The following is a 72,089-nucleotide window of genomic DNA, read 5'->3' on the forward strand; positions in this document are numbered from 1 at the left end:
GCTAATTGGAGACACTGAATTGCCCTATAGGTGAATGTGTGTGTGTGTGTATGTGTCTGCCCTGCGATGGACTGGCACCCGGTCCAGGGTGTTACTGTGTGCCTTGCGCCCATTGAAAAGCTGGGATAGGCTGATTGTATAAGCGGTTAAGAAAGTGAGTGAGACTGAGTGTTTCACTGGTAAATAGAAGCGATGCACAGATGAACTCGGACTATAAAACAATGTATTGACAGTGTGTTGTTATTGCTTTATATTTATTTTAAAGCATATATGATATTCCCAGCTCAGGATTAAACTTATACCTGGTATTATCTCTTAAAATTCACACCGTTCACACCTACATGTTCATGACAGGAGGACATTGTTTACACATTGTTTACATATTGTTTACGTATTGGTACTTCTGGGATTGTGATGCAATTTTTTTTTGCTAAACCCTTGAGAAAATCAGGATGTGTTTTAAATTAACCACTAATTACAATCACTGCTAATTCTTTAAGCTTGGCATAAAAAATTTAAACTGAGATTAGTCCTGACCTCGAGGTTAATCTGAAATCTCCCACATACTATTACTGTTAAGTAGAAATGTCCTCATATTGGCTGTTTTTTTGCATAGTAAAAGTGTTTATATACCATTACAATAGTGCAAATAACAGATAAAAGTGGTAGGACGTTGGGTTGGGTGGTTTGGTTTGTATTTTCTTCTTTTCCTTTCACTTGTCGGTGACCCTCCCCTCCGTTGTTACACCTTCGTTGCTTCCTCCACTGCTTTCCTGTCAAATGGGTGTTTTGTGCTAAAGCAACTGTCATTTTTGACAGGAAGTCGAACCCTTCGTGTCTGTTTTTGCCCACGGTGCTGCATCAGTAAGTACATATTTTATAAAATTAGAGGTGAATAATAATATTAATAATATTAAAGACTGTTTAAGTGTGTTTGGAGTTTACAGCTGTTGAAGAATTATATATGAAGAATTCTCTCTTTTTCATTTAGTGGTTTTGACTGATAATGTCGACACAGTGGTACACCTTTGCCCTGAATCTAAGTGGTAAATCTAAACAAAGTGAAAAAATAAGTACAAAGCTTCACTCAGCACTTGAAAATGCCTCATCTTTGTTGTTCCAGCCATATCATAATGTTTTATTTATCATAATTGTTTTATTTTTGCAGTAAACTCTTCAATAATTCATTTTATAAAGGGTATATACATACATATCACAGTACAGATACATAGTATTTTGGTTAATTCAATTCTACTCTAATATAAAGTTAAAACATTAACATTACTGTTATCATTGTAATGTATTAAAATTGTATGTATTTAATATTTATTATACGTAAAGAAATACAAAGACATTCCACATTAACCACACTATCAAAGTACGCTTTCCTACATAATGTATGAGGTCAAAAGTATACATACACTTCCAAATAACATGAATGTAACATGTATATCATTTCAGTATTAGGTTTCAATTACACAATATTACTTCTGCATTTTCTCTGTGGCTGAATGATACCAGTATTTTGTATTTTGTATCAAGAACTCGAATGTTTGAGATCTTTCAAAAGTTTATTGTGGGTTTTCTAAAAACATGACAAAATCTGCTTGGTTAATAATATAAAACCAGTTCCCAAAATATTTATATTTACTTCAGCTCTTTGTATCTCATTTTGAAAGCTTAATTTAAGCCTTAATAGTCGCTTTAAAAGCATTATAGCACTTTTGATTCATTCTCTGGCTAATGATTTAAAATAGTGCCAAAGGTATCTATATAAAAGTTATATATCTACAGTATATACCCTTATATACTATATACCTTTATATACTATATACCTTTATATAAATAAAATACAAATATTTTATTTACCTTTATCTACATAAAAGTTGTATATCTATATACCTTTACAGTATATACTGTATACCTACTGTATATACTATACACCTTTATATAAATAAAATACAAATATTTTATTCACCTTTATCTATACAAAAGTTGTATATCTATATACCTTTACAGTATATACTACATACCTATATACTATATCTTTATATAAATAAAATTAAAATATTTTATTTACCTTATCTATATAAAAGTTATATATCTATATACCTTTATATACTGTATACCTATATACTATATACCTTTATATAAATACAATTAAAATATTTTATTCACCTTTATCTATATAAAAGTTATATATCTATATACCTTTATATACTGTATACCTATATACTATATACCTTTATATAAATAAAATAAAAATATTTTATTCACCTTTATCTATATAAAAGTTATATATACCTTTACAGTATATACTACATACCTATATACTATATACCTTTATATAAATAAAATACAAATATTTTATTTTATATTATTTATCTAAATTCTTATTCTATTCTATTCTATTTTAAATCATAGGACAGTCGTAGCCTAGTGGTTAAGATACTGGACTAGTAGTCAGAAGGTTGCTGGTTCAATCCCCACTACTGCCAGGTTGCCACTGTTGGGCCCTTGAGCAAGGCTCTTAACCCTCAATTGCTTATACTGTACACATGACAACTGTAAATCGCTTTGGATAAAAGTGTCTTCTAAATGATGTAAATGTAAATGTACTATTACCATGCTGACTGTAGGTACAGTGTCTCATCTTTTAGTCTCCAAACATATTTTTACATATTTTATTATTACCACAATACACAATCAAAGTCGATTAAATCGTGAAATAATGTTGATGTTTTTACTCATTTCATTTTCTGATTGTAGCATCGACTCTTAACAGTATTAACTCTTAACAGCTTATCAGAACTGTAAAATTTAAGCAATAAAAAGAAACCTTATTAACAGTGAGCAGAATGAAGTTCACCCTATTGGTCCGGCCCTCCACAACAGTAACAGTCCCATATGTGGCCCCGTGGAAAATGTAATCGCCCACCCCTGAATTAGACATACATCAGCAAGGAAAACACTGCTTCCATTTCCAACACACGGGTGTTTAGCGTCTCATATCACCCCCAGGTGGAAGCAGCGTCTCGTTGCAGCTAAAAGAGCTCATGTGTGAGCAGTACAGTTATTCTATTTTAAGTCCCTCCGCCCCGCCGGTCCGTGGAATTCGATTTTATAAGAAACCTGGCCGTGGTGCATAAAAGGTTGGGGACCACCATACGTCATACCACAAATTCTCCACCTCTGCTTTTCATTTTCTTCATTTTAAACTAAAAACCTAGCTTTTATCTCAGTACTTCCTCTCCCTTCTCTGTCCTAAGTGTTTTCTTTCCTCCTTTAATTTAATTTGCATTATGATATGCATCTTAGGTGACCTTGGGTATTGTGTGGCACCTTCTTTGCCCATGGCAGTGTAAAGCTTGCCTCCGTTCCAGCAGCATTTAATTCAGGCAGATTATTAGTTCCCTGTACTTACGTACAATTATTTGTATGTATATTTTATCTGCACGGTCTGGGACCTGCAGTCGCCTAGAAATGGCTCTAAGTTTGTTTGACGATTTGAAAAATGCATACTGATATATTTTAAGATTCGTACAGAGCCTCGTACACTTCCTAGAACGTCCTTTGTAACATTTCTGACTAAGACTATAGGGAAGTAGACTAAGCTAAATTTATATCGGTATAGAGAAGTGACCTGCTGCAGTCGATCATATTCACCACATAGAAATTAAAAGACCAAACCCTAAAGTTAAATTACATTATAGAATAGTTTTCAACATCGAATTAAGTCTATGTATATAAACATTTGGGGGTTTATTTAGAAAACATACAATTACACTTAAAACTTACATTAGTTTTTTTTATTTTTTGGACAAAGACGAATATGTTTCATTGTTAAGTCACAGAATAACTACAATTCCAAAACTAATTTGACGTGCCTCAATTCTTTGCCTCACTTTGATGACTTGAGTTTTTTTTAAGTGAAAGCAGTTTCTCTCTCTTTGTATTTTGTAAAAATTAGTTTTACCAGCTTGGTATTGTTGCATATATAGGGTGAGTCAAAAGTCGCAGGACACACGAAAGGGAAAATGACATATCTGAATACCCCAGCAAGTAATGGGTAAGGGGGGCCTATCTTTTAGGCTACGGGATCCCGCATTCGCACAGGGCATTCTGTTCAGTGACCAGGCCAATTTTTATGTCAGAGGTGAGGTCGACCACCAGAACGTGAGGTACTGGAGTGACGAAAACCCTCACTGGACGGCAGACACCAAAGTTGTAGGTGATGTAAAGGTTATAGTGTGGTGTGGAATATGGGGTACCAGTGTAATCGGACCCTAAATGCTCAGCGCTACCTGACAATGCTACAGGAAACAGTGTTCCCATCCATTCTGACCTAAGATGGCAGTTTCCCCTGTTATTTCCAACAGGATGGTTCTCCACCACACTACGGAGCTGGTGTTCATCAGTGGCTGGATATTCAATCCCCTGGTCATTGGATTGGCCGTCGTGGTCCTGTGGAATGGCCCGACCTCACACCACTCAACTTTTGGGTACTGGGGTCTCAAACTAATTGTGTATGCTGAGAAAATCCGCAACAAACAGCACCGTCAGCACCGCATCATGGCATCCACAACAAACACCACCGTCAGCACCGCATCATGGAGGCTTGTGACAGCATTTTTCCAGAGATTTTCATGCGGGTTCATAACGATTGGACCCAGCGCCTTCAGCTCTGTGTTCAGCACCAGGGACGACACACTGAACATGTCAAATAGCTGTGCATCACAGGGAACGTTCCCGGTTGTTGTTGCAACTTTCGGTGTTGATAAATTTTGAACCACAAGAGATATTGCAGATCTGATTTCTAGAGGTGGAAAGATTACTAACATATTGTACTTATTGTACTATTACTTTGATGAATTTTTACTTAAGTACGAGTAAAATTACTAGTCCAAAAATCTACTCAAGTAAAAAGTAACTCATTTAAAATGTACTCAAATTAAACGTTACTTAGTTATTTTTATAACATAAGGAAAAGGGGGGGGGGGGGGGTGTCTCTCCTGTGTAATGCACACAATCGTGGTTTTTAATTAAAATCTAATAGAAAAACACATGTTGATACAACATTTAAAACATTTAGGGATGTGTAATGTGTCATTTTAGTACAGACCATCCCATAAAACATTTTCAAACTGTATAACCGCTGAAGTTGGCATTAATTGTGGATTCTATAGACCAGCCTTCTTTTTTATCACCAACAAATACCAAACAACAGTCATACTGCAAATCCATAACTCACAACAAGTCAAGGTTACAAGTGTTGTGGCTTTCACTAAATGCGACTTTTCACTAGATGCAATTACTTTTTTTTTTTTTTTTTTACCCAGTAACGGATGTTATTTCAAATGTATCGAATTACAATTCTTAATACAAAACATACTTAAGTAAAAGTAAAATTACAGGTTGTAAAATCTACTTTAAAAAGTACAAGTACACAAAAAACTACTCAATTACAGTAACGCCAGTAAATGTAATTCGTTACTTTCCACCTCTGCTGATTTCTGTGAAAATTCTGACCACCTTGATCCTTGATCCAATATGGCGGCTTTCAAGATGGCGGCCATGTTCCGGACATAGCCTAAAAGATAGGCCCCCTCACCCATTACTTGCTGGGGTATTCAGCTGTCATTTTCCTTTTCGTTTCTGAAATAAAAGAGTGTCCTGCGACTTTTGACTCACCCTGGTCTGTATAAACGTTCATGTATTCAGCACATTAATTGATGATTTAAAAAATGCATCAATACATTTCAGTCACGTTTGACTCCAATACAATTAATTTATTACTCATCTGGCTGATGCTTAATTTATTAAAACATTTACAGTTACATTTTCAGCATTTAGCAGACGCTTTTATCCAAAGCGACTTACACAATGAGCTGAACACGATGAGCAATTGAGGGTTAAGGGCCTTGCTCAGGGACCCAACAGTGGCAACTTGGTGGTGGTAAAACCTTCTGTTTACTAGTCCAGTACCTTAACCACTGAGCTATCACTGGCCCAGTATTACAAAACGTATTACAAAATATACTTCAGGCGTAAGTGTAATCAGCTGAAGGTAAAGGGTGTTTTGTAAGAGCAAACCAAAAGCTCTCTGACACTTCTGTGCTTTTTTCTCACATATATCTAATCATAACCGCATCATCAGATCAAAACCACACAACTTTACTAACTGAGGCGCCACCACCCACATTCACCACATTCAGACACTGGAACAATGTACTGTTATATAAAAAAACCCTCATTATACTGTATGTAGTATACAGCACATTTTAACATTTACTGCAACTACCATTGGCTGTATGAAACATCAGAGTAATCAAATAAGTTTTATTGAAAGCGTTTATTTACTACCCACCTCTGTGGATCATGCACTAATTGGACACACTTTTTAGTACAGTTGTATGCAGTTTGGAATAAAGATTGTTTGTTATTTTTATGAGATGACATAAGGGCTTTTTACATGCAAATTATTATAATTTTTTTTTTTAAATGCTGTATATCAGGTTCATAGACCTGGTTTGTTGTTTTCTTAGGCATCAAAAAAGAAAAAAACAAGTTCACACAGAGCGCTTTTCCACCAGAAGAACTCTGGTTCTGGCTCTTGAACCGGTTCTGTTCAGGTTTCTTCGAACCTTGGTGTTTTGACCCGCGTTTCCACCAGTTTTTGGGAACCAAGCCTGTGTCACTGACGGTGGGCGTTACATAAAGAAAGTAAAGAGTAACATGATGGTGGAGCGTGTAGATTATCTGTGGGGATTTGTGCTGCTGTTAAAGATGTTGGTTTTTATGTAAAAAGCATCGATCAGCTGTTGGTGATAAGAAGACGTGACGTGTTTGTTGTAGATGTTTTCTTTAGGGCATCATGTGAAAAGCGTTTTGCGCTTCACTCTCACCTACTCAGCGCTTGAGCGATAAAACACTAAAGTTCCACGACACGAACAAACATCTGTGTAAAATAACCATCAAACCCAGTCTAACAGCTCCACATGTATCTGTATTTAACTGGATTTACTTCATGTGTGCTGGTTCTGCAGCTCCAGGTTCTGAATCCACAAAAAGCTTCAACTAAATAAAGAGTAACGTGGCTGAATGTACTAAAAGTACCACACAGGAACTAAACTTCTCCATTATTACTGGTTATAAGAGCTCTGTACTGGTTATTAGCGGTCTGTAATGGTTATAAGCGGTCTGTAATGGTTATAAGAGCTCTGTACTGGTTATAAGTGCTCTGTACTGGTTATAAGCGCTCTGTACTGGTTATAAGTGTCTCTGTACTGGTTATAAGCGGTCTGTAATGGTTATAAGAGCTCTGTACTGGTTATAAGTGCTCTGTACTGGTTATAAGTGCTCTGTACTGGTTATAAGAGCTCTGTACTGGTTATAAGCGCCAGCATTCTGTGGTGCCAGATTAGAACGCAAGTCCGCTGTCTGGATCCTCTTTTTTCGGTGTTCAAAATCAAGTTTCGCGAGTTAGTGGAAAAGTGGTACCAGTGCCATTGATGTAAAGCACACAAAAAACAATACAGTGGCATCAGTTTCACCCAGTGTAGTAACTTTAGCCTGCTAAATGTGAGTGAGTAAGTGAGTTACAAGCCAGGTCTGTGAGGTACTTAGCTTCTAAAACCGAGAAGACAGTCGTTATTGTGAAATACAGGAAGCACCACCATGCCAGCAGATGCCCAGTGGGAGAGAGCTGAGCTTTGGAAGTAAGAGCTGAAATGTTTGTGTGAAGAAAATGAGCCCAATTACTACAAATTATAACACGGCCCAGTTCCAAACTGCATGAACTCTGTACCAGTATTTATGCATTTATCCAAACAATTATTTTATCACAATCCTCAGGTTTGTCTTACATTTGACAAAACACACTGATGCTCAATACAAAAAAAATAAATTTGTACCTAATGTAAAGAATGGAAACAGAAAGTAAAAGACGACCTAACATGTCCATGTATACAAAATTTACAAGTAGCCTCCAGTGGTTTTTTACCTCATTGAAATATGTCTGCCATATTTCTGAAATATTTAGCAGACACTAAATTTTTATCCAAAGCGACTTACAGTACTTTGACAGTATACCATCTAAGCAACTGAGGGTCAAGGGCCTTGCTCAAGACGACCTTTTTGATTACTAGTCCTGTACCTTAACCACTAGGCCACAACTGCCCTATTATATTATACGTATATATACCTCCTCCTTGTTTCTACACTCACTGTCCATTTTATCAGCTCCACTTACCATATAGAAGCACTTTGTAGTTCTACAATTACTGACTGTAGTCCATGTTTCTCTGCATGCTTTGTTAGCCCACTTTCATGCTGTTCTTCAATGGTCAGGACCCCCACAGGACCACCACAGAGCAGGTATTATTTAGGTGGTGGATGATTCTCAGCACTGTAGTGACACTGACATGGTTGTGGTGTGTTAGTGTGTGTTGTGCTGGTATGAGTGGATAAGACACAGCAGCGCTGCTGGAGTTTTTAAACACCTCACTGCTACTGCTGGACTGAGAATAGTACACCAACCAAAAACATCCAGCCAACAGCGCCGCGTGGGCAGCATCCTGTGACCACTGATGAAGGTCTAGAAGATGACCGACTCAAACAGCAGCAATAGATGAGCGATCGTCTCTGACTTTACATCTACAAGGTGGACCAACTAGGTAGGAGTGTCTAATAGAGTGGACAGTGAGTGGACACGGTATTTTAAAACTCCAGCAGCGCTGCTGTGTCTGATCCACTCATACCAGCACAACACACACTAACACACCACCACCATCTCAGTGTCACTGCAGTGCTGAGAATGATCCACCACCTAAGTAATACCTGCTCTGTGGTGGTCCTGTGGGGGTCCTGACCATTGAAGAACAGGGTGAAAGGGGATAACAAAGCATGCAGAGAAACAGATTGACTACAGTCAGTAATTATTTTATAAATAAACCTCAATCGTTACCCCTCATGCTGGTCCAGAAAGGGCGTTATGGTAATGTTGGGTGTGTCCAGTCATGCTACAAAATAAGAAGAACACTTCTGGCTAACACACATGAGCTATTTTGAGCTATTTTTTAATCTTGAGTTGATTTTTATAGTTTGTAATTTACCTTTCAGGGTGTAATTAGGATGTGTTTTAATATAATTTGTGGTATAAGCTACCTAAGTTATAAGCCTGGTATTCAATGTTTGTCCCAGTGAATGTTTTTAGATCTTTAAACAAAACATGTTGCACACAAAAAAGTAGACAAAGTTATTAAACACCTATTTCATCCTCATGAAACATTATTGCTGTGCATGTTTTAGTGCTGCTATAATGTTCTTACTGTAAAATCATGTAGTTGTGTTTCCCCAAACATAATAAGACCCTTGAATTCCCAATTATTGTTTTATTTATCCTCAGCACAATAATTTAAATAGTTTAGGGATTATCCAGTGGATGTTCTCTTTGTGTTGGAAAGGATTTTCTTCTTGCAATGCAAGCATTATACTCACTGATTCAGATTAGACACTCCTGGATCATAAAGATTCTGTTTTAAACATCTCACAGACATTTGAATGACGTTGTCTGGGTGTATATGTGCTTAGTGGAAGAAAGAAAACCTTATTAACATTAAATGTGTATGTTTTTTAACAGAAAATGCACCAGATTGTGACTGTAAGGATTTTCCTCCTGCTGTTATATGGAGGATTTGGTAAGATTAAGATTTTAAGGTGTTTAAGTGGTCCACATTCTATTTACTGCATGTGAGATCATAAAACAGCACATTTTAATGTCCAATATGTTTTTTTCTACCAGTCTGCTCCAAGGAGGAATGTATAAAAACCGCCGTGACTTCCTGTGACGACTGCATTAAATCTGGGCCGGGTTGCGCCTGGTGTACAGACCTGGTAACTAGCAAACACAAAAACACTCATTCTTTAGGTTACATCAGCTTTAAATTACTACAGTAAATACATGCGTGGTGGTGGTGGAGTAAATGTTTTCAAACTTATGAGTTTGCTAGCATGTTAGACCCATTATTTGCAGATGTACTTACAAAATCTCACTTAAATAACTTGAAATAGTGTTTTAAGGCCACAGTGTGTTCTTGTAACTTAATAATAGATTATTGTTCCATCTTTATCTAATATACTGTAGAGTAAAATATATTCATGTATTTATGGATCAGCTTAAAGAGCAAACATTTTCACAATGAATCTCACATTTAATCATCCTCCAGTTTCTAAAACACACTGCAAACTATTGTTTTACATCTTTGGATGCTCTTTTGTTCTCCCAACACAGAATTTCATCAAACCTGGAGAGCTGGAGGCAGTACGATGTGACACGAAAGAAGAACTGATTAAAAAACACTGTCCAGAGGTGAACATCATGAGCCCACCCAGCAAAAAACGCGTCATTACTGACAATCAACTGTCAGCAAAGGGAACAATAGTCCAGCTTCAGCCACAGGAGATCAATGTGGAGCTACGACCAGGTATACAAGTACCTTAAAGATAGAAACGTCAGAGGTGTTCTTAAACGCACGGGCTTAACGTTACGACATTTATTTTTACAAGATGCCAGAAACAAGCTTCAGATAATTACGAGGGTTCTTCAAAAAGTTCCCGCACTTTTTAAAACTCTATTTATTAAGAATTTTAAAAACAAATAACATCACTTTTCTTCATGTTCACCTTCCGATGCAATTTTCCTTTTTTAATGCCATCAACCACTGATGTAGCACTGCTTTCACATCATCATCACATGAAAATCTTCTTCCTCTTAAAGCTAATTCTAGCGTCCAAATCAGATGGAGCTAAATCTGGACTATAAGCGTCTCTACAACCGATTACTCCTCCTACTGCACCCTCACCGCTTATAACCATAATATAAAAGTGAGGAAACTTTTTGAAGATCCCTCTTATAGGGCACATTGGTCTGTTAGCTTAAAGAATAAGAATCCTGGTTATTACAGTGCATTTATACATTTATACATTTTATGTATTATTTATTTATTTATTTATTAGGATTAACATGTTTTACACTCTGGTTCCATTCATGACAGGACAGGTAGTTCCCGGTTACCCATGATTCATCAGTTCAATTTAAATATCAAACACCACCATGGCCAGTTTTGTATATCAAATTGTATTGTGGGAAGAAACTCACTCAGACACGGGGAGAACATGCACACTCCACACACCCTGTGTATAGAATGCACCCTGGATTGGGAATCGAACCCAGGTTTTTCTTGCTTTTAGGTGCTACTAACAGTTTATAAATTAAAAGGAACTTCCAAACCTGGATGTGGACAGTCCAGTACATTGAATCCTGGATTTTGGTGTTCTAAAAAGTTAAAAATAAAATTATTAATATTCACACAATAATTCTGTATCTCAGAATTACTGCCTAACAAGAATCATGAATAAGTAATATTTAAAAAATATAATGACAAGCACTACAATTCAATTTAGAATTTTAGAACTTTAGAATTACTTTTTGTTTATTAAAGGTCTGTTAATTATTAGCTTAATAATTATAATATTTTATCTAGCTTATATAAATACAGTCCTCACATTTTCTCTAAATATGAGAGTGCACACTTAATACACCCATAATAAAATATAACATACAGATGTTTTACATGATGGTAGCTCAGTGGTTAAGGTACTGGACTAGTAAACAGAAGGTTTCCGGTACAAGCCCCACCACTGCCAAATTGCCACTGTTGGACCCCTGAGCAAGGCCCTTAACCCTCAATTGCTCAAAATTGTGTTTGGTCATAATTGTTAGTTGCTTTGTTAAATGTCAAACATGTAAATATAAATGATCAAGTTTGGGGTACTAAATAAGGTAGCATTGAAATACTGGGTGAAAGGTGGGAAGACACTTTTAATAATTCACTCACATTTACATTATAGCAGTATATAAGTTATAAAGCTGCATGTTTTTGGGGGTGTCTGGACACTGGAACACAGTAAAAACATGCCAGACTTCTCAGAAAGAATGACCGGGGCAGGGTTTGAACCCAGGTCCCCAGGACTGCCCAGGTTATTGTACAAGTGCATTCAGTTACCATAATTTACCTTTTATACTAATTTAGTCCGGGTGGCACGGTGGCTTGGTGGGTAGCACTGTCGCCTCACAGCAAGAAGGTCCTGGGTTCGATCCCCAGGCGGGGCAGTCCGGGTCCTTTCTGTGCGGAGTTTGCGTGTTCTCCCCGTGTCTGTGTGGGTTTCCTCCGGGTGCTCCGGTTTCCTCCCACAGTCCAAAAACATGCAGTCAGGTTCATTGGAGACACTGAATTTCCCTATAGGTGAATGTGTGTGTTTGTGTGTCTGCCCTGTGATGGACTAGCGCCCCGTCCAGGGTGTTACTGTGTGCCTTGCACCCATTGAAAAGCTGGGATAGGCTCCAGAACCCCCCTGTGACCCTAACTGGATAAGCGGTTAAGAAAGTGAGTAAGCGAGTAAGTAATTTAGTCAGTCTTGTCTCTTGTTTCATGTAACTGTCCACTACATTCCTGAACATTCTAATATCTTGTTAGATTTATTTTGTAAACATTGTGATAAAGGTTTTCCTGTTGTTTGTCTTTTACCAGGTGAAGCCCACACATTCCAGATGAAGTTTAAGAGAGCTGAGGGTTACCCCGTGGATCTCTACTATCTGATGGATTTGTCGTACTCGATGGAAGATGATTTGAAGAATGTGAAGAACCTGGGAATTGAAATACTTAATAAATTAAACGGTATTACTGGGAATGCGAGAATCGGTAAGAGGACATTTATAGTACCAACAGTCCAGATTCTGATATAATAAAAATTGGTGTGTTGCAGGAGATTTCCTAAAATGTACTAATAGTGTAACTACCATTATGTTTAAGATTATCACATTAAAATCTTCTTCCTCTTAAAGCTTCTTTGAGTGTCCGAAAAGGTCGAAATCCGATGGAGCTAAATCACCTGTGTGTGTGTATGTGTGTATATATATATACTGTATATATATACAGAGAGAGATTAGGCATAACATTATGACCACTTTCTTAATGTTGTGTTGGTCCCCCTTTTGCTGCCAAAACAATCCTGATCCATTGAGGCATGAACTCCACTAGACACCCTGCAGGTGTGCTGTGGTATCTGGCACCAAGATGTCAGCAGCAGATCCTTTAACTCCTGTAAGTTGTGAGGGGTGGCCTCCAATGGATCGGACTTGTTTTTCCAGCACGTCCCACAGATGCTGGATTGGATTGAGATCTGGGGAATTTGGAGGCCGAGTCGACACCTCAGACTTGTTGTTATGCTCCTCAAACCGTTCCTGAAGCATATTTGCTTTGTGGCGGGGCCTTGGCTGCCCATGACCCTGTCGGCTTATCACTGTTTTGATAGATACTGACCACTGTAGACCGGGAACAGCTGCAGGTTTGGGGACGCTCTGATTCCGGTTTATCACAGTTCCTTCCTTGGACCACTTTTAATAGATACTGACCACTGCAGACCGGGAACACCCCACAAGAGCTGCAGTTGTGGAGATGCTCTGACCCAGTCGTCTAGCCATCACATTTTGGCCCTCATCAAACTTGCTCAGATCCTCATGCTCGCCCATTTTTCCTGCTTCTAACATCAACTTTGAGGATAAAATGTTCACTTGCATCCTAATATATCCCCCACACTAACAGGTGGCGTGATGAAGAGATAATCAGTGTTATTCACTTCACATGTCAGTGGTCATAATGTTATGACTGGTCGGTGTATATATAAAGGTATAAATTAAGGTTACGGTGTAAATTAATCAGTGTTTTAAACTGCACTGACCACGCCTTAACTTTTATATAAAATGGGCTCTTTTCCTAACTTAAAGTTGTTAGACATTTTTTACACTTTTTGCAAGTATTACCAAGTTGTTTCATGTTTACACACACACGTTAAGTCCACTATCTTTTAATTCTCTGGTTATGGACGTACTGACCTGCTTTATTCACGCAGGGTTTGGCTCGTTCGTTGATAAGACTCTCCTTCCATTCACGGACACGAGCCCGGAGAAGCTGAAGAAGCCCTGTCCACCCAAAGAGCAGGAATGTCAGCCACCGTTTGGCTATCGGCACGTCCTCAAGCTGACAAACAACGCGGTTCAGTTTGAGGATATGGTTTCTCTGCAGAAGATATCTGGCAACCTGGACACGCCCGAGGGAGGTCTGGATGCCATCATGCAAGCTGCGACCTGTGTGGTGAGACCTTAGTTACAATAATTTGTCCAAAAATGCTCTGATAGGTGTGGGAGATTTAGAACCTGCCTCTGTGTACAAAAATCTGTACAAATATTCAGTCAGTGTCTGTCGTGTATAACAAACCTTCTGTGCACGGTAATATTGACCCATAGTTACGCAGTAGTGCCTTTTTTCCACACACAGGACAAGATCGGCTGGGGCAACAGCACACGCCTGCTGGTGCTGGCCACTGACGCCGGCTTCCACATGGCAGGAGATGGAAAGCTCGCTGGCATTCTTGAACCTAACCAAGAAAGTTGTCAGCTGGATGCCAGTAACCTGTATGCCAGCAGCAGCACTTGGGTATGTGTGATAAAATGAACGAATAGAAGTATGTGGACACCTGATTCATGTGCTTTCCATGTAGTTAACTGTATAACTATGAGCAATAACTTAAAGTTTATGCACTTCATGGCAAACTTAAAGGTGTTGAGGTGTTGAGTAAAACCTTATATTCCAAACTTGTCAAAATTTTACACTTAGCACCATAGCTGCACTTTTCTGACATCTGCTAGACCCAGACTTTAGAGTCCAAGATGATGTGCTTTACACCACTTCTGCTGCCACTTGGTATTTGTACACAGTGATTTTAAGGTTTTGTGTGGCTGCTCAGCTACTTAAATGCACCGGTTTTTGAGTGTGGATTTGAGCTCTGACTGTTGCCACAGAGGATAAACCATTTTTATCCTCTACATGCTCCAAAAAAAACACTAGCTGGTTTTTGTGGCTTACCATCTGGCATACATTTTGGTTTCCGCTGTACAGTAGCAACACTTTTTAACTCACCGTGGAACGTCTAGCAGGGCAGCAAATAATCCTAGGACCTTAAAATATACTAAGCTCCTCAGTGCAATTAATTTTACTGACAATGTAGTAGTAGAACTTTATTGTCACTATAAATTGCAACAGGTACAATTACAACGAAATTAGCCTTTAACCCGTCCTGAACATTCAATATGGGGGGGTGGGGTGGGGGGGACAGGACGGGAAGACAGGATAAGAAACAAGAAAGAATAAACACATTAGGAGAGTAGGAGATAAAAAAAATAAAATAAAATAAAAAAAACCAAGCAACCAGATTGTGCTACCACAATGTACTATGATTTAAGGTAAAGGTTGACCTGAAATGAAAGAATTTACTAGGTTTAATGGGTGTCCACATACTTTTTTGTACTTCCTGCTGGCTAATTTTAACATTTGAACTTGGGTTTGATTCTAATCTCTTCATCAGGACTACCCGTCCGTCGGACAGATAGCTAGAAAGTTGGAGGAACAAAACATACAGCCTATTTTTGCTGTTACTGAAGATGTGGCTGACGTGTACAGAGTGAGTATTGTTCTCTCGACAGAGTAAAAGTGACCGGATGTAAAATTTTGTAAAGCTTTGTAAATAGTAATGTTAGCTTGACACTGCACATAAACCATCATAACGATTCCATGGCAGGGTTCATGAAAGCACATTAACACTGATTTCTCTTTCAGGAGCTGAGTAAACTAATCCCTAAATCTGACGTCGGCGTGCTGAGTAAAGATTCGGGCAATGTTGTAAATCTAATCGTCAGCGCGTATAATGTGAGGTTTTTTTTCCCTCACACAACTACACACATTTGTGCTCATATATTGCTTTGAGTTCAATTTCTGTCTCTGTTTTTGCAGAAACTGTCCTCAAATATCATCGTGAACCACGATGTCCTGCCAGAAGACATATCGGTGACGTTCACCTCCAACTGTGTGGGTGGAGACAAGCCTAGCGATAAGGGAACATGCAATAACGTTAACATTGGACAGGAGGTAACATCACTGCATCATAATGCACAGCATGCACAACCATGCATGTCTTTTACATTTAAGGACGTATTTACATAGTAATTTCTTATATTTCTTTTAATATATTTTTTAAATGTTTCTAAATGTTCAGAAGTACAATGTTTTATTATAGTTTATATGCAGTTATACACCGATCAGACATAACATTATGACCGCCTTCCTAATATTGTGTTGGTCCCCCTTTTGCTGCCCCATACGCAACTTGTATTCTGACACCTTTCTATCAGAACCAGCATGAACTTCTTCAGCACTCTGAGTTACAGTAGCTCGTCTGTTGGATCGGACCACACGTGCATCAATAAGCCTTGGTCGCCCATGACCATGTCGCCGGTTTACCACTGTTCCTTCCTTGGAGCACTTTTGATAGATACTGACCATTGCCGACCGGGAACACCCCACAAGAGCTGCAGTTTTGGAGATGCTCTGACCCAGTCGTCTAGCCATCACAATCTGGCCCTCGCTCAGATCCTCACGCTTTCTGCTTCTAACATCAACTTTGAGGATAAAAAAAGAGTTATTCACTTCACATGTCAGTGCTCATAATGTTATGCCTGCTCGGTGTATTTTATATACAGTTTATATACAGTGTCTACAGAAAATATTTATACAGCTGGAAATTAAAACTCACAAAATGATCTCTCCCCAGCTTTATTTACACATTTTGCCTTACAACATTCAAGTAATGAGAAAACTGTTCTGTTTGGATTTGTCCCTACCTGCTTGAGGGAATATTTGCCCATTCCTTCTAGCAGATTCCTTCCTTCACAAACTTTCTTTTAGATTTAATTAGATTTAATTAAGAGCTCTGACTTGGCCAATAAAACATGTCCACCTACAAATCCTTAAGCCACTGCTTTGTTTTTCTGGCGGTGTGAACCTGCTGCCCATCTTTAGCTATCTATCACAGAGCCATATTTTAATCTCAGGTCTGTCATGACATGCATTTCTATGACGGCGTATTAGGGCCACTGTAAAAAATATTTTTAAGTTTTGATTTCGAGAATAAAGTCAAAATATTATGAGAATAAAGTGGAAATATTCTGGCCAGAGAGTGTGCAGCTGTCGTAGGCTTGCCAGTTTAGAGAAGCTCGGGTCTCAGGACCTGAATCAGCACGCAAGCGTCGAGGGCAGCTTATAATGAGTGTTATTGTGTTTATCCAGTAACCCACGATAATTTTTGGGTGGTTGTTCGTATTGTACGCTTCCATCCACATGACATGATGACTAAACCCGTCAATGCAACCATTTATAGCGATGCCATACAGCTGTAGTTTATCGTAAGAGTTCATAAGGCTCGGTTGAAGTTCTGGCGGTGACGCAGACGCCGAGCGCACCGGTGGCGCACATTCTCCTAAATTAACCCAGTTTATTACAAAGTCGTTTCAGCGTCCTTGCGTTAATAACAAACTGGTGCTGATGTGCAGGAGATCGAGGATTTCTTTATTTGTGAAACCGATATGAAAGTATAACAAATCATGAACATCCCTTATTTTAACACAAGGAGGATGCTATGGCCATAATATTTCCACTTGAATCTCGTAATTATTTTGACTTTAATCTTGTAATATTTCGACTTTATTCTCATAATATTCTGATTTTATTCTCAAAATTGCAACTTAAAAAAATATTTTTATTTAAAGTGGCCCTAATGTGCCGTCGTACATTTCTCATACAAGTGTGATGAAACCTTTTAAGTGTAAGATCACTTTTGTGTTCTGCTCAATAAACAGACGCGTTATTTCCTGAAAGAACAAACACAGTTTAGTGTGTAGGCTCTCTTACATTAAGTGCACTTCATATATTTATATTTATATATATATATATATAAATGTATATATATATATGTATGTATATATATATGTGTGTGTGTGTATATACGTATATATATATATAAATATATGTATATATATATATATATGTTTGTGTGTGTGTGTGTGTATATATATACTGTATATATATATATATATATATATATATTTACTGTATATATATATATATATATATATATATATATATATATATATATATACTGTATATAATGTGTGTGTGTATATATGTGTGTGTGTTTTTTATATAAATCAGGTGGAACGGTGAAAAAACACACATATATATACAGTGTATCACAAAAGTGAGTACACCCCTCACATTTCTGCAGATATTGAAGTATATCTTTTCATGGGACAACACTGACAAAATGACACTTTGACACAATGAAAAGTAGTCTGTGTGCAGCTTATATAACAGTGAACATTTATTCTTCCCTCAAAATAACTCAATATACAGCCATTAATGTCTAAACCACCGGCAACAAAAGTGAGTACACCCCTAAGAGACTACACCCCTAAATGTCCAAATTGAGCACTGCTTGTCATTTTCCCTCCAAAATGTCATGTGATTTGTTAGTGTTACTAGGTCTCAGGTGTGCATAGGGAGCAGGTGTGTTCAATTTAGTAGTACAGCTCTTACACTCTCTCATACTGGTCACTGAAAGTTCCAACATGGCACCTCATGGCAAAGAACTCTCTGAGGATCTTAAAAGACGCATTGTTGCACTACATGAAGATGGCCAAGGCTACAAGAAGATTGCCAACACCCTGAAACTGAGCTGCAGCACAGTGGCCAAGATCATCCAGCGTTTTAAAAGAGCAGGGTCCACTCAGAACAGACCTCGCGTTGGTCGTCCAAAGAAGCTGAGTGCACGTGCTCAGCGTCACATCCAACTGCTGTCTTTGAAAGATAGGCGCAGGAGTGCTGTCAGCATTGCTGCAGAGATTGAAAAGGTGGGGGGTCAGCCTGTCAGTGCTCAGACCATACGCCGCACACTACATCAAATTGGTCTGCATGGCTGTCACCCCAGAAGGAAGCCTCTTCTGAAGTCTCTACACAAAAAAGCCCGCAAACAGTTTGCTGAAGACATGTCAACAAAGGACATGGATTACTGGAACCATGTCCTATGGTCTGATGAGACCAAGATTAATTTGTTTGGTTCAGATGGTCTCAAGCATGTGTGGCGGCAATCAGGTGAGGAGTACAAAGATAAGTGTGTCATGCCTACAGTCAAGCATGGTGGTGGGAATGCCATGGTCTGGGGCTGCATGAGTGCAGCAGGTGTTGGGGAGTTACATTTCATTGAGGGACACATGAACTCCAATATGTACTGTGAAATACTGAAGCAGAGCATGATCCCCTCCCTCCAGAAACTGGGTCGCAGGGCAGTGTTCCAGCATAATAATGACCCCAAACACACCTCTAAGACAACCACTGCTTTATTGAAGAGGCTGAGAGTAAAGGTGATGGACTGGCCAAGCATGTCTCCAGACCTAAACCCAATAGAACATCTTTGGGGCATCCTCAAGCGGAAAGTGGAGGAGCGCAAAGTCTCGAATATCCGCCAGCTCCGTGATGTCGTCATGGAGGAGTGGAAAAGCATTCCAGTGGCAACCTGTGAAGCTCTGGTAAACTCCATGCCCAGGAGAGTTAAGGCAGTTCTGAGAAATAATGGTGGCCACACAAAATATTGACACTTCAGGAACTTTCACTAAGGCGTGTACTCACTTTTGTTGCCGGTGGTTTAGACATTAATGGCTGTATATTGAGTTATTTTGAGGGAAGAATAAATTTACACTGTTATATAAGCTGCACACAGACTACTTTTCATTGTGTCAAAGTGTCATTTTGTCAGTGTTGTCCCATGAAAAGATATACTTAAATATCTGCAGAAATGTGAGGGGTGTACTCACTTTTGTGATACACTGTATATATGTGTGTGTGTGTGTGTGTGTATATACTGTGTGTGTGTGTGTGTGTGTTTTATATAAAGCATGTGCAATGGTGAAAGAACAGACACACACATTTATATGTGTGTGTGTGTGTGTGTGTGTGTGTGTCTGGTTTTGTCACTGTTGCACCTGCAGACCTAATTATAACACTACACAACCTATTAAACCTACGTACATAGAACTGCATACACTATAAGAACAAAAGTATTGGGACACTGTTTTCAGCCACAACACCTGTTAACATAAGTGCTTAAAAGTCATACATAATGGTGTTAATGCTAACGTCTGCACTTTGGATTTGTCCTGCAGGTGATTTTTGATGTAACTGTAAAAGCAGCAACATGCATAAAGGGCCAAAAGAGCTTCAACATCGGTCCTTTGGGGTTCAATGAAAAAATGAAGGTTAATGTTAATACACTCTGTGACTGTAAGTGTGATGAGGCAGTAACGGGGTCCCATGTTCACTGTAATAATCACGGCAAAGTCGTCTGTGGGATATGCAGGTACGGTTAGATCATGTTTTTATTTATTTTTATATTGAGATGACTGAAAAAAATGAAGACATTTGCTTACAGCTTTACATATAACACTAGCATACTTGTATTTAATGGCATTATTACTATTATTATTGTTGTTATTATTATTATTATTATTATTATTATTATTATTATTGTTATTATTATTATTATTAAGAGGTCAAGAAGAGAGTCCAGACAGGATGGAGTGGATGGAGAAAAGTTTCAGGAGTGATTTGTGACAAAAGGGTGACAGCAAAGGTTAAAGGAACAGTTTACAAGACAGTGGTGAGACCAGCTATGTTGTATGGTTTGGAGACAGTGGCATTGACAAAAAGACAGGAGAAAGAACTGGAAGTGGCAGAACTGAAGATGTTGAGGTTCTCCTTGGGAGTGACAAGGATGGATAAGGTTAGGAATGAGATAATCAGAGGTACAGCACAGGTTAAACAACTAGGAGATAAAGTTAGAGAGGCCAGACTGAGATGGTTTGGACATGTCCAGAGGAGGGACAGCGGGTATATTGGTAGAAGGATGTTAGAAATGCAGCTTCCAGTAAAAAGACCAAGAGGAAGGCCAAAGAGGAGATATATGGATGCAGTTAGAGAGGACATGGAAGTAGTTGGGGTGAGGACAGAGGACACAGTGGACAGAGTGAGATGGAGGAGGATGACTCGCTGTGGCGACCCCTGAAAAGGGAAAAGCCGAAAGAAGAAGAAGAAGATTATTATTATTATTATTATGTGACACTGACAAAATTAACAGGAGATTCTCTGCGATTCTCGTGGGTGGGACGAGTACAGGCAGGATTAGGAAAGGGTTTACTAGAAGGATGGCGCGGGTATTATGTTTTGGACACAAAATTGTAGAGGTGAGATTCAGATGATCTGAGCATGTGCAGAAGAGGGATGAGAGTTCTATCAGGAGAAGGGTGCTGAGGATGAAGGAGTAGATGAAGCCAAAGAGAAGGTTTATGGATGTGGTGAGGGAGTGACAGAGGAGGATGTTCAGGACAGGGTGAGATGAAGCAAATGATTCAAAAGATTATTATTAGTAGTAGTAGTGTAGCTGTAATGTGTTATAACAATGTATTAGATTTGAGTTGTTTAATTATTTTATTACTTATATATAATTATAATAATTATTATTATTATTATTATTATTATTATAGCAGTTAGGTGTTATAACCTAATGTATTCTACATGAGCTGTTTATTTTTTTTTAATTAATTATATGTTTTAATTCTTTTTATTATAATTACTATTATTATTAATAATATTATTACAAGTATTATTATTATTATATTATTATTATTAATACTATTATTAATATTATTTTTATTATCATTATTACTATTACAATTATTATTATTAATATTACTATAATTATTATTATCATTATTATATTATTATTATTATTATTACTTTTATTATAATTATATTACTATAATTGGTATTGTTATTATTATATTACTATTATTATTATTATTATTATTATTATTATTGTATTACTATTAATATTATTATTAACATTAATACTATTATTATTATATTACTATTATTATTATTATTATTATTGTTATTATTACAATTATTATTATGAATATCATTACTATTATTATTATTATTATTATAACAGTTAGGTGTTATAAGTTAACATATTTGACATGATCTGATCAATTTAATTGAATGTTGTATTATTAAATTCTCGTTTATTCAAGAAATTATTTATCATTAATTATTAACAAGGTGTACTGTGTGTACTGCGAATGTGTGTGTGTATATGTATATTCATTACTAACATTAATATTAATCATAATATAGTTTTATATCCAAGCAGTAATAATATACAGTGTATCACAAAAGTGAGTACACCCCTCACATTTCTGCAGATATTTAAGTATATCTTTTCATGGGACAACACTGACAAAATGACACTTTGACACAATGAAAAGTAGTCTGTGTGCAGCTTATATAACAGTGTAAATTTATTCTTCCCTCAAAATAACTCAATATACAGCCATTAATGTCTAAACCACCGGCAACAAAAGTGAGTACACCCCTAAGAGACTACACCCCTAAATGTCCAAATTGAGCACTGCTTGTCATTTTCCCTCCAAAATGTCATGTGATTTGTTAGTGTTACTAGGTCTCAGGTGTGCATAGGGAGCAGGTGTGTTCAATTTAGTAGTACAGCTCTCACACTCTCTCATACTGGTCACTGAAAGTTCCAACATGGCACCTCATGGCAAAGAACTCTCTGAGGATCCTAAAAGACGAATTGTTGCGCTACATGAAGATGGCCAAGGCTACAAGAAGATTGCCAACACCCTGAAACTGGGCTGCAGCACAGTGGCCAAGATCATCCAGCGTTTTAAAAGAGCAGGGTCCACTCAGAACAGACCTCGCGTTGGTCGTCCAAAGAAGCTGAGTGCACGTGCTCAGCGTCACATCCAACTGCTGTCTTTGAAAGATAGGCGCAGGAGTGCTGTCAGCATTGCTGCAGAGATTGAAAAGGTGGGGGGTCAGCCTGTCAGTGCTCAGACCATACGCCGCACACTACATCAAATTGGTCTGCATGGCTGTCACCTCAGAAGGAAGCCTCTTCTGAAGTCTCTACACAAGAAAGCCTGCAAACAGTTTGCTGAAGACATGTCAACAAAGGACATGGATTACTGGAACCATGTCCTATGGTCTGATGAGACCAAGATTAATTTGTTTGGTTCAGATGGTCTCAAGCATGTGTGGCGGCAATCAGGTGAGGAGTACAAAGATAAGTGTGTCATGCCTACAGTCAAGCATGGTGGTGGGAATGCCATGGTCTGGGGCTGCATGAGTGCAGCAGGTGTTGGGGAGTTACATTTCATTGAGGGACACATGAACTCCAATATGTACTGTGAAATACTGAAGCAGAGCATGATCCCCTCCCTCCGGAAACTGGGTCGCAGGGCAGTGTTCCAGCATGATAATGACCCCAAACACACCTCTAAGACGACCACTGCTTTATTGAAGAGGCTGAGGGTAAAGGTGATGGACTGGCCAAGCATGTCTCCAGACCTAAACCCAATAGAACATCTTTGGGGCATCCTCAAGCGGAAGGTGGAGGAGCGCAAAGTCTCGAATATCCGCCAGCTCCGTGATGTCGTCATGGAGGAGTGGAAAAGCATTCCAGTGGCAACCTGTGAAGCTCTGGTAAACTCCATGCCCAGGAGAGTTAAGGCAGTTCTGGGAAATAATGATGGCCACACAAAATATTGACACTTCAGGAACTTTCACTAAGGGGTGTACTCACTTTTGTTGCCGGTGGTTTAGACATTAATGGCTGTATATTGAGTTATTTTGAGGGAAGAATAAATTTACACTGTTATATAAGCTGCACACAGACTACTTTTCATTGTGTCAAAGTGTCATTTTGTCAGTGTTGTCCCATGAAAAGATATACTTAAATATCTGCAGAAATGTGAGGGGTGTACTCACTTTTGTGATACACTGTATATATATTTTTATACACACAGTTGTGAGACGAACTTTCTTGGACAGCGCTGTGAGTGTAGCTTAGGCCAAAAAGACGAGACCTCACTGAAGGCCCAGTGCAGGAAAGATAACGGGACGGAGTGTGAGGGACGTGGAGACTGCGAGTGTGGAGTGTGCAAGTGTCACCTAACCGAGGGAGGAAACTCTTACTACGGTACTCACTGTGAATGTGACGACGAGCACTGTGAGAAGTACCAGAACATGCTGTGTGGAGGTAATACCACAGACACGGGTGATATCTCCTTCAGATAAATACGATGTGTTTGGTTTTACCATGTGTTATCCTCAGGTAATGGGCAGTGCCGCTGTGGCACATGCAGGTGTTCCGATGGTTTCGAGGGAACGGCCTGCCAGTGCAAGACAATGACCGACAGTTGTGAGACGGGTGAAACCTTGTGCCATGGGCGCGGCAAATGTCGGTGCAATCAGTGTGATTGTGAGAGGGGATATAAACCGCCCAAATGTGAGTTTTGCCCCACTTGCATTCCTCCGTGCCAAAAACATGGGTAAGTGTTTAACCTCTTCTAACGTCTTACATGTTTTTAAATACTGAGATCCTGACAGACCTTTTGAAGGGGTTACATATCTATGGTTCCTATAAGGGGCTTTTGATTCTTAAATGGGGTGAAGGGGGTGATAAAGTGTTCAGAGCAGCAGACAAGCTGCTCTTTATTCTTCAGGGTCCCTAAGCAGTGCCATTTTTGGCAGCATCTTTGTTATATATTATATTTTAAGTAATATTTTCACTAACCACCAACCAGCCAAGAAAAAAGTCTAAAATGCTAAATGTGAACAAAGTGTAATGTGGCTTAATTTATTAAAACAACAACCTAGGAACACCAAACTTCTCTCTGTCATTACTGTTCATTAGTTCTCTCTGCTGCTGAAATGATTAACCTGTGGTTCAAAAGGAAGGAAATAACATTTTCTTCCCATTTAAACCTATTATAAGAACAAAGATTATCATAGCTTAATGTACCTAAATAACAACCTAGAAACACACACACATATACACCGATCTGGCATAACATTATGACCACCTTCCTAATGTTGTGATGCACAGTGTATTCTGACATCTTTCTATCAGAACCAGCATTAACTTCCTCAGCTGTTTAAGCTACAGTAGCTCGTCTGTTGGATCGGACCACACGGGCCACAATGAGCCTTGGCCGCCCAAGGGGGACCAACACAATATTAGGTCATAATGTTATGCCTGATCGGTATATATACAGAATGTCCAGCATTTTAAAACAGCTTCAACACACTCTTTAAACATCAGACAACCTTTAAACACCTAAACCAAACTGAACCTAACATTAGTAGAGACACTTATGACAGATAATAATTAGGAGAAGTTAGTTTTTTGTCTTAGTACATTAAACCACGTTAAAACCTAACATAAAAATGATTGTTTTCCTTTTGCAACACTGTTTGGTCATTTTAGCAGTAGAGAGAACATATGGTCAGTAATAATTTAGAGAAGTTTGGTGTTCCTAGGTTGTTGTTTTTACAATAATCCACGTTAAGCTTTTTACTCTCCTCTAGTCAACATTTACCTCAAGAGACACTGTTGCCTCACAGCAAGAAGGTCCTGGGTTCGATCCCCAGGTGGGGTGGTCCAGGTCTTTTCTGTGTGGAGTTTGCAATTCTTCCCGTGTCCGCGTGGGTTTCCTCCGGGTTCTCCGGTTTCCTCCCACAGTTCAAAGACGTGCAAGTGAGGTGAATTGGAGACACTAAATTGTCCACGACTGTGTTTGATATAACCTTGTGACCTGATGAATCTTGTGTAGTGAGTAACTACCGTTCCTGTCATGAATGTAACCAAAGTGTAAAACATTACGTTACAATCCTAATAAACAAACAAACAAACAAACCTCAGGAGAACTAATATAATCTTATCTATCGTTAACCAGCCAAATTGCTTTTCTGGATGTTTGTCGGTTACTTTCACATTGTTGGTGGTTTTCAGCAAATATTAATTAAACATTAGTTCTACATAACCCGCATAACACACCATGATCGAAGGGTAAATCTGACTGTCAACTTCCTGTGTAGTGATCAAGCGTTACTCACTTCTTCCTACACTGTCTGAAGTTCCTGTATGCATTACCTGTGTAGTTCACTTTACAAATAACAACTGGGGTGATTAGAATGTACCTATGGTCTACAGTCAGATATTGTATAGCCACTAAAGATGATCAGTATGCGTAGCTTATAAAATAAGTACGTCTGTAAGGTGGGTGTAGCTGCTAAAATAATCAATGACTGTACATAGTGCTTGGTGAGTATATAATAATAATTTTGAAAATAACATAACAGCACTCATATTGTGGCTTTATATTATATAGGAGAGTTTCTATTTGTATATTTAGCAAAATACATTCTGTAGAATGGCTCTGACCCCAAGGCTGTTTGTTTGTTTGTTTGTTTGTTTGTTTGTTTGTTTATTAGGATTTTAACGTAATGTTTTACACTTTGGTTACATTCATGACAGGAACGGTAGTTACTCATTACACAAGATTCATCAGGTCACAAGGTTATATCAAACACAGTCATGGACAATTTAGTGCCTCCAATTCACCTCACTTGCACGTCTTTGGACTGTGGGAGGAAACCGGAGCACCCGGAGGAAACCCACGCGGACACAGGGAGAACATGCAAACTCCACACAGAAAGGACCCGGACTGCCCCACCTGGGGATCGAACCCAGGACCTTCTTGCTGTGAGGCGACAGTGCTACCCACTTAGGTGGGGGGGATTAATCAGTATTTTCATAAAATGTTTTACAATAGCGGGAAACCCCCCTCCATCATTTGTTATGGCAGTAATGTTTTACAATGACAGGAACCTACCCCCCCCCTCCCCCATGTTCACGCCTATGGCCTCGTCTGACCCTCTTGCTTATTTACAAGGGGCCAAAGATGGCATGGATTCAGGTTGTGAATTTCCTGTGAATAAATCCTGAGCTAATTTCAGAATAAAACAGGATGTAAAGAAACTATGCTGTTATTATTATTATTATTATTATTATTATTATTATTATTATTATTATTATTATTGTTATTATTATTATTATTATTCATAGTAATATTCTAAAAATGTTATTAACTAGTTTAAATAATCTAAGTACCATTTGATTTCTTTTTAAACCAGCACCACTTAATCTTTTTTCGTCCTTAAGGAACTAATAACGTATTATACAATAATACAGTATAATGTATTGATAACAGATTATTTTGATTGGTTAATTGAATGTTCCATAAAGTGCATAAATATGTGTTCATCTAGAAATAAGCATATATGTTTATTTAGGAGCGAGACTTGTAGAATTCTGAGCCTGTTAGCTAATATCAGCAAATCTGACAGACATTTGAACTTTAGAATATAGCAATATAACAATAGAATAGAATAGAATAGAATAGAATGGGCGCAAGGCACACAGAAACACCCTGGACGGGGCACCAGTCCATCGCAGGGCAGACACACATACAATTAACCTGACTGCATTTTTTTGGACTGTGGGAGAAAACCGGAACTCCCAGAGGAAACCCATGCAGGCATGGGGAGAACATGCCAGAGAAACTCCACACAGAAAGGACCTGGACCGCCCCGCCTGGGGATCGAACTCAGGACTTTCTTGCTGTGAGGCGACAGTGCTACCCACCGAGCCACGGTGCCGCCCTACAAGAGTACAGTACAACGAAATTCGTTCTTCGCATATCCCAGCTTGTTTGGAAGGTGGGGTCAGAGCACAGGGTCAGCCATTGTATGGCACCCCTGGAGCAGACGGGGTTAAGGGCCTTGCTCAAGGGCCCAACAGTGGCTGCATGGCAGAGCTGGGATTTAAACTCTCAACCTTTCAGTTGGTAGCCCAACCCTCTAGGCTACTACTGTCCCAGATAACAGATTATCTACTCTGTTCTATTTTGCTATAGTCTAATAAAATGTCTGTCAACTATATAAATGTCCGTATTTGTTTTCCCGTGTATAAAATCCCGTGAGTCAAACACCAGCTGCTCTATTGTTATAGTTAGACGTTAGTATCATATATCATCTACATTCATATTTTAATCCATTATTATTTGCTGATTTTCACATCAGGAGTTGTATTGAATGTCTGGGTTTTGGGACGGGACCCTTCGAGAAGAATTGCTCCAAATCCTGCTCCCACCTGATCGCTCAGACAGTGGATAAACTGATCAAGAGTGACTGTCAGGTGAAGAACCATATGGGCTGCAGGATGTTCTTCACCATGACCGAGCAGGATGGATTTGACAAGTATTACGTCAAGATTCTTAAGGACGTAGGTAAGATGATAATGAAGGTATTATAACAACTAGAGAGAGTTATAAGCTGTTTACTGGCACCCTAATATGCTCATCACGTCACGTGCACGACTAAAATCAGTGTACGAGGGATCTTCAAAAAGTTTCCTCACTTTTATATTGTGGTTATAAGCAGTGAGGGTGGGAGGAGGAGTAATCGGTCGTGTCTGAGAGACTGAGAGACGCTTATAGTCCGTATTTAGCTCCATCTGATTTCCACTTGTTTGGATGCTCAGAGAAGCTTTAAGGGGAGGAAGATTTTCATGTGATGATGATGTAAAAGCAGCAGCGCATTAGTGGCTACGAGCTCAACCCAAAATATTTTTTGCTGACGTCATTGAAAAGTTGATATGTTGCTGGAAAAATGCATCGGAAGGTGACGATGTAGAAAAATGATGGAGTTTGTTTATAAAATTCTTAATAAATAGAGTTTAAATAGTGTGGAAACTTTTTGAAGAACCCTCATATTTTATTATCATTAGAATTATCAGTTTGTAGTTCAATTTAAATACCTTAAAACTCAACATCGAGCCGCTCAGGTGGCACAGCGGTAAAAACACACGCTGGAACCAGAGCTGGGATCTGGAATACATCGTATCGAATCTCAGCTCTGCCTGCCGTCTAAGGCTGAGCGGCCACATGAACAACGATTGGCCTGTTGTTCAGATATGGGTGGGACTAAGCCGGATGGGGTCTCTCTCCCATGACTGGTGCAATTACGACTCTGCTGGCTGATTGATGGCGCCTGCACAGAGATGAGAAAAGAGTGCTGTCAGGGTGAGTCTCTCCGTACACAACGCTGAGCTGCACTGCACTCGTCAAAGTGTAGGTGATAAGATGCATACGGCTGCTGCCCACGTGTCGGAGGGGGCGTGGGTTAGCTTCGTTCTCCTCAATCAGAGCGGGGATCGGCATTGGTGGAGAGGAAGCATGACGCAATTGGGCAATTGGACGCGCTAAAAAGGGAGAAAAAGGGGAGAAAATGCATAAAGAAAATATATATTTTTCAAAAAACTCAACGTCAATTTGTTCTGGGACTGGCGTTGAGTTTCAAGGTATTTTATCCCATAAGGATGTTTGGGAAACCTGTTAATACGTCCATGGTCCCATGGACTTGCTCATGTAAAATAATGAGGTTGTTTTTGACACTTATACACTGGAAACAACACAAATATAATACAAAAACTCTGAAACAAAAAGCTGATTCTGATTCTCACCGTTTCTCAGAAGCTGGAGCTGTAACACAAGTTTAAAAGTGAAACAGGGAGGAAATCCAGATAAACACAAATACATGTGGAGCTGTAACATCTGACACTTATTCCGCACTAATGCAGATTCAGCTCATATTCGCACTTCGATGACGTTTTACCGATCAAGCCGAGCGTCGAACAAAGCGGCTGTTCATAAAAACAAACTGAACACGTTGAGTTTAAGGGTACAAATATCTCAACGAAGGGTGTTGAGTTAGGGGACGTGAGTTACAAGGTAACAGTGTATAATCTTTAATCTATTTATTCTGTGTGCCAGAATGCCCAGAGGGTCCGAACGTGGCAGCCATTGTGGGTGGATCTTTGGCTGGTGTGGCGCTGATTGGACTTCTACTCCTCATGATCATCAAGGGAATCTTTTATGTGAAAGACCTTAAGGAGTGGAGGAAGTTTGAGAAGGAAATGCAGCGCTCAAAATGGGCTAACGTACGTCCAGCTTCTAATAAAATAATACACACATTTACACCCATCAGCCAGAACATTAAAACCACCTCCTTGTTTCTACACTCACTGTCCATTTTATCAGCTCCACTTACCATATAGAAGCACTTTGTAGTTCTACAATTACTGACTGTAGTCCATCTGTTTCTCTACATGCCTTGTTACCCCCTTTCATGCTGTCCTTCAATAGTCAGGACCCCCACAGGACCACCACAGGTGGCGGATCATTCTCAGCACTGCAGTGACACTGACATGGTGGTGGTGTGTTAGTGTGTGTTGTGCTGGTATGAGTGGATCAGACACAGCAGCGCTGCTGGAGTTTTTAAATAACGTGTCCACTCACTGTCCACTCTATTAGACACTCCTACCTAGTTGGTCCACCTTGTAGATGTGAAGTCAGAGACGATCGCTCATCTATTGCTGCTGTTTGAGTCGGTCATCTTCTAGACCTTCATCAGCGATCACAGGACTCTGCCCACGGGGCGCTGTTGGCTGGTGGACTATTCTCAATCCAGCAGTGACAGTGAGGTGTTTACAACTACCAGCACAACACACACTAACACACCACCACCATGTCAGTGTCACTGCAATGCTGAGAATGATCCACCACCTAAATAATACCTGCTCTGTGGGGGTCCTGACCATTGAAGAACAGTGTGAAAGGGGGCTAACAGAGTATGTAGAGAAACAGATGGACTACAGTCAGTAATTGTAGAACTGCAAAGTGCTTCTATATGGTAAGTGAAGCTGATGAAATGGACAGTGAGTGTAGAAACAAGGAGGTGGTTTTAATGTTATGGCTATATAACACATATAAAATGTTATATTTATTACTTATTCTCAAGTGAATTGCTGTAGACCTGGACTTGTTTTGCTCTCTCTGCAGAGTGATAATCCACTGTTTAAGAAAGCAACTACAACCGTGGCTAATCCAGCATTTACCGGAGACTCCTAGAGCATCGTTAAACAAGCCTACAGGAAATGCATCCATCGCCCTGTTACACAGATTATCAATCAATTCCACAAGGACTTTAAACAACCGAGGGCGGTAATAAGTACTTGGTATCTTGTGATGCCTCTCGGGGGCCGATTTAGGAACCTTTAGGGTTTTAAAATGTGATTTGCTTTGTTAATGTTCTGTTTTCATTCTTAGTTTATTCATTTATGGGACAGTGGTAGCCTAGTAGGTAGAGCTTTGGGCTATCAACTGAAAGGTTGAGAGTTTGAATCCCAGCTCTGTTGCACAGCCACTGTTGGGCCCTTGAGCAAGGCCCTAAACCCTCTTAGCTCCAGGGGCGGCGTACACTGGCTGACCCTGCGCTTTGACCCCAGCTTCCAAACAAGCTAGGATACGCGAAGAAAGAATTAAGTTGTACTGTACATCTCTATATGTATATATGGCAAATAAAGGCATTCTATTCTATTTGTTGTCAGTTCTTACCACCACTTCATCCTGGTCAGGGTCGCTGCAGGTCTGAACCAGGCGAACACGCCAGACAGTTACACACACTTACACGTAGGGCAATTTCTAGTAGCTCTAATTGACTTGACTGCATGTCTTTAGACTTGTGGGAGGAAAGCGGAACACCCGGACGAAACCCACACTGACACAGTGAGAACATGCAAACTCAACACAGAAAGGACCCCGGCTGTCTGGCTGGAGAATCGAACCCAGGACCTCCTTGCTGTGTGGAAACAGCCCTACCCAATGCACCACCCTCTTTATTCCTATTTCCTTGGCTGCTCCCGTTAGGGGTCGCCGGCAGATCGTGATCCGCATTATTGATTTGGCACAGTTTTACGCCCAATGTCCTTCCTGACACGACCCTCCCTATTTAACCCAAGCTTGGGACCGGCACTACAATACACTGGTTTATGCATCCTAGCAGCCAGGTACCTATAGGACAATTCAGCATCTCCAGTTAGCCTGGCTGCATGTTTTTGGACTGTAGGAGGAAACCGGAGCACCCAGAGGAAACCCAAACTCCCCACCTGGAGATCGAACCTAGGACCTTCTTGCTGTGAGGCGACAGTGCTACCCACTTAGCCACCGTGCCGCCCGCCCACTGCACCACCCTGATTGTATGAAAACCAAATTTAATGCTATAAAAGGTATTTGTGCCCTCTTTTAACAGTGTTGTATTGTATAGTTCCAAGACCATGGGGGCTGTGGAGGTACCCTGTTGGTTTTGCCCACTGTTTAGCCAGAAATGAAGACTTGATATAGTCCAGAAATAGTTCTGACTGTCAGGTTTGCAGCACATGAACTACAATTAAACTCAATTTTAGTTTAATCTTATTATAAAGTTGATATTTAACTCATACTGAAAGTGGAACTATACAGAGAAGATAAACACTTTCCCTCAGGATTAATAAAGTTCTATTTCATGAGTGCAGAAAATATAGAAGCAGGAGACAAGTGATTATGTAAGGGGGTCAGAGGTGGCGTTTAGTTTGCTATGGAAGCAGCGTCCAAAGCTCAGCTCCAAGCCATGTGATGTCAAGCCTTCACACCAGAGCGGGTTAATGAATCTAAGGACCAAGAAAGGTGCGGCCCACGCTGAAGGCTGAAGTTCACAAACAAGGAAACAACCTGAAACTGCTGCCAGAAACACAAACTCACATGTACTGTACCTGTGGCAGGTAGGCAAATATCTCTACATTTATACTTTGTTGTAACATCTAGATTCATAAGTATTTTTAATACAATATGCAGGATGTACTGCTTAATCCATTTCAGCAATACAAAAATAACCAAAAAAGAAATTTATTGCCACTAGTAATCAGATTCTAGTCTTTTAAATGACAATCAATAGGGAGTGTGAGGGTGTGTGGGTGTGTGGGTGTGTGGCAGGGTCAGGGGTTATTAAATACGAGTTATAAATCTAAATGTGTATTCTCACGCCGAGTTCTCAGGCTCCGCTCATAAACAAGGTCATTTGAAGGGACGCAGTGGTGTTAATGCTGCATGAGTTGAGCAAAACAAAAGCTGAATCAAACTGAAAGAGGGTGAAGAAAAAGAGTTTGCTTATGTGAAACTGGAAGTGCCTTTGTTTTGAATAAAAATGCACTGGTTCCCAGCAGCAGCATGTAAAAAATAAATTACTGATAAAATGTTTCCTAAAATATTTAAATGACCGACAGTATGTTGTATTGAATAAATATAAACATAACAACCGATTCATGCATCATTTAAACAGGCATGTTTATTTTATTTATTAGGATTTTAAGATGTTTTACACACCCTGGTTACATTCATGACAAGATAGGTAGTTAATGTCAGTTATGGACAATTTTATATCAAGTCACCTCACTTGCACAGCTTAGGACTGTGGAAGCAAACCCACACAGAAAGGACCCGGACCGAACCGCTCTACCTGGTGATCAAACCTAGAACCTTGTTGCTGTGAGGTGACAGCGCTACTCATCGAGCCCCAGTGTCACCCACTTAATAATAGGTGGCTGCTGTCGTCCGACTAATAGCTATGCACTGAGCAGGGTGTTCTCTTCATCATAACTGAGGGAACAGTGACAGAGCTTAATATTATTGTTAGTTTGTTGTTTAACACCATGTTTACACATTGGTCATTCTCATGGCAAGAGAGGTATCTAGATTTTGTACAGGTTATTTATATTCATGTTCTTTGTCTAAGGTCCTTTCTGTGTTTAGGTCTAGATCAGTCTTGTATTGAGTCTGTTTTGGTTTTGGTAAATATTTAACCATTGTATTTGGTATTGCAAGTCTCTGACGTTATATTTTGTGCACATTATTAAAAAGTGGTCAATGATTATTCGCATATTACAGTGGTCACATATTGGTGGGCGCTCTCCCTTCACCAGGAGTGTATGTGTTAGGTGAGAGTTCCCAAAATGACATCTCGTATAGGTCATCTGTTCCAGTGTCTTTCCAGTCAGCAGTTTTGGTGGTGCTTGGCTGTTGTAGAGTTTGTTCTGCGTTTGCTTTGATTGGTTTATATCTGATGGGGGTCTGGTCTTCTTTGCGATCTGATCTGCTTTTTTTGTCAGTGTCTTGATGTTACACAAAGCTAGTGAGTGGAAAAATGTTAATAGTATACTGGAAGCAGGACCAGCAAATCTGAATATAGAGAATAATGTTGGTGTCCACTGATTAGGTTTTTAAAAAAAAAAAAAAAAAAAAGGCAGAACTGTGTACCCTAGAATTTACCCTTATTAACACTTTAGAAATGTTATGAGTGCTACTCGACAGCAAGTCCCACCACCCAAAAATACAACATGCATGCAAGTTAAACCCTCAAACCCACAGTGGTTAAAGCACTTCCTCTAAACAGACAAGAATTCAAAGACCAAAATGCACATTTTCAGAAATTGTTTATTCAGAGAAACATGAATCGGTTCGTCCAGGAGCTCATGCAGCACTGAAGGATTGTGGGGAATCGGCAAAAACAGTCGAGAACCTTCAAGTCAGGCCGTGTCACTAAAACAGGAAACAACCTGCATTAAGCGATCCACTACAACACAACCCACCAAGAATTTCACTCAGATCCTCCACTTACCGCCACATGTTCCTCACGTGAATCGTTACATCGTCATCAGATGATCCTTCTTCAGTCCACACAGCTGGTTCCACATGACGCTGCACACGTACTAAAAAACAAATTGCAGTTTAGTTCATGCTGCAGGTAAAACCACAATCTTGGAATGATTAAATCAGAGGTCTCGAGTTCCAGAAGCCACACATCTCAGGGTCCTCTTCATTAAGCTTCAAGATTCGTTTGTAACTTCCAGATTTAGCGAGTTTAAGGGTCAACGCCCAAGTAGGGAACAGTCTAGTTCTTACCCTACTCAATGCACACAGACATCATTGGTCCTGGTTTGTCTTTACAGCATTGTGAAATAGATACCAGTATTTCAAAAGCTTCTGGAATTCCAACCTGAAGTTAATGGTGTTCCTCACCACCAAACTTTAATACTCAGTCATTCATATGGTAAACACCGCACCCTTACACCCTGTGCACGCTAACCTTCTTGGTGTCCAAGGGTCCTGCTGAGAAGTTTGGCTTCCTGCTCATGCTGCACTGGAGACCCAGACGCTGCCAGTAAAACAAGAGGAGTTTAATAAACCTGAACATGACCAGGTGAGGAATTCAAGCCGAATGCTGTACGAACTCACCTTGGTAGATCAGAGCAACCAGAACAATCACAGCTACGGCGGTGCAAAGCTTCATTTTTCCTGCTGTTTAAACACAGATAACGGTGATGATCCTGGTGCTTTAGCTCGGCCATAAATACCTGCACAGGTACATCAGCTCACCTGTACCGCGTTAACGTCAATTAACCAATCAGCGCTCACCTGCTGCCACCATGCGGCCGCCGGCCGCTATTACTGCTAATAAAAGCAGCCAGGTTCAACATAAAACTGAACATCTGATTCCAACAATCCTCACCTGAGACCGAATGTTGCAAATCATCAGAGATCTGCTCTGTATTAACGTCATATCATGGATTTCTGACCTGAGAGCTTTACTGTATGCTTATATGGACACGAAAATTAAACTCCATATATTTAACCGCTAAAGCAGCTTGTTTGTTTACATTGCAGCTTTTCTTTTAGCTTCATTGTTAAACAGTGTGTTGTGTTTCATTTTAAATGATCGTCAAATAACTCTGTAAGACAGAACTGAGAATGAACTCTGTGAAGGAAACGAAATGAATATCGATTAATATAAAGAGGATGAAGAAAAAAAGTTTGATTATGTGAAACTGGAAATGCCTTTGTTTTGAATAAAAATGCACTGGTTCCCAGCAGCAGCATGTAAAAAATAAATTACTGATAAAATGTTTCCTAAAATATTTAAATGACCGACAGTAAAGTGTTGTATTGAATAGATATAAACATAACAACTGATTCATGCCTCATTGAAACGGGCATGTTTATTTTATTTATTAGGATTTTAAGATGTTTTACACACCCTGGTTACATTCATGACAGGATAGGTAGTTCATGTCAGTTATGGACAATTTTATATCAAGTCACCTCACTTGCACAGCTTAGGACTGTGGAAGCAAACCCACACAGAAAGGACCCGGACCGAACCGCTCTACCTGGGGATCGAACCTAGAACCTTGCTGCTGTTAGGTGACAGCGCTACCCATCGAGCCCCAGTGTCACCCACTTAATAATAGGTGGCTGCTGTCGTCCGACTAATAGCTATGCACTGAGCAGGGTGTTCTCTTCATCATAACTGAGGGAACAGCGACAGAGCTTAATATTATTGTTAGTTTGTTGTTTAACACCATGTTTACACATAGGTCATTCTCATGGCAAGAGAGGTATCTAGATTTTGTACAGATTATTTATATTCATGTTCTTTGTCTAAGGTCTTTTCTGTGTTTAGGGCTAGATCAATCTTGTATTGAGTCTGTTTTGGTTTTGTTAAATATTTAACCATTCTATTTGGTATTGCAAGTCTCTGACTTGTTATATTTTGTGCACATTATTAAAAAGTGGTCAGTGATTATTCGCATAGTACAGTGATCACATATTGGTGGGCGCTCTCCCTTCACCAGGAGTGTGTGTGTTAGGCGAGAGTGCCCACTATGACATCTCGTATAGGTCATCTGTTCCAGTCTCTTTCCACTCAGCAGTTTTGGTGGTGCTTGGCTGTCGTAGAGTTTGTTCTGCGTTTGCTTTGATTGGTTTATATCTGATGGGGGGGGGGAGCCTGCAGTTTAAAGCTTTTCTTCTGGTCTTCTTTGCTATGTGATCTGCTTTTTCTGTCAGTGTCTTGATATTACACAAAGCTAGTGAGTGGAAAAATGTTAATAGTATACTGAGGCAGGACCAGCAAATCTGAATATAGAGAATAATGGTGTCCACTGATAAGGCTTTTAAAAAAAAAAAAAAAAAAAAAAAAAAAAAAAAAAAAAAAAAAGCAGAACTGTGTACCCTAGAAATTATCCTTATTAACACTTTATAAATGTTATGAGTGCTACTCAACGGAAAGTCCCACCACCCAAAAATACAACATGCATGCAAGTTAAACCCTCAAACCCACAGAGTGGCTAAAGCACTTCCTCCAAACAGACAAGAAATCAAAGACCAAAAAGCACATTTTCAGAAATTATTTATTCAGAGAAACATGAATCGGTTCGTCCAGGAGCTCATGCAGCACTGAAGGATTGTGGGGAATCGGCAAAAACAGTCTGGAACCTTCAAGTCAGGCCGTGTCACTAAAACAGGAAACAACCTGCATTAAGCGATCCACTACAACACAACCCACCAAGAATTTCACTCAGATCCTGCACTTACCGCCACATGTTCCTCACGTGAATCGTTACATCGTCATCAGATGATCCTTCTTCAGTCCACACAGCTGGTTCCACATGACGCTGCACACGTACTAAAAAACAAAGTGCAGTTTAGTTCATGCTGCAGGTAACACCACAATCCTGGAATGATTAAATCAGAGGTCTCGAGTTCCAGGAGCCACACATCTCAGGGTCCTCTTCATTAAGCTTCAAGATTCGTTTGTAACTCCCAGATTTAGCGAGTTTAAGGGTCAACGCCCAAGTAGGGAACAGTCTAGTTCTTACCCTACTCAATGCACACAGACATCATTGGTCCTGGTTTGTCTTTACAGCTTTGTGAAATAGATACCAGTATTTCAAAAGCTTCTGGAATTACAACCTGAAGTTAATGGTGTTCCTCACCACCAAACTTTAATACTCGGTCATTCATATGGTAAACACCGCACCCTTACACCCTGTGCACGCTAACCTTCTTGGTGTCCAAGGGTCCTGCTGAGAAGTTTGGCTTCCTGCTCATGCTGCACTGGAGACCCAGACGCTGCCAGTAAAACAAGAGGAGTTTAATAAACCTGAACATGACCTGGTGAGGAATTCAAGCCGAATGCTGTACAAACTCACCTTGGTAGATCAGAGCAACCAGAACAATCACAGCTACGGCGGTGCAGAGCTTCATTCTTCCTGCTGTCTAAACACAGATAACGGTGATGATCCTGGTGCTTTAGCTCGGCCATAAATACCTGCACAGGTACATCAGCTCACCTGTACCACGTTAACGTCAATTAACCAATCAGCGCTCACCTGCTGCCACCCAGCGGTCGCCGGCCGCTATTACTGCTAATAAAAGCAGCCAGGTTCAACATAAAACTGAACATCTGATTCCAACAATCCTCACCTGAGACACCTGAGACCGAATGTTGCAAATCATCAGAGATCTGCTCTGTATTAACGTCATATCATGGATTTCTGACCTGAGAGCTTCACTGTATGCTTATATGGACACGAAAATTAAACTCCATATCTTTAACAGCTAAAGCAGCTTGTTTGTTTACATAGCAGCTTTTCTTTTAGCTTCATTGTTAAAGTGTGTTGTGTTTCATTTTAAATGATCTTCAAATAACTCTAAGACAGAACTGAGAATGAACTCTGTGAAGGAAACGAAATGAATATCGATAAATATAAACAGGATGAAGAAAAAAAGTTTGATTATGTGAAACTGGAAGTGCCTTTGTTTTGAATAAAAATGCACTGGTTCCCAGCAGCAGCATGTAAAAAATAAATTACTAATAAATTGTTTCCTAAAATATTTAAATGACCGACAGTAAAGTGTTGTATTGAATAAATATAAACATAACAACTGATTCATGCATCATTGAAACGGGCATGTTTATTTTATTTATTAGGATTTTAAGAGGTTTTACACACCCTGGTTACATTCATGACAGGATAGGTAGTTCATGTCAGTTATGGACAATTTTATATCAAGTCACCTCACTTGCACAGCTTAAGACTGTGGAAGCAAACCCACACAGAAAGGACCCGGACCGGACCGCTCTACTTGGGGATAAAACCTAGAACCTTGTTGCTGTGAGGTGACAGCGCTACCCATCGAGCCCCAGTGTCACCCACTTAATAATAGGTGGCTGCTGTCGTCCGACTAATAGCTATGCATTGAGCAGGGTGTTCTCTTCATCATAACTGAGGGAACAGCGACAGAGCTTAATTTTATTGTTAGTTTGTTGTTTAACACCATGTTTACACATTGGTCATTCTCATGGCAAGAGAGGTACTTAGATTTTGTACAGGTTACTTATATTCATGTTCTTTGTCTAAGGTCCTTTCTGTGTTTAGGTCTAGATCAGTCTTGTATTGAGTCTGTTTTGGTTTTGTTAAATATTTAACCATTGTATTTGGTATTGCAAGTCTCTGACTTGTTATATTTTGTGCACATTATTAAAAAGTGGTCAGTGATTATTTGCATAGTACAGTGGTCACATATTGGTGGGCGCTCTCCCTTCATCAGGAGTTTGTGTGTTAGGCGAGAGTGCCCAATATCACATCTCGTATAGGTCATCTGTTCCAGTCTCTTTCCAGTCAGCAGTTTTGGTGGTGCTTGGATGTTGTAGAGTTTGTTCTGTGTTTGTTTTATATCTGATGGGGGGAGCCTGCAGTTTACAGCTTTTCCTCCGGTCTTCTTTGCTATCTGATTTGCTTTTTTTCCAGTGTCTTGGGATCTTGATATTACACAAAGCTAGCGAGTGGATAATGTTAATAGTATACTGGAGGCAGGATGAGCAAATCTGAATATAGGGAATAAGTGAGTCAACTGATTTCTGGGGGGGGAAAAAAGGAAAAAAAAAAAAAAAACGCATGTCAAGGGCAAAACTGTGTACCCTAGAATTTACCCTTATTAACACTTTAAAAATGTTATGAGTGCTACTCGACAGCAAGTCCCACCACCCAAAAATACAACATGCATGCAAGTTAAACCCTCAAACCCACAGAGTAGTTAAAGCACTTCTTCGAAACAGACAAGAATTCAAAGACCAAAAAGCACATTTTCAGAAATTATTTATTCAGAGAAACATGAATCGGTTCATCCAGGAGCTCATGCAGCACTGAAGGATTGTGGGGAATCAGGAAAAACAGTCGAGAACCATCAAGTCAGGGCCTAGTCACTAAAACAGGAAACAACCTGCATTAAGCGATCCACCACAACACAACCCACCAAGAATTTCACTCAGATCCTCCACTTACCTCATGTACAATCACGTGAATCGTTACATCGTCATCAGATGCTGATCCTTCTTCAGTCCACACAGTTGGTTCCACATGACGCTGCACACGTACTAAAAAACAAAGTGCAGTTTAGTTCATGCTGCAGGTACAACCACAATCCTGGAATGATTAAATCAGATGTTTCAAGTTCCAGGAGCCACACACCTCAGGTTCCTCTTCATTAAGCTTCAAGATTCATTTGTAACTTCCAGATTTAGGGAATTTAAGGGTCAACGCCCAACTAGGGAACAGTCTAGTTCTTACCCTACTCAATGCACACAGACATCATTGGTCCTGGTTTGTCTTTACAGCTTTGTCAAATAGATACCAGTATTTCAAAAGCTTCTAGAATTACAACCTGAAGTTAATGGTGTTCTTCTAAAGTTCCTCACCAACGAACTTTAATACTCAGTCATTCATATGGTAAACACCGCACCCTTACACCCTGTGCACTCTAACCTTCTTGGTGTCCAAGGGTCCTGCTGAGAAGTTTGGCTTCCTGCTCATGCTGCACTGGAGACCCAGACGCTGCCAGTAAAACAAGAGGAGTTTAATAAACCTGAACATGACCAGGTGAGGAATTCAAGCCGAATGCTGTACGAACTCACCTTGGTAGATCAGAGCAACCAGAACAATCACAGCCACGGCAGTGCAGAGCTTCATTCTTCCTGCTGTCTAAACACAGATAACGGTGATGATCCTGGTGCGTTAGCTCGGCCATAAATACCTGCACAGGTACATCAGCTCACCTGTACCGCGTTAACGTCAATTAACCAATCAGCGCTCACCTGCTGCCACCCAGCGGCCGCCGGCCGCTATTACTGCTAATAAAAGCAGCCAGGTTCAACATAAAACTGAACATCTGATTCCAACAATCCTCACCTGAGACACCTGAGACGGAATGTTGCAAATCATCAGAGATCTGCTCTGTATTAACGTCATATCATGGATTTCTGACCTGAGAGCTTCACTGTATGCTTATATGTACACGAAAATTAAACTCCATATCTTTAACAGCTAAAGCAGCTTGTTTGTTTACATAGCAGCTTTTCTTTTAGCTTCATTGTTAAACAGTGTGTTGTGTTTCATTTTAAATGATCTTCAAATAACTCTAAGACAGAACTGAGAATGAACTCTGTGAAGGAAACGAAATGAATAGCGTTTAATATAAAGTAGGGCTGTCACACGACAAAAAATTTGAATCGAGATTAATCGCGATTAAAGATCAAAATTAATCGCGATTAATCGCGATTAAAATGTTTAATCGTGTGACAGCCCTAATATATATGTATTCATGTCAATTAATCGCAAACTAATAATTAAGCAAAATTTGAAGTTATGCACATTGTTATTGCAAGAATGTGTTTACCAATAAAACATTCATAAAATATGATCAAATTATTACATCTAAATTCATTGTAGAAAGCACTTTCTCTGACAAAAGTGAGGATCTTTTCCTGTTCATGACCCTGACACTGAAAACAGGTGCACCAACCATAATGTTTTGATCTAATATAAGGCATCAATAAAGCATCAAAACACAGATATGATTATTTCATAGATCTATTAAGAAAACCCTTTAATACTGTGTTTGTGCAGAAAGAATACTGGGAAATACTGTTCTAAATTACCATTTAAACACCTATAAATACCTGAAACAGTCAAGTTACCAGACGTTATCTATAAGTAATTGACTGAATAGCTATATAAAAAAAGTGTTAATTCAAACAGTCCATGTAAACGCTTAGTCCATATAAATATCAGATACAAATGTGTTTTTAGAAAACTACAAACATCACAAATATAAATCATGTTTATAACCATGTGATAGAATAACCTGAATAAACTGTAGAGATGAAACACAGAGTTTCACTTCTTACCGGAGGGGGAGGAGGCGGAGCTACACGGTTTTGATGGACAGCTCTAGCAGCCAATGGAAATACTCGTTACAAAGCCTGCGTGTTTCACTCATCTTTTCATCAACACGTAAAAAAAGTGAAAACCGCTAAAAGTAGTTTATCATCGGACAGTTCATGCGCTTTACATCCTAATTCATCTGAAATACAGTTAATTACCACAGAGACACATGTATATGCCAAATAAAAATAGATTAAAAATTGTAATCTTGTTAATTAACGCGATTAACGACAGCCCTCGTATAAAGAGGATGAAGAAAAAAAGTTTGATTATGTGAAACTGGAAGTGCCTTTGTTTTGAATAAAAATGCACTGGTTCCCAGCAGCAGCATGTAAAAAATAAATTACTGATAAAATGTTTCCTAAAATATTTAAATGACCGACAGTAAAGTGTTGTATTGAATAAATATAAACATAACAACTGATTCATGCATCACTGAAACAGGCATGTTTATTTTATTTATTAGGATTTTAACATGTTCAGGATCCGTCCGGATCGGTAAGAACACCTCCAGCACCACCACACTGAGCACCGGCGCTCCCCAAGGCTGTGTGCTCAGTCCACTGCTGTTTACTCTGCTTACGCACGACTGTACAGCAATGCACAGCTCGAATTCCATCGTTAAGTTTGCAGACGACACAACTGTGGTGGGACTCATCAGCAACAACGATGAGTCAGCGTACAGAGAGGAGATACAACATCTAACGGACTGGTGCCAAGTCAACAACCGGTCTCTGAATGTGGATAAAACCAAAGAGATGGTCATTGACTTTAGAAAGACACTAAGGGACCACTCCCCACTGCACATCGACGGCTCATCTGTTGAGATCGTCAAGAGCACCAAATTTCTCGGTGTTCATCTGGAAGAGAATCTCACCTGGACCCTTAACACCAGTTCCATCACCAAGAAAGCCCAGCAGCGTCTCTACTTTTTGAGAAGACTGAGGAAAGCTCATCTGCCACCCCCCATTCTCACCACGTTCTACAGAGGAACAATCGAGAGCATCCTGAGCGGCTGCATCACTGTCTGGTTCGGAAATTGTACTGCGTCGGACCGCAGGACTCTCCAGCGAATAGTGAGGACAGCTGAAAAGATCATCGGGGTCGCTCTTCCATCTCTCACGGACATTTTTAACACCCGCTGCATCCGCAAAGCTCTCAGCATTGTGGACGATCCAACCCACCCATCACATGGACTTTTTACTCTGCTCCCGTCTGGGAGACGATACCGCAGCATCCGGACTAACACAACCAGACTGTGTAACAGTTTTATCCCTCAAGCAATCAGACTCCTCAACTCAGTACTGTAACAATTTCCTCCGGAAATTTTCTGCTGCCACACACTGATCTGTATTGACTGTTACTTGCATTTTTGACTATGTTACTTGTATTTTTGCACACCTCCTGGAAATGCACAATAATTTCTGCACCTTACTTGTATTTTGCACCATATCTACTTTTTAGGCACCTTATCTGCATTGCCAATTTTACGCTGCTAATGTACAACATGTCACTACCTCAGGAACCATTGTACCATCTATTCACCATCATGTACTAACACTTGTCTTTAGTCCTGTGTTCTAATTACTTGTTTAGATTAGGGATAATTAGGAATATCTTTTGTAGTTATTTATTATAGGATTTTTTGTATTATTGTTGTATTTGCACTGTTTTGTCTTGCACTTTTTGTACCGTGTTACACCGTGATCCTAGAGGAACGCTGTTTCGTTTCAATATGTACTTGTATGTAGCTGAAATGACAATAAAACCTCTCTGACTCTGACTCTACACACCCTGGTTACATTCATGACAGGATAGGTAGTTCATGTCAGTTATGGACAATTTTATATCAAGTCACCACACTTGCACAGCTTAGGACTGTGGAAGCAAACCCACACAGAAAGGACCCAGACCGGACCGTTCTAGCTGGGGATCAAACCTAGAACCTTGTTGCTGTGAGGTGACAGCGCTACTCATCGAGCCCCAGTGTCACCCACTTAATAATAGGTGGCTGCTGTCGTCCGACTAATAGCTATGCATTGAGCAGAGTGTTCTCTTCATCATAACTGAGAGAACAGCGACAGAGCTTAATATTATTGTTAGTTTGTTGTTTAACACCATGTTTACACATTGGTCATTCTCATGGCAAGAGAGGTATCTAGATTTTGTACAGGTTATTTATATTCATGTTCTTTGTCTAATGTCTTTTTTGTGTTTAGGTCTAGATCAGTCTTGTATTGAGTCCGTTTTGGTTTTGTTAAACATTTAACCATTGTATTTGGTATTGCAAGTCTCTGACTCGTTATATTTTGTGCACATTATTAAAAAGTGGTCAATGATTCTTTGCATATTACAGTGGTCACATATTGGTGGGCGCTCTCCCTTTACCAGGAGTGTATGTGTTAGCCGAGAGTGCCCAATATGACATCTCGTATAGGTCATCTGTTCCAGTCTCTTTCCAGTCAGCAGTTTTGGTGGTGGTTGGATGTTGTAGAGTTTGTTCTGTGTTTGCTGCGAGTGGTTTATGTTTGATGGGGGAAGCCTGCAGTTTACAACTTTTCCGCCGGGCTTCTTTGCTATCCGATCTGCTTTTTCATTTCCCGCAATGCCAGTGTCCTGGGATTTTATTACACCAAGCTAGCGAGTGGAAAAAGCTAACAATGGTACACTGGAGGCAGGGTGAGCAAATCTGAATATAGGGAATATAAATATTTGTGTCCACTGATTTGTTTTGGTTAAAATGCATGCATGTCAAGGGCAGAACTGTGTACTCTAGAATTTACCCTTATTAACACTTTCAAAATGTTATGAGTGCTACTCGACAGCAAGTCCCACCACCCAAAAATACAACATGCATGCAAGTTAAACCCTCAAACCCACAGCGTGGTTAAAGCACTTCCTCTAAACAGACAAGAATTCAAAAGACCAAAAAGCACATTTTCAGAAATTATTTATTCAGAGGAACATGAATCGGTTCATCCAGGAGCTCATGCAGCACTGAAGGATTGTGGGGAATCAGGAAAAACAGTCGAGAACCATCAAGTCAGGGCCTAGTCACTAAAACAGGAAACAACCTGCATTAAGCGATCCACCACAACACAACCCACCAAGAATTTCACTCAGATCCTCCACTTACCTCATGTAAAATCACGTGAATCGTTACATCGTCATCAGATGCTGATCCTTCTTCAGTCCACACAGTTGGTTCCACATGACGCTGCACACGTACTAAAAAACAAAGTGCAGTTTAGTTCATGCTGCAGGTACAACCACAATCCTGGAATGATTAAATCAGATGTTTCAAGTTCCAGGAGCCACACGTCTCAGGTTCCCCTTCATTAAGCTTCAAGATTTATTTATAACTTCAAGATTTAGTGAGTTTAAGGGTCAACACCCAAGTAGGGAACAGTCTAGTTCTTACCCTACTCTATACACACAGACATCATTGGTCTTGGTTTGTCTTTACAGCTTTGTGAAATAGATACCAGTATTTCAAAAGCTTCTAGAATTACAACCTGAAGTTAATGGTGTTCCTCACCACCAAACTTTAATACTCAGTCATATGGTAAACACCGCACCCTTACACCCTGTGCACTCTAACCTTCTTGGTGTCCAAGGTTCCTACTGAGAAGTTTGGCTTCCTGCTCATGCTGCACTGGAGACCCAGACACTGCCAGTAAAACAAGAGGAGTTTAATAAAACCGAACATGACCAGGTGAGGAATTCAATCCGAATGCTGTACGAACTCACCTTGGTAGATCAGAGCAACCAGAACAATCACAGCCACGGCGGTACAGAGCTTCATTCTTCCTGCTGTCTAAACACAGATAACGGTGATGATCCTGGTGCGTTAGCTCGGCCATAAATACCTGCACAGGTACATCAGCTCACCTGTACCGCGTTAACGTCAATTAACCAATCAGCGCTCACCTGCTGCCACCCAGCGGCCGCCCGCCGCTATTACTGCTAATAAGAGCAGCCAGGTTCAACATAAAACTGAACATCTGATTCCAACAATCCTCACCTGAGACACCTGAGACGGAATGTTGCAAATCATCAGAGATCTGCTCTGTATTAACGTCATATCATGGATTTCTGACCTGAGAGCTTCACTGTATGCTTATATGGACACGAAAAATAAACTCCATATCTTTAACAGCTAAAGCAGCTTGTTTGTTTACATAGCAGCTTTTCTTTTAGCTTCATTGTTAAACAGTGTGTTGTGTTTCATTTTAAATGATCTTCAAATAACTCTCTAAGACAGAACTGAGAATGAACTCTGTGAAGGAAACGAAATGAATATCGATTAATATAAAGAAGATGAAGAAAAAAAGTTTGATTATGTGAAACTGGAAGTGCCTTTGTTTTGAATAAAAATGCACTGGTTCCAAGCAGCAGCATGTAAAAAATAAATTACTAATAAAATGTTTCCTAAAATATTTAAATGACCGACAGTAAAGTGTTGTATTGAATAAATATAAACATAACAACCGATTCATGCATCACTGAAACAGGCATGTTTATTTTATTTATTAGGATTTTAACATGTTTTACACACCCTGGTTACATTCATGACAGGATAGGTAGTTCATGTCAGTTATGGACAATTTTATATCAAGTCACCTCACTTGCACAGCTTAGGACTGTGGAAGCAAACCCACACAGAAAGGACCCGGACCGGACCGCTCTACCTGGGGATCGAACCTAGAACCTTGTTGCTGTGAGGTGACAGCGCTACTCATCGAGCCCCAGTGTCACCCACTTAATAATAGGTGGCTGCTGTTGTCCGACTAATAGCTGTACATTGAGCAGGGTGTTCTCTTCATCATAACTGAGGGAACAGCGACAGAGCTTAATATTATTGTTAGTTTGTTGTTTAACACCATGTTTACACATTGGTCATTCTCATGGCAAGAGAGGTACTTAGATTTTGTACAGGTTATTTATATTCATGTTCTTTGTCTAAGGTCCTTTCTGTGTTTAGGTCTAGATCAGTCTTGTATTGAGTCTGTTTTGGTTTTGTTAAATATTTAACCATTGTATTTGGTATTGCAAGTCTCTGACTTGTTATATTTTGTGCACATTATTAAAAAGTGGTCAGTGATTATTTGCATAGTACAGTGGTCACATATTGGTGGGCGCTCTCCCTTCAACAGGAGTGTGTGTGTTAGGCGAGAGTGCCCAATATCACATCTCGTATAGGTCATCTGTTCCAGTCTCTTTCCAGTCAGCAGTTTTGGTGGTGCTTGGATGTTGTAGAGTTTGTTCTGCGTTTGTTTTATATCTGATGGGGGGAGCCTGCAGTTTACAGCTTTTCCTCCGGTCTTCTTTGCTATCTGATTTGCTTTTTTGCCACAGTGTCTTGGGATCTTGATATTACACAAAGCTAGCGAGTGGATAATGTTAATAGTATACTGGAGGCAAGATGAGCAAATCTGAATATAGGGAATAAGTGTGTCAACTGATTTTTGGGGAAAAAAAAAAAAAAACGCATGTCAAGGGCAAAACTGTGTACCCTAGAATTTACCCTTATTAACACTTTAAAAATTTTATGAGTGCTACTCGACAGCAAGTCCCACCACCCAAAAATACAACATGCATGCAAGTTAAACCCTCAAACCCACAGAGTAGTTAAAGCACTTCTTCTAAACAGACAAGAATTCAAAGACCAAAAAGCACATTTTCAGAAATTATTTATTCAGAGAAACATGAATCGGTTCATCCAGGAGCTCATGCAGCACTGAAGGATTGTGGGGAATCAGGAAAAACAGTCGAGAACCATCAAGTCAGGGCCTAGTCACTAAAACAGGAAACAACCTGCATTAAGCGATCCACCACAACACAACCCACCAAGAATTTCACTCAGATCCTCCACTTACCTCATGTACAATCACGTGAATCGTTACATCGTCATCAGATGCTGATCCTTCTTCAGTCCACACAGTTGGTTCCACATGACGCTGCACACGTACTAAAAAACAAAGTGCAGTTTAGTTCATGCTGCAGGTACAACCACAATCCTGGAATGATTAAATCAGATGTTTCAAGTTCCAGGAGCCACACGCCTCAGGTTCGCCTTCATTAAGCTTCAAGATTCATTTGTAACTTCCAGATTTAGGGAGTTTAAGGGTCAACCCCCAAGTAGGGAACAGTCTAGTTCTTACCCTACTCTATACACACAGACATCATTAGTCCTGGTTTGTCTTTACACCTTTGTCAAATAGATACCAGTATTTCAAAAGCTTCTAGAATTACAACCTGAAGTTAATGGTGTTCCTCTAAAGTTCCTCACCACCGAACTTTAATACTCGGTCATTCATATGGTAAACACCGCACCCTTACACCCTGTGCACTCTAACCTTCTTGGTGTCCAAGGGTCCTGCTGAGAAGTTTGGCTTCCTGCTCATGCTGCACTGGAGACCCAGACGCTGCCAGTAAAACAAGAGGAGTTTAATAAACCTGAACATGACCAGGTGAGGAATTCAAGCCGAATGCTGTACGAACTCACCTTGGTAGATCAGAGCAACCAGAACAATCACAGCCACGGCGGTACAGAGCTTCATTCTTCCTGCTGTCTAAACACAGATAACGGTGATGATCCTGGTGCGTTAGCTCGGCCATAAATACCTGCACAGGTACATCAGCTCACCTGTACCGCGTTAACGTCAATTAACCAATCAGCGCTCACCTGCTGCCACCCAGCGGCCGCCGGCCGCTATTACTGCTAATAAGAGCAGCCAGGTTCAACATAAAACTGAACATCTGATTCCAACAATCCTCACCTGAGACACCTGAGACGGAATGTTGCAAATCATCAGAGATCTGCTCTGTATTAACGTCATATCATGGATTTCTGACCTGAGAGCTTCACTGTATGCTTATATGTACACGAAAATTAAACTCCATATCTTTAACAGCTAAAGCAGCTTGTTTGTTTACATAGCAGCTTTTCTTTTAGCTTCATTGTTAAACAGTGTGTTGTGTTTCATTTTAAATGATCTTCAAATAACTCTAAGACAGAACTGAGAATGAACTCTGTGAAGGAAACGAAATGAATATCGATTAATATAAAGTAGGGCTGTCACACGAGTAAAATTTTTAATCGAGATTAATCGCGATTAAAGATCAAAATTAATCGTGATTAATCGTGATTAAAATGTTCAATCGTGTGACAGCCCTAATATATATGTATTCATGTCAATTAATCGCAAACTAATAATTAAGCAAAATTTGAAGTTATGCACATTGTTATTGCAAGAATGTGTTTACCAATAAAACATTCATAAAATATGATCAAATTATTAAATCTAAATTCATTGTAGAAAGCACTTTATCTGACAAAAGTGAGGATCTTTTCCTGTTCATGACCCTGACACTGAAAACAGGTGCACCAACCATAATGTTTTGATCTAATATAAGGCATCAATAAAGCATCAAAACACAGATATGATTATTTCATAGATCTATTAAGAAAACCCTTTAATACTGTGTTTGTGCACAAAGAATACTGGGAAATACTGTTCTAAATTACCATTTAAACACCTATAAATACCTGAAACAGTCAAGTTACCAGACGTTATCTATAAGTAATTGACTGAATAGCTATATAAAAAAAGTGTTAATTCAAACAGTCCATGTAAACGCTTAGTCCATATAAATATCAGATACAAATGTGTTTTTAGAAAACTACAAACATCACAAATATAAATCATGTTTATAACCATGTGATAGAATAACCTGAATAAACTGTAGAGATGAAACACAGAGTTTCACTTCTTACCGGAGGGGGAGGAGGCGGAGCTACACGGTTTTGATGGACAGCTCTAGCAGCCAATGGAAATACTCGTTACAAAGCCTGCGTGTTTCACTCATCTTTTCATCAACACGTAAAAAAAGTGAAAACCGCTAAAAGTAGTTTATCATCGGACAGTTCATGCGCTTTACATCCTAATTCATCTGAAATACAGTTAATTACCACAGAGACACATGTATATGCCAAATAAAAATAGATTAAAAATTGTAATCTTGATAATTTTTTTTAATTGCGATTAAAATTTTAATGCGTTAATCACGTTAATTAACGCGATTAACGACAGCCCTCGTATAAAGAGGATGAAGAAAAAAAGTTTGATTATGTGAAACTGGAAGTGCCTTTGTTTTGAATAAAAATGCACTGGTTCCCAGCAGCAGCATGTAAAAAATAAATTACTGATAAAATGTTTCCTAAAATATTTAAATGACCGACAGTAAAGTGTTGTATTGAATAGATATAAACATAACAACTGATTTATGCATCACTGAAACGGGCATGTTTATTTTATTTATTAGGATTTTAACATGTTTTACACACCCTGGTTACATTCATGACAGGATAGGTAGTTCATGTCAGTTATGGACAATTTTATATCAAGTCACCTCACTTGCACAGCTTAGGACTGTGGAAGCAAACCCACACAGAAAGGACCCGGACCGAACCGCTCTACCTGGGGATCGAACCTAGAACCTTGCTGCTGTTAGGTGACAGCGCTACCCATCGAGCCCCAGTGTCACCCACTTAATAATAGGTGGCTGCTGTTGTCCGACTAATAGCTATGCACTGAGCAGGGTGTTCTCTTCATCATAACTGAGGGAACAGCGACAGAGCTTAATTTTATTGTTAGTTTGTTGTTTAACACCATGTTTACACATAGGTCATTCTCATGGCAAGAGAGGTACTTAGATTTTGTACAGGTTATTTATATTCATGTTCTTTGTCTAAGGTCCTTTCTGTGTTTAGGTCTAGATCAGTCTTGTATTGAGTCTGTTTTGGTTTTGTTAAATATTTAACCATTGTATTTGGTATTGCAAGTCTCTGACTTGTTATATTTTGTGCACATTATTAAAAAGTGGTCAGTGATTATTTGCATAGTACAGTGGTCACATATTGGTGGGCGCTCTCCCTTCACCAGGAGTTTGTGTGTTAGGCGAGAGTGCCCAATATCACATCTCGTATAGGTCATCTGTTCCAGTCTCTTCCCAGTCAGCAGTTTTGGTGGTGCATGGATGTTGTAGAGTTTGTTCTGTGTTTGTTTTATATCTGATGGGGGAGCCTGCAGTTTACAGCTTTTCCTCCGGTCTTCTTTGCGATCTGATTTGCTTTTTTGCCACAGTGTCTTGGGATCTTGATATTACACAAAGCTAGCGAGTGGAAAATGTTAATAGTATACTGGAGGCAGGATGAGCAAATCTGAATATAGGGAATAAGTGTGTCAACTGATTTTTTGGGGGAAAAAAAAAAACGCATGTCAAGGGCAAAACTGTGTACCCTAGAATTTACCCTTATTAACACTTTAGAAATGTTATGAGTGCTACTCGACGGCAAGTCCCACCACCCAAAAATACAACATGCATGCAAGTTAAACCCTCAAACCCACAGAGTGGTTAAAGCACTTCTTCTAAACAGACAAGAATTCAAAGACCAAAAAGCACATTTTCAGAAATTATTTATTCAGAGAAACATGAATCAGTTCGTCCAGGAGCTCATGCAGCACTGAAGGATTGTGGGGAATCAGGAAAAACAGTCGAGAACCATCAAGTCAGGGCCTAGTCACTAAAACAGGAAACAACCTGCATTAAGCGATCCACCACAACACAACCCACCAAGAATTTCACTCAGATCCTCCACTTACCTCATGTACAATCACGTGAATCGTTACATCGTCATCAGATGCTGATCCTTCTTCAGTCCACACAGTTGGTTCCACATGACGCTGCACACGTACTAAAAAAACAAAGTGCAGTTTAGTTCATGCTGCAGGTACAACCACAATCCTGGAATGATTAAATCAGATGTTTCAAGTTCCAGGAGCCACACGTCTCAGGTTCCTCTTCATTAAGCTTCAAGATTCGTTTGTAACTTCCAGATTTAGGGAGTTTAAGGGTCAACGCCCAAGTAGGGAACAGTCTAGTTCTTACCCTACTCAATGCACACAGACATCATTGGTCCTGGTTTGTCTTTACAGCTTTGTCAAATAGATACCAGTATTTCAAAAGCTTCTAGAATTACAACCTGAAGTTAATGGTGTTCCTCTAAAGTTCCTCACCACCGAACTTTAATACTCGGTCATTCATATGGTAAACACCGCACCCTTACACCCTGTGCACTCTAACCTTCTTGGTGTCCAAGGGTCCTGCTGAGAAGTTTGGCTTCCTGCTCATGCTGCACTGGAGACCCAGACACTGCCAGTAAAACAAGAGGAGTTTAATAAACCTGAACATGACCAGGTGAGGAATTCAATCCGAATGCTGTACGAACTCACCTTGGTAGATCAGAGCAACCAGAACAATCACAGCCACGGCAGTGCAGAGCTTCATTCTTCCTGCTGTCTAAACACAGATAACGGTGATGATCCTGGTGCTTTAGCTCGGCCATAAATACCTGCACAGGTACATCAGCTCACCTGTACCGCGTTAACGTCAATTAACCAATCAGCGCTCACCTGCTGCCACCAAGCGGCCGCCGGCCGCTATTACTGCTAATAAAAGCAGCCAGGTTCAACATAAAACTGAACATCTGATTCCAACAATCCTCACCTGAGACACCTGAGACGGAATGTTGCAAATCATCAGAGATCTGCTCTGTATTAACGTCATATCATGGATTTCTGACCTGAGAGCTTCACTGTATGCTTATATGGACACGAAAAATAAACTCCATATCTTTAACCGCTAAAGCAGCTTGTTTGTTTACATAGCAGCTTTTCTTTTAGCTTCATTGTTAAACATTGTGTTGTGTTTCATTTTAAATGATCTTCAAATAACTCTCTAAGACAGAACTTAGAATGAACTCTGTGAAGGAAACGAAATGAATATCGATTAATATAAAGAGGATGAAGAAAAAAAGTTTGATTATGTGAAACTGGAAATGCCTTTGTTTTGAATAAAAATGCACTGGTTCCCAGCAGCAGCATGTAAAAAATAAATTACTAATAAAATGTTTCCTAAAATATTTAAATGACCGACAGTAAAGTGTTGTATTGAATAAATATAAACATAACAACTGATTCATGCATCACTGAAACAGGCATGTTTATTTTATTTATTAGGATTTTAACATGTTTTACACACCCTGGTTACATTCATGACAGGATAGGTAGTTCATGTCAGTTATGGACAATTTTATATCAAGTCACCTCACTTGCACAGCTTAGGACTGTGGAAGCAAACCCACACAGAAAGGACCCGGACCGGACCGCTCTACCTGGGGATCGAACCCAGGACCTTCTAGCTGTGAGGTGATAGCGCTACTCGTCGAGCCACTTAATAATAGGTGGCTGCTGTTGTCCGACTAATAGCTATGCATTGAGCAGGGTGTTCTCTTCATCATAACTGAGGGAACAGCGACAGAGCTTAATATTATTGTTAGTTTGTTGTTTAACACCATGTTTACACATTGGTCATTCTCATGGCAAGAGAGGTACTTAGATTTTGTACAGGTTATTTATATTCATGTTCTTTGTCTAAGGTCCTTTCTGTGTTTAGGTCTAGATCAGTCTTGTATTGAGTCTGTTTTGGTTTTGTTAAATATTTAACCATTGTATTTGGTATTGCAAGTCTCTGACTTGTTATATTTTGTGCACATTATTAAAAAGTGGTCAGTGATTATTTGCATAGTACAGTGGTCACATATTGGTGGGCGCGCTCCCTTCAACAGGAGTGTGTGTGTTAGGCGAGAGTGCCCAATATGACATCTCGTATAGGTCATCTGTTCCAGTCTCTTTGTAGTCAGCAGTTTTGGTGGTGCTTGGCTGTTGTAGAGTTTGTTCTGTGATTGTTTAATGTCTGATGGGGGGGAGCCTGCAGTTTACAGCTTTTCTTCTGGTCTTCTTTGCTATCTGATCTGCTTTTTTTGCCACAGTGTCTTGGGATCTTGATATTACACAAAGCTAGCAAGTGGAAAATGTTAATAGTATACTGGAGGCAGGATGAGCAAATTTGAATATAGGGAATAACGTTGGTGTCCACTGATTTTTTGAAAAAAAAAAAAAAAAAAAAAATAATAATTTACCCTTATTAACACTTTGAAAATGTTATGAGTGCTACTCAACAGCAAGTCCCACCACCCAAAAATACAACGTGCATGCAAGTTAAACCCTCAAACCCACAGAGTGGTTAAAGCACTTCTTCTAAACAGACAAGAATTCAAAGACCAAAAAGCACATTTTCAGAAATTATTTATTCAGAGAAACATGAATCGGTTCGTCCAGGAGCTCATGCAGCACTGAAGGATTGTGGGGAATCAGGAAAAACAGTCGAGAACCTTCAAGTCAGGCCGTGTCACTAAAACAGGAAACATGCATTAAGCGATCCACCACAACACAACCCACCAAGAATTTCACTCAGATCCTTCACTTACCGCCACATGTTCATCACGTGAATCGTTACATCAAGGTCACCAGATGATCCTTCTTCAGTCCACACAGTTGGTTCCACATGACGCTGCACACGTACTTAAAAACAAAGTGCAGTTTAGTTCATGCTGCAGGTAAAACCACAATCCTGGAATGATTAAATCAGATGTTTCAAGTTCCAGGAGCCACACATCTCAGGTTCCCCTTCATTAAGCTTCAAGATTCGTTTGTAACTTCCAGATTTAGCGAGTTTAAGGGTCAACACCCAAGTATGGAACAGTCTAGTTCTTACCCTACTCAATGCACAGAGACATCATTGGTCCTGGTTTGTCTGCAGCTTTGTGAAATAGATACCAGTATTTCAAAAGCTTCTGGAATTCCAACCTAAAGTTAATGGTGTTCCTCACCACCAAACTTTAATACTCGGTCATTCATATGGTAAACACCGCACCCTTACACCCTGTGCACTCTAACCTTCTTGGTGTCCAAGGGTCCTGCTGAGAAGTTTGGCTTCCTGCTCATGCTGCACTGGAGACCCAGACACTGCCAGTAAAACAAGAGGAGTTTAATAAACCTGAACATGACCTGGTGAGGAATTCAAGCCGAATGCTGTACGAACTCACCTTGGTAGATCAGAGCAACCAGAACAATCACAGCGGTACAGAGCTTCATTCTTCCTGCTGTCTAAACACAGATAACGGTGATGATCCTGGTGCGTTAGCTCGGCCATAAATACCTGCACAGGTACATCAGCTCACCTGTACCGCGTTAACGTCAATTAACCAATCAGCGCTCACCTGCTGCCACCCAGCGGCCGCCGGCCGCTATTACTGCTAATAAAAGCAGCCAGGCTCAACATAAAACTGAACATCTGATTCCAACAATCCTCACCTGAGACACCTGAGACACCTGAGACGGAATGTTGCAAATCATCAGAGATCTGCTCTGTATTAACGTCATATCATGGATTTCTGACCTGAGAGCCTCACTGTATGCTTATATGGACACGAAAATTAAACTCCATATCTTTAACCGCTAAAGCAGCTTGTTTGTTTACATAGCAGCTTTTCTGTTAGCTTCATTGTTAAACAGTGTGTTGTGTTTCATTTTAAATGATCTTCAAATAACTCTGTAAGACAGAACTTAGAATGAACTCTGTGAAGGAAACGAAATGAACATTGATTATTTTTGATTGCTTTGTAACTACACGTCCAAGGATATGTGTACACCCATTCTAATGATTGAATTTAGTTTTTTGTTTATTGTTTATTATTATTACGATTTTAAAGTCATGTTTTACACTTTGGTTACATTAATGACAGAAACGGTAGTTACTCATCACACAAGATTCATCAGTTCACAAGTTTAATATCAAACACAGTCATGGACAATTTTGTATCTCCAATTCACCTCACTTCACGTTTTTGTACTGTCGGAGGAAACCCACTCGGACAAGGGGAGAACATGCAAACTCCTCACAGAAAGGACCCGGACCTTCTTGCTGTGAGGCGACAGTGCAACCCACTTGGCCACCGTGCCGCCCCATCCTTAAAGCAAACCTTCTACAGAGCGCCTGCAAACTCTGACTGTGGTGACAGTTCATCTGTCACACGACAAAACATCACTCGGGTGGCTTTGGGACGAATCTCGAATCTTGAATGTCCCTAAATGGACTGGCCAAAGCACAGGGCAAGACCCCATCAGACATCTGTGGAGAGATTGAGAGGAACTGCCATGAACTGTGGTATAAACTGCACAAATCCGGTTGTGTAAAGCTCATAGAATCATATCCAAGGACAGTTGCAACAGTGTTAGCTCAGTGGTTAAGGTAGCGGAGTAGTAATCAGAAGGTTGCAGGTTCAAGCCTCACCACCACCAAGTTGCTGCTGTTGGGCCCCTGAGCAAGGCCCTTAGCCCTCAACGGTACAAACTGTGTTCAGTCATAATTGTAAGTCGCTTTGGATAAAAGCCACAAATGTTATTTCTGCAGAGCATGTATATGTTTGTGACTAAGAAACTGTAGCCTAGTGGTTAAGGTACTTAACTAGTAATCAGTAGACTGCTGGTTCAAACCCCACCACTGCCTGGTTGCTGCTGTTGGACCCGTGAGAAAGGTCATTAACTCTCAATTGCTCAGACTGTATACTAACACAGTAATGTAAGTGGCTTTGGATAAAGGTGTCCCGGCTAAACGCCCAAAGTGTAAACTTCTGTTTTTGATTGTTAAGTAATTAAAAAGCTTTGAATTTAATCATTTAATTAATGATTGGTAAATTGATTTAAAGGTGAGAAGCTATTTTATAGCCATTCCTTAAATCTTTTATTTAAACCGTGTAGGAGAGTTCGACCTCTGTCACTTCATGTACACACTCCAAGAAAACAGGAAGTCATGCATCACTACTTGAAAGTTTCTAAATGCGTCAGTCACTAACTTCGATCCATTATAAAGGTCATGAGGCTTGCAGGTAATCTTGTCGATAAATAACACCTGTACACACCTGTATGCAGATCTCCCACACTCGCCATAAAAGGCAGGCGTCACCCTGAGTGGTTGCAGAAAGACGTTCGGGCCGAGAGGCAAAGTACAGGGGCTGTAAAGTAGGGAGAGAGCGTTACAGACACTCTGCCATCTGTTTTATCCCATAAGACCTTTCTGCTCTCTCGACAGGTACGTTTCTCAATACAGGTGAGTCTCATTCTACGCTTTCTAATGGTTTTAGAAGATGCTTCTTCTTCTCTTTTAGTAAAATCGTCTGTGTGTAATTTACTCAAATGCTCCATAGAAATATTGGATATAAAACCTAAGATCATCTTATAATCCTAAAAATTCTAAATGACTTTGGGTTTTGCTTAGAGGATGCAGTAGGTTTAAATTGTAGCGCGTAATATTGCAGATAGTGGTAGCTCGGTGGTTAAGGAACTGGATTAGTAATCTGAAGGTTGGCGGTTCAAGTCACACCACTTCCAGCTTGACACTTAATTGCCTCAATTGCTCAAAAAAATTTGTTCGGTCATAGTTGTAAGTCGCTTTGGATAAAAGTGTCTATTAAATGCCGAAAATGTACATGTAACCTTAATGATCCTTGATTTTGACGCATTCGTGGTTTAGTTTAGTATGATATTCAGCTCCGGTTGGGCGGCTCCTCTTGTAATACTGTCCTCCATTTTGAGGTGGTGCAGGTAGAAAATTGCTGATGCTAGCTGTTCACTACAGCGTGGTTACGCTACTATACCTGGAAATACAAATAAAGCAGCTAGTTATGGGTATATATATTATATATATATTTTATTCTCGAATTTCCCCCATGGGGATCAATAAAGGAATCTTATATACATTGTCAAGGGCAGATGTGCTTAGTTATTAACTGTAAACATTGGCAAGATTTAAAATAATTGTGATTAATCAATAATACGACAAGATATGTGTCATCTCAGATAATATGATGCATTTAATAACAGTGGTGGTTTGGATCTCATTCAGAAAGTTCCATAGGGTGGAAAAAGCAAAATGGCACATAGGCAGCAAAGTCAGACCTTTGGCCGCTGATACGATGGTCAGATGGTTGATTATTTTCAGCACTGTAATGACACTCACTTGGTAGTGTGACTTGTACTGGTATATCAAGTCAGCCATAACATTAAAACCACCAACTTGTTTCTACACTCACTGTCCATTTTATCAGCTCCACTTACCATATACAACCCCTGGCAAAAATTATGGAATCACCACTCTTGGAAGATGTTCTTTCAAATGTTTAATTTTGTAGAAAAAAAATTAATCACAGACATGCCACAAAACTATCATTTCTCAAACTGTCAACCCTCTGGCATTATGAAACAATAAAAAAAGAAACAAATCCGGACTATTTGCAGACCATGCCATTGACATTATATGTTTTCTTGAAGGAAAGTTTTCACGTCCTTTGCCCTATGGCAAGATGCATTATCATCTTGAAAAATGAAGTCATCATCACCAAACATCCTTTCAACTGATGGAATAAGAAAAGCGTCCAAAATTTCAATGTGGACTTTGGCATTTATTGAAGACCATCTCCCCTGTGCCTTTACCTGACATGCAGGCCCATATCATCAACAACTGTGGAAATTAACAGGTTTTCTTTAGGCAGTTATCTTCATAAATTTCATTGGACAGACACCAAACAAAAGTTCCAGCATCATCACCTTGCCCAATGCAGATTCGCGATTCATCACTGAAGTTCACTTTTATCCAGTCACCCACAGTCCACGATTGCTTTTCTTTAGCCTACTTTAACCTTGTTCTTTTCTTTTTAGGTGTTAATGATGGCTTTTGTTTGGCTTTTCTGTATGTAAATCCCATTTCTTTTAGGTGATCTCTTACAGTTCAGTCACAGACATTGACTCCACTTTCCGGCCACTTGTTTCTCATTTGTTTTGTTGTGCATTTTCTGTTTTCAAGACATATTGCTTTAAGTTTTCTATCTTGATGCTTTGATGTCTTACTTGGTCTACCAGTATGCTTCCCTTTTACAACCTTCCCATTTTGTTTGTACTTGGTCCAGATTTTAAACACAGCTTACTGGGAACAACCAACATCTTTTGCGACATTCCACAATGATTTATCTTCTTGAAGGAGTTTTATAATCCTCTCATTTGTTTCAACTGACATATCTTGTGTTGGAACCATGATTCATGACAATCTGCTTTGTGCAACAGCTCTCCGAGGTGTAAGCACTCTTTTTAAACTGAAGAATAATTAGCAAATCTAATCTGCTGCAGATGTTTTGTTTTTAAACTGCAAATTACAGAGTGATTCCATAATTTTTTCCTCAGATTTGAGTGATTCCATATTTTTTTCCTCTACTTGATCTAAAAAAAGCAATTGTGACTGACCACAACTATTATATTTGTTTCTTTTTTTTATTGTTTCTTAATGCCAGAAGGTTGACATTTTGAAAAATGATAGTTTTGTGGCATGTCTGTGATTTATTTATTTTCTACAAAATTAAACAATTGACAGAACATCTTCCAAGAGTGGTGATTCCATAATTTTTGCCAGGGGTTGTAGAAGCACTTTGTAGTTCTACAATTACTGACTGTAGTCCATCTGTTTCTCTACATGCTTTGTTACTCCCTTTCATGCTGTTCTTCAATGGTCAGGACCCCCACAGGACCACCACGGAGCAGGTATTATTTAGGTGGTGGATCATTCTCAGCACTGCAGTGACACTGACATGGTGGTGGTGTGTTAGTGTGTGTTGTGCTGGTATGAGTGGATCAGACACAGCAGCGCTGCTGGAGTTTTTAAATACCGTGTCCACTCACTGTCCACTCTATTAGACACTCCTACCCGGTCCACCTTGTAGATGTAAAGTCAGAGACGATCGCTCACCTATTGCTGTTGTTTGAGTCGGTCATCTTCTAGACCTTCATCAGTGGTCACAGGACGCTGCCCACGGGGCGCTGTTGGCTGGATGTTTTTGGTTGGTGGACTATTCTCAGTCCAGCAGTGAGGTATTTAAAAACTCCAATACAACACACACTAACACACCACCACCATGTCAGTGTCACTGCAGAGCTGAGAATGATCCACCACCCAAATAATACCTGCTCTGTGGGGGTCCTGTGGGGGTCCTGACCATTGAAGAACAGGGTGAAAGGGGGCTAACAAAGCATGCAGAGAAAAAGATAGACTACAGTCAGTAATTGTAGAACTACAAAGTGCTTCTATATGGTAAGTGGAGCTGATAAAATGGACAGTGAGTGTAGAAACAAGGAGGTGGTTTTAATGTTATGGCTGATCGGTGTATATACTTTATTTATTCTCATTCATTACTTATTCATTTATCCACTTTTATTTACTTTTCATCACTGTAATTTTACACTAGTCTATACACTGTACAATCAGCATTATCTGTTTAATATTCTTTAACTTGTGTCTCCTCATTTCACTTATCTGGTCACTTCTGCACTTTAACTGTAATTAATAAATGTAAATAATCTCTATCTTGCACTTCTGATTAGATGCCACAGCATTTCATTGGCTCTGTTCTTGTACTCTGCACAATGACAATAAAGTTTAATCTAATCTAATCTAATCTAATCTAATGTAAAGCCAACAGCGCCCTGTGATCGGAAAGTGAGCACTGATAAAAGACTGAAGATTAAAATAAAATAAAATAGCTCTAGTCTCTAACTGTACACCTACAATAAATGCTAACAGTGTGTGTTCTTAATAAAGAGAACAATTATGTGCCATTGCAGTGCTGTGAATAGTCAACAACCCAAATATTATCTGGTCAGCGGTTCATTTTGATTGACAGATGGGGTACGGGGGACTTTTTACACTGTAGTTTATTAAATAAACAATACAGGTACGTACCAGATAGGTGTACTGATCAGTGCTTGGTGAGTTTATACATCATATATCATGCTATATATCATAACTATAACAATATAGACTGTAAAATGAAGTTATATATATATAGAATAAATAAAGAACTGGGCTATGGAGTGTAGGTGTCCCAGGTAATACAGCCCATCTGTTGTGAGGTTTGAATACATAATAATATAATAGTAACAGTTACCAAACAATCCTGTTTAACGTGACCGAATAAACAAGTGTTCCACACGCACTGCTGGATCAAGTGGATCGACATTCAGTCCCTTGGTGGTTCTTGCGGCCTGGTTTTGAGGTTTTGAGGGTGGAAATGAACGTGTGGCCGTACAGGAGATGCTGTTTGGAATTTATTTCATTGTAAAATACAAGCGAAGGCGTATTGAAACAGCTGGGCAGTGTGTGCACACAACGGACACACTGAACAAACACTGTGCTAACTCTGTACTGCGTTCAGTTCACTGTAGGGCCAAAAATGTACATACACCCAGGCCAAAGACTTTAACACTCATTTAATGCTATCATACATTTATTCTGGTAAATCAAATTAGAACATCTATGTTTGCTTACATGTGCATCCATTTAAAAACAACTGATTAGAGAGAGATTAATTTTAGCTTTAACTCATGGGTCAAAAGTTTACAGACAAGTTGACTCTTTAAACAGTCTAAATAAATTCAAGAGTTAATTATTGCCGCCAGTTATTTTTTGGCTCTTGATATTGATTGATTAAGGAAAACATCCAAGCAACTTAGCCAAGACTTTAGAAAGAAAGGGTGGATCACCACAAGTCTGGTTTCTCCATATATGTACCTTGGAAAAGTAATTTCCAAACAACTGAATGTATCAAGAGCAAAACTGTATGCCAGTCAAGTGACAGGATTGAATGGAGTTTGATCTAAAAGCTTTAAAATAAAAGCAAGGACAAAAATCCACACTTTTTTTTAACTCAGACACGAGCGATTACTCCTCCTCTCACCCTCACTGCTTATAACCACAATATAAAAGTGAGGAAACGTGAAGATCCCTCATATTTTAGCAAAGCTAGAAATAAATCCCGACTCTAAGACTCTAGAGCACGCTCATAAACGTTTGCACATGATCACCAGGACAATGTCCTAGCTTTTTGGATAGATATTATCAGACTCAGACTCAGATTCAGCTTTATTGTCATTCAACCACGTACATGATAGAATGAAATACAGTTACCCAGGCCTCGGTGTGTGTGTGACATGAATAAAATAAGAATAGACTAAAATAAGTAAAAAAAAATAGAATAAACTAAGAAACTAAAAAAGTACAAGTACATTTTACATTTGAAAGTATTGCACAAAAAACTGCAGCAGCTTATGTTGTCTAAAGTGCATATTTGCAAAAAAAAATTTTGCGCTGGGGGGCATTTTTTAACGGTGGTCATGGAACCCCCTGCCCCCCCTTTGATGGCACAGCTGAATGGCATCAGCCAGAAAAATAAAACCTGGTCAAACGTCATGACACAGTGATCCTAAGCAATTCTACACAGTTGTGACAAATTGGTGACCATGTTGGAGTGGCCATCACAAGTCCTGAGAAGGATCCTGTAGAAAATGTGTTCAAGCAAGGAGGCCAACAAACTCAACTGAACACCAGTCCTGGCATGGGAGTGGGCTAAAGTTACAGGAAAGTATTCTTAGAAGTTTGTGCAGGGCTTTGCTAAGTGGTTTATTAAAGTTTCACTAATGCGTATGAGCATGTTTTAGTGTAAATGTAAACAACTGATCCATTAAAAGTCTGACATAGTAATAAAAGCTAAAAGAAATGAATCTCATAACTAATTTAAATGTGTTTATGTGTAAATAAGGGCAATATGGCCACATTTATCTATCATGACGTGTGACGTTTCAGAGAGTTTTAAAGTAGTCAAGATGTACCGTATGTAAACTTTTAGCTTCAATTTTATCATTACCTTTGTTTTCTGTAAAACATGTCTATACATTTTACATGTAAAATTTAAAATTTGATCAACTCAGATTAACAGAGTGGATATCTAAATAAAGCCACAGCTTAAGCAGAAGTTAAAAGGGTATTTCTGTACAACGCCTTCTGTCGCAACAGTGTGTTCTGTACACTCATTTTGATCAGTCTCAACACAGATATACATAAATGTCATGATCACTGATGAACACAGCTGTGTACACAAGTGGAGAATATGAATGATCCTGTGGGTGAAGTTATGGGTGTTTCTGACACAGTTCACTGAAATGATTTTTTCCTCCTGACTGGTTCATGAGATGTTTAGGAACTAAACGTTTCCACAAAAGTTCACCGCCTCTGTCATTTTGCAACCTTGATTGACGCATCTATTAAAATTATGCGATATGTGAGTTACACCCTGTTAACATGTCTACAGTTGCAGCCATAGACCAACACTGACTGTCGCACTGAAGAGACTTTCAGTATAAAGCATCAGCTGTAGACCACTAGACCACTAGACCACTAGACTCTGGACCAGTTGAAATGCTTTAGAGATTTAGCCAAAAGTATGCAGCAGTCGTTTTGGATAAAAAAGTGTCTGCTAAATGCTGTAAATGTACATTTCAAAACACTGAGTGTTAATACGGAGTTGCTGCCTTTGCCCCCACATTTTTTGGGAACTATTTTGGTTCTGGTTTTCCTGGAATCCTGCAGTAACACACCCCAGACAGGATACCAGTCCATCCCAAGGTCTTGGTCAGCCCTCCTTCTTTAGACATAGCCATAGCCATAGCCAATGTATGAAGCACTGCTGGGGCTTCAAACACTAGTGGACTAACGTAGATTACCACTGCACCACCTATACGCCAAATAAATAAAACCTGAAATACATTAGTCTCCTAAAAATTATTTCTATGTCCTGTGGAATAAAGTACATGCACTAACTCACAAAACAAATAAATACATAAAAAGTGTAGAGTATTTGTTGAATAATGAATTTGAAAGTCTTTAGCCTGGATTTATGTAAACTTTTGGATTTATTGATTAAATTACTAGAGAATTATAAGACATCTAACTGAGATCTAAGAAACTAAGAAATATTTGTATAGTGCCCAGGTGCCGCAGTGGAATATTCCACTAGCACACCAGCGTCGATATTCTGAACTCCTCTGTTTGAAACTCGGCAATGCCACCGGTCGGCTGGGCGCCATCTAGCGTTTTTGCTAGGGCAGGATGACCGGACTATGTGGGTGGGGTCTTCTTCTGATTGGCAGATAGAGAGGCGCTTGTGCAGAATGCATGGGTGAAGTAGGGTTCCGCAAAGGGCTGCACGCAGGTCGGAGGAAGCGTGAGCTGCAACATACCCACCTCGACTGCAATCAGGGATCCACCAGCAGTGGAAGACAAACTGACTACGATAAATTGTGAGAAAATGGGAAAAAAATGCATAAATAAAATAGAAAAAAATTATATTTATAATATATATAACTACAAGGTTGAAGTGTTGGACATCAAGTAGCATTAAAAAGTGGAAGTTAATAAAGGAAATGAAGATTAAACATGATTAAAGTTTGTAGCTTCTCTTTTCTCTAACTTCCACAATTTAAAGTCATAATAATTGTGGGTTTTTTTACAATTATAAACTTTAAATAATTAAAACCTAAATTAGCTTGCTGACCTGTTATTAGAGACTGTTATTTAATTTAAAAAACCAATAATGAAAGAAAAATCTGTACATTTATGTATATTAGACAGAATCTTTCAGCGACTGTGCTGGGGAACACAAGTGAGCCGTGAAATCCCCTCTAAAGTTAAACATAAAATAGAGTCAAGACAGTTGTATGTGTTTTTTGTGTGTGTTTTAGTTTGTCGATTTTGATTATCTGAGCATTTCTATTATAGATATTTTGCTTATGTGGCTTCATCCATAAGTTCCTTACACAATGCCACGATAAACCAAGTCTAAATTCTATATAATATAAATGAGGTGATATATTCATTCACTATCTATGATATACAACTTCATAAAAAGGAATCATTAAAACCACTGATCATCTATTCTACTATCTTTTCAGGGTCCTAGTTGTGAAACTGACATCATGTCACAAGTCGAAGTAAAGACCGAAGTCCAAAAAGTCCTCAATAAAACCGCACCAGGATTACAGATATGGAGAGTGGAGGTGAGGGTGAAGCATGCACGCCTGCTTAGTCACGGCCATATATTTCAATTAAATCAGTGCTGTAGAATATACGATTGAATGCAAGAAAAATAACACATCTAATACACTTAACGTTATTAAAATGTCATTTAGTTTAGTAAATGTGTATATATTTACTAAAATTAGAATATGGGAAATTAAAAAACACATAATTAAATGCACCATAGCTTTTGCATGTGCTAAGTTGTTTTCTTTGTGTTAGATTTGGCAAATAAAAGTACTAAAGCTTTAAAATGTCTTTATTCCCTGTAAGAAATGACGTGATAGGCCGCTCAAGTGGCACAGCTGTAAAAACACATGCTGGAACACCAGAGCTGGTATCTCAAATACATCGTATCGAGTCTCAGCTCTGCTTGCCGTCTGGGCTGAGCAGCCACATGAACAACGATTGGCCTGTTGTTCAGATAGGGGTGACCTCTGCTGGCTGATTGATGGTGCCTGCACAGAGATGAGAAAAGAGTGCTCTCAGGGTGTGTCTCTCCGTACACAGGGCTGATCTGCACTGCACTCGTCAAAGTGTAGGTGACGAGATGCATACGGCTGCTGCCCACGTGTCGGAGGGGAATCAGTCAATCAGAGCAGGGATCGGCATTGGTGGAGAGGAAGCATGACGCAATCGGGCAATTGGACGCGCTAAAAAGGGAGAAAAAGGGGAAAAAATGCATAAAGAAAATATATATTAAAAAAATGATGTAATTTTTACTTCAAATCAACAAAAAAATCAACTTTAACTGGAATGTGATGATATGATGATGATGATTGATATGACAGACCTTTATTTTGTCTCGATCAGAAAATGGAAATGGTGCCATGTCCACCTAAAACGTATGGGCAGTTTTTTGAGGGAGACAGCTATCTAATACTACATGTAAGTATTTATTGTGTTTCAGTCACTTTCCATAAACCAAAATGTATATCTTAAAGAACAGTGATGCCTGGGACTGGCGTTGAGTTTTAAGATGTTTTTCCCATAAGGACGTTTGGGAAACCTGTTAATGCGTCCATGGTCCCGTGGAGCTGCATATATTTTAGTCTAATGTCAAATAATGAGGTTGTTTTTGACACTTAAACACTGAAAATGACACAAATATAATATAAAAACACTGAAATACAATAAAAATACAATAAAAGCTGCACTTTAGTTTTACTTCTTTATCGTTTCTTGACGCTTCTTAATGCTGGAGATGCTTGATGTTGGAATACTGTATTCCGCTCAGTACCGGCGCATTCACATGAGAAGTGGCAAAACAGCTTTTGTTGCTGTGTCGTTATTTACTATGAAGTGTGACAGCGGTGCACAAAACTTAACGTGACTTATTGTAGTAAAACAGCGAGTGAGGAATGTGATTAGTGGAGGAACTTATGAGCAGTAATAATGAAGAGAAGTTTAGTGCTCCTGTCTCCTTCTTTTACTACATTAAACCACGTTAAGCTTTATTTTTAACCAGAAGCGTTTTACACGCAGAAGAATTTCTCAGAAGCTCGAGCTGTAACACAAGTTTAAAAGTGAAACAGGGAGCTAAATCCAGATAAACACAGATATATGTGGAGCCTTCAGAATAAATTTAACAGTTACTCCACACAAATGCAGATTCGTCTCATATGAAAAAAACACGTTGAGTTTAAGGGTACAAATTTCTCGATGGGTGAAGGGTGTTGAGTTTCAAAGATTTTGAGTTTAGGGGACGTTGAGTTACAATATGTATGTGTGTATGTATAGTGTGTGTGTATTATAGTGTGTGTGTGTAGAGTGTATGTGTGTGTGTGTGTTTTGTGTATGTTTGTGTTTGTATGGTGTGTATGTGTGTGTATATATATATAGTACGTATGTATAGTGTGTGTGTTTGTATGGTGTGTATGTGTGTGTGATTATATATAGAGCGTGTGTATGTATAGTGTGTGTATTATAGTGTGTGTGTGGTGTATGTGTGTGTGTGTATATATTGTGTGTGTATCATAGTGTGTGTGTGTGTATATATATATATAGTACGTGTGTATGTATAGTGTGTGTGTATTTTAGTGTGTGTGTGTGTTTGTATGGTGTGTATGTGTGTGTATATATTGTGTGTGTGTGTGTATTATAGTGTGTGTGTGGTGTGTATGTGTGTGTATATATATATTGTGTGTGTGTATTATAGTGTGTGTGTGTGTGTGTGGTGTGTATGTGTGTGTGATTATATATAGAGCGTGTGTATGTATAGTGTGTGTATTATAGTGTGTGTGTGGTGTATGTGTGTGTGTGTATATATTGTGTGTGTATCATAGTGTGTGTGTGTTTGTATGGTGTGTTTGTGTGTGTATATATTGTGTGTGTGTGTATTATAGTGTGTGTGTGTGGTGTGTATGTGTGTGTATATATATACTGTATATTGTGTGTGTGTATTATAGTGTGTGTGTGTGTGTGTGGTGTGTATGTGTGTATTATAGTGTGTGTGTGTATTATAGTGAGTGTGTGTGTGTGGTGTGTATGTGTGTATTATAGTGAGTGTGTGTGTGTGTATGTGTGTGTATATACAGTATATATATATTGTGTGTGTGTGTATTATAGTGTGTGTGTGGTGTGTATGTGTGTGTATATATATACTGTATATTGTGTGTGTGTATTATAGTGTGTGTGTGTGTGTGTGGTGTGTATGTGTGTGTATTATAGTGTGTGTGTGTGGTGTGTGTGTGTGTGTGTATATATATACAGTGTATCACAAAAGTGAGTACACCCCTCACATTTCTGCAGATATTTAAGTATATCTTTTCATGGGACAACACTGACAAAATGACACTTTGACACAATGAAAAGTAGTCTGTGTGCAGCTTATATAACAGTGTAAATTTATTCTTCCCTCAAAATAACTCAATATACAGCCATTAATGTCTAAACCACCGGCAACAAAAGTGAGTACACCCCTTAGTGAAAGTTCCTGAAGTGTCGATATTTTGTGTGGCCACCATTATTTCCCAGAACTGCCTTAACTCTCCTGGGCATGGAGTTTACCAGAGCTTCACAGGTTGCCACTGGAATGCTTTTCCACTCCTCCATGACGACATCACAGAGCTGGCGGATATTCGAGACTTTGCGCTCCTCCACCTTCCGCTTGAGGATGCCCCAAAGATGTTCTATTGGGTTTAGGTCTGGAGACATGCTTGGCCAGTCCATCACCTTTACCCTCAGCCTCTTCAATAAAGCAGTGGTCGTCTTAGAGGTGTGTTTGGGGTCATTATCATGCTGGAACACTGCCCTGCGACCCAGTTTCCGGAGGGAGGGGATCATGCTCTGCTTCAGTATTTCACAGTACATATTGGAGTTCATGTGTCCCTCAATGAAATGTAACTCCCCAACACCTGCTGCACTCATGCAGCCCCAGACCATGGCATTCCCACCACCATGCTTGACTGTAGGCATGACACACTTATCTTTGTACTCCTCACCTGATTGCCGCCACACATGCTTGAGACCATCTGAACCAAACAAATTAATCTTGGTCTCATCAGACCGTAGGACATGGTTCCAGTAATCCATGTCCTTTGTTGACATGTCTTCAGCAAACTGTTTGCGGGCTTTCTTGTGTAGAGACTTCAGAAGAGGCTTCCTTCTGGGGTGACAGCCATGCAGACCAATTTGATGTAGTGTGTGGCTTATGGTCTGAGCACTGACAGGCTGACCCCCCACCTTTTCAATCTCTGCAGCAATGCTGACAGCACTCCTGCGCCTATCTTTCAAAGACAGCAGTTGGATGTGACGCTGAGCACGTGCACTCAGCTTCTTTGGACGACCAACGCGAGGTCTGTTCTGAGTGGACCCTGCTCTTTTAAAACGCTGGATGATCTTGGCCACTGTGCTGCAGCTCAGTTTCAGGGTGTTGGCAATCTTCTTGTAGCTTTGGCCATCTTCATGTAGCGAAACAATTCGTCTTTTAAGATCCTCAGAGAGTTCTTTGCCATGAGGTGCCATGTTGGAACTTTCAGTGACCAGTATGAGAGAGTGTGAGAGCTGTACTACTAAATTGAACACACCTGCTCCCTATGCACACCTGAGACCTAGTAACACTAACAAATCACATGACATTTTGGAGGGAAAATGACAAGCAGTGCTCAATTTGGACATTTAGGGGTGTAGTCTCTTAGGGGCGTACTCACTTTTGTTGCCGGTGGTTTAGACATTAATGGCTGTATATTGAGTTATTTTGAGGGAAGAATAAATTTACACTGTTATATAAGCTGCACACAGACTACTTTTCATTGTGTCAAAGTGTCATTTTGTCAGTGTTGTCCCATGAAAAGATATACTTAAGTTTCTGCAGAAATGTGAGGGGTGTACTCACTTTTGTGATACACTGTATATATAGTACGTGTGTATGTAGTGTGTGTATTATAGTGTGTGTGGGGTGTATGTGTGTGTGTGTATATATTGTGTGTGTGTGTATATATATATATACATAGTACGTGTGTATGTATAGTGTGTGTGTATTATAGTGTGTGTGTGTTTGTATTGTGTGTATGTGTGTGTGTATATATAATACGTGTGTATTATAGTGTGTGTGTGGTGTATGTGTGTGTATTATAGTGTGTGTGGTGTGTATGTGTGTGTATATATTGTGTGTGTTTATTATAGTGTGTGTGTGTGTGTGTGTGGTGTGTATGTGTGTGTGTATTATAGTGTGTATGGTGTGTGTGTGTGTGTGTGTGTATTATAGTGAGTGTGTGTGTACTCAAACTCAAACTCAAAAGAAGCTTTATTGGCATGACAAATAAGGACATTCGTATTGCCAAAGCAAGTTACAGGGAAATATAAAAATAAAAATAAGAAAAAACAAAAATATACAGAACAGTTACATGTGCAAAAAATATTATAAAATAGAATAAAATATTAATAAAAACAGTGCAAAATAATAACAATAAAAAGTATAATATTTACAATAATGAGGTAGTAAAACAATCAGTTTGTGCGTGTGTGTGTGTGTGTGTGTGTGTGTGTGTATGAGACATGGTCACCCACTGTCCCTCACCTGGTGGCAGGTGTGAGTATAGAGTGCTGCTAGTGTGCAGCTCTCTCTGTGCTCCCCCAGTAGGTGGGGCAGTTTGTCGGGGTCTGGGAGGGAGGTGAAGTTGGGGATGATGTTATTAAATTTAGGGAAGAATTGGGAGCGGATGTGGTGGTACTTGGTACACCGGGTGAGGAAGTGCAGCTCCGTCTCTACTGTACTGAGAGTGCAGTGCTGACACAACCTCTCCTCCCGGGGCAGCCAGGACCGGGTGTGTCGCCCCGTCTCCACGGCCAGGTCGTGTGCGCTCAGGTCGTGTGTATTATAGTGTGTATGTGTGTGTATGTGTGTGTGTGTATTATAGTGAGTGTGTGTGTGTACGGTAAGTGTGTGTGTGTGTGTGTGGGTGTTATTATATTTTATTATACAAAATGCTTTTATTCATTTTTTATAAAAAGCTTTATCCTGATCAGGGTCAGGGTGGGTCTGACCCTGGCCATAAGACAGGAATCACAGGGCATTACACACTCACCCAGATGAGCAGTTTGCCCCACAGTAGTTAGTTAGCAGAATATGTAGATGTTTTTAGATGTGCTGGAGTAAAACTGACTGTTCCAAATATCACACCCTTCTTACCAGACAAGAAAGACCAGCAGCTCCTTCAGCTATGACATCCACTACTGGCTGGGCAACTCGACCTCGGTGGATGAGCAGGGCGCAGTGGCTATTTACGCCACCCTGATGGACGATCACCTGGGGGGTGTGGCGGTGCAGCATCGGGAGACCCAGGGCTACGAGAGCCCCACATTTCAAGGCTACTTCAAACACGGCATCATGTAAGATCATATACAGTATTTTTTTATAATAGCAACAACAACACAGAAGCTGTAGTAACTCCCTAAGTCTTAATTATTGAGTCCACACAACTGTTTAATGCTACTTAGATTAAAAAATGACCAAAAACTGGTACTTTACAGTCCTTTTTTTAATCCTAATAAATTAAGTTTTAGAGAAAATTCACCCTGATACCTGGTACATCTAAAAATGTTTTTTTTGCTGTCTTTGTTCTGTCCCGTGGTTTTGAACCTCCAGATATTTGAATTATATTAAGCTAAAAGTATGAAACACCTTTTTTTTACTGCTAGTTACTCTAAGTGACTATTTAGAGCACAGTTTGGGGGCCAATATAAGCTACAGTAATAATTAGGGATGCTGGTATAAAAAAAATATATCATTGCTATTCACTCACTCACTTATTCACTGTCTTAACCACTTATCCAGTTAGGGTCATGGGGGGGGGGGGGGTGCTGTAGCCTATCCCAGCTTTTCAATGGACGCAAGTCGCACAGTAACACCCCGGACGGCCGCCGGTCCATCGCAGGGCAGACACACACACACATTAACACACACACCCATTCACCTATAGGGCAATTCAGTGTCTACAATTAACCTGACTGCATGTTTTTGGACCGTGGGAGGAAACCAGAGCTCCCGGAGGAAACCCACGCAGACACGGGGAGAACATGCAAACTCCGCACAGAAAGGACTCGGACCGCCCCGTCTGGGGATCGAACCCAGGACCTTCTTGCTGTAAGGCGACAGTGCTACCCACCGAGCCACCGTGCCGCCCCTATTAAATACAGAACATACTAGTTTATATCATTAATTCACTGTTATGAACCAAGATAAGTAAAAGATGCAAAGTGTGTCTAGCAGGCATAATTGGCGGTGCCTGCAGCAGACACGGTTCTGCTAGGGTGGGATGACCGGACTGTGTGGGTGGGGTCTTCAAACGCTGTGTAAGGACCCTGATTAGCAGATAGAGAGGTCTGTACAGAGTGCATGGGTGAAAAAGGCTTCCGCTAAGGGCTGCACATGTGTCGGAGGAGGCGTGAGCAGCTATATACTGCTATCGACTGCAATCGGGGATCCTCCAGCAGCGGAGGACAAATTGACTACACTAAATTAAGAGAAAATGGGAGATAATGCATAAATAAAATGGCTGAATGTATATACTGTAATCAACAGTTATACACATCAGATATACAGTGAGGAAAATAAGTATTTGATCCCCTGCTGATTTTGTAAGTTTACCCCCTTACAAAGACTTGAACAGTCTATAATTTTTATGGAAGGTTTATTTTAACAGAGAGAGACAGAATATCAACAAAAAATCCAGAAAAAAAAACATTAAATAAAAGTTATAAATTAATTTGTATTCAATTAAGGGAAATAAGTATTTGATCCCCTACCA

General features: G+C 39.7%; 2 protein-coding genes and 4 long non-coding RNA genes across 9 annotated transcripts in view; 2 read left to right on the forward strand and 4 right to left on the reverse strand.

Annotated features, from left to right (window-relative positions):
• Positions 1-796: 796 nt before the first annotated feature.
• Positions 797-31,363, forward strand: itgb2 (integrin, beta 2). Of its 3 annotated transcripts, XM_063005908.1 has the most exons (16): positions 797-864; positions 9,641-9,698; positions 9,803-9,894; positions 10,292-10,484; positions 12,591-12,761; positions 13,972-14,213; positions 14,397-14,555; positions 15,484-15,579; positions 15,735-15,824; positions 15,909-16,043; positions 20,168-20,361; positions 23,888-24,120; positions 24,196-24,412; positions 28,008-28,213; positions 29,759-29,925; positions 30,827-31,363. In XM_063005908.1, the coding sequence occupies exons 2-16, from the start codon at positions 9,644-9,646 to the stop codon at positions 30,893-30,895; spliced, it is 2,319 nt and encodes a 772-aa protein (XP_062861978.1). In that variant the 5' UTR covers positions 797-864; positions 9,641-9,643; the 3' UTR covers positions 30,896-31,363. The 3 variants fall into 3 exon arrangements, with proteins under 3 accessions (XP_062861978.1, XP_062861979.1, XP_062861980.1); XM_063005909.1 differs by lacking the exons at positions 797-864; positions 9,641-9,698; positions 9,803-9,894 and adding an exon at positions 12,347-12,458 and having other exon boundaries at positions 10,405-10,484; XM_063005910.1 differs by lacking the exons at positions 797-864; positions 9,641-9,698; positions 9,803-9,894 and adding an exon at positions 12,347-12,446 and having other exon boundaries at positions 10,405-10,484.
• Positions 31,364-37,067: 5,704 nt separating this feature from the next.
• Positions 37,068-37,770, reverse strand: LOC134324681 (uncharacterized). The gene is made up of 3 exons (XR_010014214.1): positions 37,700-37,770; positions 37,232-37,322; positions 37,068-37,152 (listed from the first exon to the last, which is right to left on the reverse strand). It is a non-coding gene; the product is annotated as an uncharacterized LOC134324681 (long non-coding RNA).
• A 2,049-nt stretch (positions 37,771-39,819) lies between these two features.
• Positions 39,820-40,535, reverse strand: LOC134323940 (uncharacterized). The gene is made up of 3 exons (XR_010014127.1): positions 40,465-40,535; positions 39,985-40,076; positions 39,820-39,905 (listed from the first exon to the last, which is right to left on the reverse strand). It is a non-coding gene; the product is annotated as an uncharacterized LOC134323940 (long non-coding RNA).
• A 7,101-nt stretch (positions 40,536-47,636) lies between these two features.
• On the reverse strand, positions 47,637-48,505 carry LOC134323871 (uncharacterized). Its single transcript, XR_010014120.1, has 4 exons — positions 48,431-48,505; positions 48,282-48,350; positions 47,802-47,893; positions 47,637-47,722 (listed from the first exon to the last, which is right to left on the reverse strand). It is a non-coding gene; the product is annotated as an uncharacterized LOC134323871 (long non-coding RNA).
• A 2,925-nt stretch (positions 48,506-51,430) lies between these two features.
• LOC134324275 (uncharacterized) lies at positions 51,431-52,139 on the reverse strand. Its single transcript, XR_010014164.1, has 3 exons — positions 52,072-52,139; positions 51,591-51,682; positions 51,431-51,511 (listed from the first exon to the last, which is right to left on the reverse strand). It is a non-coding gene; the product is annotated as an uncharacterized LOC134324275 (long non-coding RNA).
• Positions 52,140-64,739: 12,600 nt separating this feature from the next.
• Positions 64,740-72,089, forward strand: part of vil1 (villin 1) — a 25,687-nt gene continuing 18,337 nt past the window's right edge. For both annotated transcript variants that reach the window (XM_063005437.1, XM_063005436.1), the window contains exons 1-3: positions 64,740-64,820; positions 65,653-65,727; positions 70,475-70,671. In XM_063005437.1, the coding sequence (XP_062861507.1) occupies positions 64,740-64,820; positions 65,653-65,727; positions 70,475-70,671 (353 nt within the window). The remainder of the gene's footprint in view (positions 64,821-65,652; positions 65,728-70,474; positions 70,672-72,089) is intronic.

The sequence above is a fragment of the Trichomycterus rosablanca genome, chromosome 12, assembly GCF_030014385.1.
Source record: "Trichomycterus rosablanca isolate fTriRos1 chromosome 12, fTriRos1.hap1, whole genome shotgun sequence".
NCBI classification, from domain to species: Eukaryota; Metazoa; Chordata; class Actinopteri; order Siluriformes; family Trichomycteridae; genus Trichomycterus; species Trichomycterus rosablanca.

Excerpts from the sequence above, each read along its gene's own strand:
- itgb2 (XM_063005908.1), top strand. The coding sequence starts at position 9,644 with ATGCACCAGATTGTGACTGTAAGGATTTTCCTCCTGCTGTTATATGGA. Across the intron at positions 14,214-14,396 it reads TGCAAGCTGCGACCTGTGTG|GACAAGATCGGCTGGGGCAA; the intron begins GTGAGACCTTAG and ends TTCCACACACAG. Across the intron at positions 14,556-15,483 it reads ATGCCAGCAGCAGCACTTGG|GACTACCCGTCCGTCGGACA; the intron begins GTATGTGTGATA and ends TCTCTTCATCAG.